The sequence below is a fragment of the Bombina bombina genome, chromosome 4 (assembly GCF_027579735.1).
Source record: "Bombina bombina isolate aBomBom1 chromosome 4, aBomBom1.pri, whole genome shotgun sequence".
NCBI classification, from domain to species: Eukaryota; Metazoa; Chordata; class Amphibia; order Anura; family Bombinatoridae; genus Bombina; species Bombina bombina.
The window spans coordinates 954,085,210-954,157,298 of NC_069502.1; the positions used below are offsets into that span (position 1 = coordinate 954,085,210).

General features: G+C 39.9%; 1 protein-coding gene across 1 annotated transcript; it reads right to left on the reverse strand.

Annotated features, from left to right (window-relative positions):
* Positions 1-18,350: 18,350 nt before the first annotated feature.
* On the reverse strand, positions 18,351-49,781 carry EIF4A3 (eukaryotic translation initiation factor 4A3). Its single transcript, XM_053711959.1, has 12 exons — positions 49,504-49,781; positions 47,219-47,291; positions 44,865-44,931; positions 44,490-44,552; positions 43,482-43,614; positions 43,290-43,370; positions 39,635-39,776; positions 27,046-27,184; positions 26,416-26,531; positions 19,676-19,783; positions 19,361-19,488; positions 18,351-18,601 (listed from the first exon to the last, which is right to left on the reverse strand). The coding sequence occupies exons 1-12, from the start codon at positions 49,682-49,684 to the stop codon at positions 18,585-18,587; spliced, it is 1,248 nt and encodes a 415-aa protein (XP_053567934.1). The 5' UTR covers positions 49,685-49,781; the 3' UTR covers positions 18,351-18,584.
* Positions 49,782-72,089: the final 22,308 nt, after the last annotated feature.

Consider the following 72,089-nt stretch of genomic DNA (forward strand, 5'->3'; position numbering starts at 1 on the left):
ACTGACTTTCTCCTCTCCCAGGAAGGGGTTCTGCTTACGGGGAGGGAGGACAACTACCTCCACTCCCAGGGGATGTCTCTGCCGCTGGGGAGAGAGACCGATTGTCTCCTCTCCCAGGAAGGGGTTCTGTTTATGGGGAGGGAGGACGACTACCTCCACTCCCAGGGGATGGCTCTGCCGCTGGGGAGAGAGACCAATTGTCTCCTCTCCCGGCTCCTGGCTCTGCCGCTGGGGAGAGAGACCGACTGTCTCCTCTCCTGGGAAGGGGTTCTGTTTACGGGGAGGGAGGACGTCTACCTCCGCTCCAAGGGAATGGCTCTGCCGCTGGGGAGAGAGACCAACTGTCTCCTCTCCCTGCTCCTGGCTCTGCCGCTGGGGAGAGTTATCGACATCCATCTCTCCCTTGTCCAAGTCCATAAGCTCGGGGCCCGACTGCTGATCTGTATCTAGCAGCTCGTTGTCGCTTATGCTCTGTTGCCAATTATCTATGGCCAACCTCCATGATTCCCAGACTGCTGTACCATAGCTCCCTGCAGGCTCTGTGGCATGCTGTTTAACGCAATCTATCAGTATTTTGTATCTCTGTTCCATCTCAAATTCCTTGCCATATATATAATCCAAATCGGCTTGCAGCCAGGGTACCCCTGAGAGACTCAGCAGGCTCCCTCGGTACTCACAAATGTCCTTAAGTCTCCACTCCTCCTGACTCCCAAAATCTGGGTCCTCTGCCATTAGTTCAAATAGTAATCCAGGGCCGCATAGCATACCATCGGAGGGCCCTGTAGCTGTCATCTAGAACCATCTCCTCCTGGACCAGTCCATCCAATTCAGACAGCCATTCTGCCCGGGGCTGTCCTCCCAGGCAAGGTACTCGGAACTTCCACTGGAGCCAGTAATCTTCATCATCAGGGGAGAGGGTTGTTACTCGATAGCCCTGCTCTTGTTTAAGAGACTCCCTCCAGAGTCATCGGCGGACAAGGTCCCTTTGTGCCAGCATGTCCCAATACGAACTAGGAATGTCCAGCTGGGCCAGCGCCTCCTCTGCTCTCTTTAGGAGCTTGGTTCCCATAGTTACCGGCTACTGTGGCACGTCTCCTCTGTCGGCAGAAACTGTGTGATAGAAGCAGATCCCACCGCTGCCAGCCAATGTGATGGATTCCCCGGCTACCCCGACTGGGTAGCTCCACCAAACGCCAGTGACGTGCAGTAATAGGAGGCAGGGGAGGCAGTGCCTCCCCACCCCTCGCCCCAAGGGTACCCCCCCCACCCCATGGCGATTACTAGTAGTTAGATACTGTGCGCTACTACGCTGTGCGCTTGCGCTGCAAAAGTCACCATCCATCCATTGTTGCACAATTAGGAGGTCCGCTGCCCTCCATTAATTGCGCAACATGGATCTAAATAAGTGTTGACTGCTCACTTAGAGCAGCGCCACCCACTGGTGACTCGCAGGGCCCTAATACAAGCTCCAATGGAGGCGGTTCTCAAAACCGCCTCCATGATGAGCTAGTTCTCATCATATTCTCTGTAAGGCTTCCTTGTGCACAAAACAAGTAATTGCAAAACCTGTGATCTTTTTTTCTAGCAACTATTTTTGCCAATGCATGAATAATGCAGAAATATTTCCAAATACAATTTTAAATGGCCTTCATGTTCATTTCTATATCCCTTTAACCACTTAGCTTTTGCACATCTTGCAGCTCTTTAATTGGAAAGGCTTTTCAAGTATCTTCTATTAAATTGTCATAAAAAATAAACTGCTCCATGTTTTTTATTGATTATATGTCATTCATGAGTGGAGAGTCAAGTTTTAGTGAACAGATTTCTATAGTCTTAGTGACTCCAAATGAGTATGTGGTAAGGACGGTGGATATAGGATTTGATTTCAGCTTTTCCATATTCATATAAGTTTATCTTTTTTTTACATTTCCAGTATGATGATCTATGTATGATAATAGCAGTTATCACTTCCTGTTATCCTCATATTTGATATAAGCCATATATATGTATTTACTATTAGGATGTACACTCCTTATAAATATTATTTTAGCAATCCCTTAAATCAATGTATTGAATGAGGTTGTAGGTGCTAAGAAATGAATGGGTCATTGGCTGCTTTGATGCTGTGTTTAAACAGAGCTGACTGTGTGGGTCTGTCTGTGTGTGTGACTGTGGGGATCTGTGAGGCTCAGTGTGTGTGTGGGTCTGTTTGTGTGTGTGGGTCTGTCTGTGTGTGTGTGTGTCTGTGAGGCTCAGTGTGTGTGTGGGTCTGTCTGTGTGTGTGTGTTTGTGTGGGTCAGTCTGTCTGTGTGGGTGGGTCTGTCTGTGAGGGTGGGTCTGTCTGGGTGGGTATGTCTGTTTGTGTCTGCCTGTAGTCTCTGTCCAGTACTTGTGTTATGTGCTAGAGGTTGAAATAACTAACTCTTTTCAGGTGCTAAATACTTGTTGGTGCCAGTAATTTAGTGATATGTATATATATATATATATATATATATATATATATATATACGTGTGTTTCTTGGGCATATCATGCCAGTGCCTCACCAGCCTCTGACCTCACCGCACATCACTGCCAAACGCGTCCTGCTTCCTCCCTGCCGACTGCAGCTATGTAGCTGGCAAGTGACCACAGCCTGTAGCCACCCCTGATGCCCGACAGCATCAGTACTCAGGGTCCCACCCTGTGGCAGACTCCAGCTACCCAGACTGGGTAGCTCTGCCTGATGATCCTTTCTCTGCCTGGAACAGGCTGGCTATGTATCCCAGGAAAGGGATTTCTATGTAGCCCAGGAAAGTAATTTTAGCTGGAGCTCACCCAAATAACTAGACAGACTAGCCTTCAGGTTAACAAGAACTGATTTTATTGAAAACACACACTCCTTTTATACAGACAGCTCATCATGATAAGACAAAGGACAATCCCACAATTTTCCAGCCATTCCCGCCCCTCCAGACAGACAGCCCGGCCCCTCCATAGGAGCCACAGTCCCACATAATCTCAATACCTATGGGTGGCGGTTTTGGGGTGATCCCGGTGGAGTGGCACTTCCAGGGTGTCATTTTAAAGCTCTCGGTCCCCAGATTTCACAGTCCAAAGCATGATTCGTTACTGGGGACCGGAGTTACAGTCCGTTGAAGTTATGGGGTTAGGGGTGTCCAAAAACCCTGGTTCCCAAAGGAGCTCCCCTTCGGCAATTCCCCAACACCTTGTACTCCACAGGGGCTACTAATCCTCAAAAGAGCGGAGCTCTGGGGCACATGGTTGCTGGAGCGACCTGGGTTAAAGTTAGCAGGTGTTCTGCTGTCCTGTGGCCGACCAGGAGTTTCAGGAGCCTGGCCTGCCTGAGAGGGGTTAGGCGGGTGTCCGTTGTGAGGCGGCCGACCGGGAGTTCCAGGAGCTCGGCCAGCCTAGGAGGGTTTTCCTGGTCATAAACTAACTCTTCTCTGAACACAAAAACAAGCCAACACAAAGCAAACAAACAGTCTCCAGAGATGGTGGTTGCTCTGAGCCCAAAACCACTGAGAAACAACAGGGGTGAGGTTGCAGGGGGGGGGTAGCCTTAGCCATCTGATATCCGTGACAGTACCTATGAATGGAACCATAAAAAGCAACGACATGCTTAATATTTACTACAGCATTGCATAGAATTAACCCCCTGGGTACCAACATGTGTGATGAAGTGTGATCTAGTGTTACGTATGAGTGTATTAAAACGTGCAAGATACGGCCGCAATCTACCTGAACTGATATAAAGGCTTGCAGCCTTCAGGTTAACAAGAACTGATTTTATTGAAAACACACACTCCTTTTATACAGACAGCTCATCATGATAAGACAAAGGACAATCCCACAATTTTCAAGCCATTCCCGCCCCTCCAGACAGACAGCCCGGCCCCTCCATAGGAGCCACAGTCCCACATAATCTCAATACCTATGGGTGGCGGTTTTGGGGTGATCCCGGTGGAGTGGCACTTCCAGGGTGTCATTTTAAAGCTCTCGGTCCCCAGATTTCACAGTCCAAAGCATGATTCGTTACTGGGGACCGGAGTTACAGTCCGTTGAAGTTATGGGGTTAGGGGTGTCCAAAAACCCCGGTTCCCAAAGGAGCTCCCCTTCGGCAATTCCCCAACACTGCATATCCGAGTATACTTTTAAGTAATAGGGTTATTACTGGTATTATATATCAACACAGATTACGTTAACAATTTGCATATTCCAATTTAAGTTACCAAGCTGCTGTTGCACTATTATAGCAACTCAGCAATATAGTATATGTGGCGATTAGTGTAAAAGTATTTGACTTATTCTTATTCGAAATTGATTATGGTTACTTCAAGTTAATATTCAATACTTAACACATTGAAAATTAAGTTTTACATAATATAAAAAATCTGTGAGTTGAAGTATTAGAGCAACGATATGCTTATTATTTATAAACAGTTTCGCTTATAATTAACCCCTAGTGATATAACATCTTGAATCTGGCTATTTCAGCCTCTTTATTATACTACAAGACTATTTCAGCTACATTTATAACCAGTCAAACATATTTACTTCACCAGGTATGTTGGACCAAGCACATCTTTTACATGACTATTAACTGTGACGAAATTTCAGCCATCAGAAGATAAAACCTAAGAGTGTTTTTAATAAAGTGTTTCCAGTTTTATTTTGTAATCTGTGTACAATAAAAGTTATGTTTTATTCGCACAACCCCCCCCCCCCCACACACACACAAAGGTAATTAGTCTGTCAAGTCCCCAATAAGCACACAGGACTTTAATGCATATACGCAATAGTAGAATTCCTGTATCTGAACACTTAACCCACAGAGTGCTGTTTCTGTAGTCTTTCTTGAGGATCAGGTTTTCTCAACCTCTCCTCAAAACTTTTTGCAATTGATATTCACTACATAGCACCATACTAAATTCACTATATTATTAGTGGATCTCATTTGGAATAGAAGGGTTAAAGTTATTTGTAGTGCCATTGGTTCCACACTATTTTCATATGTCTGAAGATACCAGAATAAAGATGGTGCCATGGAAAGCTCCAAGAACTTTTGCAAAGATCCTGGGAACCGTAGCTAAACCAAATGGAAGAGCTATGAAATGGCAATGCTTGTTCAGGAAAGCAAAAACAAAGTTTATGCTTAACTGATAAATTATTTTCTTTCTTGGCAGAGAGAGCCCATAAATTAATTTATAATGGTTGGGAATACAACACCTGGCCATCAGGAAGAGTCAGAGATATAAGTATCCCTCCCACTTCCCCTAAGTCACTAGTAATTCAAACCAAGAAGAAGGAAAAGTGAAGAGAAACACTAAGGGAATAGAGGTGCCGGAAGGAAAGTATAACTGCTGCCACATAAATAAAAAAAACAGCGTGCGGGTTGGGCGACACTCACTGTATCACCACCTCCGTATATAAGAAAAAGCTGAATCGGATAAAGACCTCCCGCCAAGCTGCTTTCGACCGCGATCGGAGTTGGCAGAACAGAGGGAGCGCGCCAAACAGCGTGACGCAACGCTCCAAAAGAGGTCCTGCCCCCTGCAGTGGGGAAAAAGCCTGCAAAGACACGCTGACATACACAATTATTGCACGTGTGATGTGTGAACCCTTAAATCATGTCCCAATAAAGGTTAAAAAGAACCCCGTAAGTCCTCAAAGTCTCCTATAAAGTGAAAAACACTACATATATAGAGGAGCCTTATACTCCCGTAAAATCGTAGCCGGACTGAAAACTGCTGATCACAGCTGTTTCCCTGCTATGAGTGTGTTCCACTCTCAGACTGCTTTGTAGCCAATTCAATATCCTCTAAAAGGGATAACTATATGTATAGAAATCCTATCAGAGTCCCAAATTTCCTGAAAATGTCATTCTAGGGAACCCAGGGTCTAGGAATAAAATTGAGACATAACCTCCACCAAGGTTTACTGCTGTGGAGCAGTCACAGCCCTCAAAGTCTGACAACAACTCCTCCTGACAGGGACCTGGGAAACAAAGGAAAGCAGTGTAAGCTTACACCGGATGCCTGAAGAGGTGTTAGCAGTGGGAAGCTGGAAGGAGGCATGGGAAGCTTCCCTGTGATATCCAGTTGCTAACCTTCACCAAAACTCTTACTATGAGAATTACATGGTTACTAGACATACCACAGTACTTTCTTGAAGGAAACAATCCATTAAGGAACATTGTTTTGACAAAAGGGGCGAAAATGTCCCATAGGATGTCCCTTAGTTCTAGATTTCTTATCCTGAGGAAGGGACCCTTACCACCAGTGACCGTAGAATGATCGAATCCAGTTCCAGCCCAAATAAGGATTTTACCTGAAAGTCCAAAGATAGTAATCTAGGAAACCATGTCCACTGACCAAGACTTAAGCCAGAGATCTCTCCTGGCTAGCACAGCAAATCCAGAGTTCTTGGCATTGGAACAAATAATTTAAATAATGGTGTTACAAATTAAGGAATTGGCTGTTTTTAGGGTCTGAATGTTGTCTTGGGTACCCTCCAAAGGGGATTCTATCAAAATCAGTTCAGGTAAGGTGCCGCACCGAAAGGTAGCAGCCTCTGCCACAGCAGCAATATCTATGGTAGGTTGGAAAAGCAAACCTACCTGGAGAAAGACCTCTCTCAGATATCACTCTAGCTTCCTATCCATTGGGTCCTTAAAGGATGTGCTATCCTCAAGAGGGATAGTAGTGTGTTTAGCCACGGTAGCAATAGCAATGTCTACCTTATGGACAGTATTCCAGATTTCAAAATGGCTATAAGGTACAGAAAACATTCTCTTAAAGCTTGGAGGAGAAAAGGGGACACCAGGTTTTCCCCACTCCTTGGTTATAACGTCTGCCATCATTGAAGGTACTTGGAACACTTCAGAGGTTTTCAACTTAGAGGAAAAACAGGTACATAAATTAGATAAATTGTTTAAACCTAAGGATTTAGACTCAGGTCCGCCTAGTGAGCTTAAAACCTCTCTAAGTAAATATCTCAGGGGTTCAATTTAAAATCTAAAATGAATATCCTCAGAATCTCTTGCTGATTCTCCAGAGGAGTTAGAGGATGAAAGTTCTCCTTTAGACCTAGCCGAGGAATCATCAACCTCAGAAAGCTGCATATGGATAATTTCTGCAGCTCCAGCAGAACTGCTGGTTCTGGATTCAGAGGAACAGTGTTTAACGTTACTCTTCCTTTTACCTGCAACTGGCATAGCACTTAGGGCAGCCAAAACCGCAGATTGAAACTGGGATGCAAAATCATGAGGAAAAGGGTATTGAGTTTGAGACATGGGGTCTCAGAGAACAGCATGTGCCTGACTAGGGGCAACCATTTGTGGTTGTAATACTGGCATATCTGGGCATACTGAGGTCTGCAGGTCTGCAGAACAACCAGGGGTAGAGACTGTGGGAATACCTCGGACGTCTGTATACCAGGGCCCCAAAATGAGACTGTAGTACAGATGTAAGGCATGAGTTGCATAAATGAGCAGGACGACAGTCTGTGACCTACATAGCATACATTTATTGGAATCAAATAGGGGGATGGGACAACTCTCCTTCTGGCTAGGTTCTAGCCAGAAGTCATCCATACTGTACTATATAATGTAATGTATGGTCTGCACGTATGCACATCAAAAATAAAATAAGCAGTGTCCAAAATAGTGAATACATTTATCTGAGCCCACTGATAATGCTCCATGAGAGGTGTCTCACCACCTCTGTAATGGCAGCAGGACTCCCAAGCTGTTTCACCGCTCCATAGTGATCCTGTGTGGTTGCGCACTAGCCAGGGAAGCAGAAGGTGGAGAAAAGGTACCAAAATTCATGCGGCAGGAATCTGAGTATTCGCCCACTGCCGCAGGTCAAGTTCGCCAACAAAAGGCTGCTGCTGTAATACGCAAGGAGCCTTACTAATGTTCAAAGCAATAGCACATATTTAACAAGAGGCCACTAGCCCCTACTTCAAAACTGCTCCAAGCCTTATGGCAGCAATAAACACCGGGTTCGAATGACAAGTCCAATCGGTGCTGCTTCTGAATATGAAAACAAGCCACAAAGGTGTAACCTCCTCTCGAGAAAGGTCCCTTGATTGTCCCAATGCAGTAATATTGTACTGCAATTTAAAGATACCACCACCACCACACACCCCCCCTCTCTGGGAAGGTCCCTGTGTCTATGGCACCTTAAAGTAGCCTTATGTATATGCAATCTTATTGCTCCCTTGGAATTTATGGCCCTCTTGATACCCTTATTTCCATATAATCTGAAACTCCCCTATGAGAACTTATAACGTCTTGCATCCTGAAACACAAATGAAATCAGTGTAACGAACATTGTCTACAAAATGGAGAAAGCAGCACGACACTATGCATGGGAACTTCCATTCGACATCCAGAGGCTAACATCCAAGAAAACTCTACTAAGAGAATTACATGGCTTCCACAACTCCCCTGGCCTCTCTTGCAGGAAACAATCCATTGAGGACAATAAAAATATCAGAGGACCTCTCTCTTTTCTACCTCTATGAAACAAGGCAAATAACTACTGGGAGGGTAGGGGAAGTGGTTAGGATATTTAATGCTCTGTTTGGGGTGTCTTTGCCTCCTCCTGGTGGCCAAAGTGAAGTATTTTCCATAGGTTATGAATGAATTTGTGGACTCTCACTGCCAAGAAAAAAATTATTTTATCATGTAAGCATAAATTATAGTTTTCTCTCCAGCTGACGACAATTCGGGACACATATAAAACAGGCAATAAAGTATGTCCCTAATTTTCCTTAGCAGGAACGAGAGATAAATAGAAACTTAAAGGAAACCAAATCCAAAAAAAACTTTCACGATTCAAATAGGGCATGTAATTTTAAACAACTTTCCAATTTACTTTTATCACTAATTTTGCTTTGTTCTCTTGGTATTCTTAGTTGAAAGCTAAACCTAGGAGGATCATATGCTAATTTCTTAGACCTTGAAGGCCGCCTCTAATCTAAATGCATTTTGACAGTTTTTCACCACTAGAAGGCATTAGTTCATGTGTTTCATATAGATAACATTGAGCTCATGCACGTGAATTTACCGTGGAGTCAGCTCTGATTGGCTAAAATGCAAGTCTGTCAAAAGAACTGAAATAAGGGGGCAGTTTGCAGAGGCTTAGATACAAGGTAATTACAGAGGTAAAACAAATATAATTATAACTGTGTTGGTTATGCAAAACTGGGGAATGGGTAATTAAGGGATTATCTATCTTTTAAAACAACAGACATTCTGGTGTTTACTGTCCCTTTAAGTTAAAACATGGTGGCACCAATGACTTTATAGATAGCCCAATTTAGAAAGAGTTAAATTACAGGAAAAGGGAACAAATACATAAGAAGAGACTACATAATTTAACTACACATAATTTTGTGGTTTCCTGTCCCTTTATTTTTCTATCATGATTTGGATAGAACATACAATTTTAAACAACTTTTCAATTTACTTCTATTATCAAATTTGCTTAACAATCCATTGAGAACAATAAAATCAAAATCTTCAGCAGAGCACCTCACTCTTTTCTACCTCTATGAAACAAGGCAAAACTGCTGGGAGGGATATTTAATTGTTTCGGGTGTCTCTGCCACCTCCTGGTGGGCAGGTGAAGTATTTCCCATAGGTTATGAATGAATTTGTGAACTCACTGCCATTAGAAAGAAACATGGCAGCGTCCGTTACTAATAGAAACTAAACCTTTAGAGTTATCTCTTATCTAACATTTACCTTATGTAGTAAATAAATAAATGTATATTATAAAATATTTATAATATGTACTTGGCTTTGAATACATTTTTGTCTAGCATGTATTTACTGTTTAATATCCCTTTAATTATTCATGCTTTCATATTGAAAAGGCATTTGACAGACTGAACCTTCGTTAAAGGGACACTCAAGTCAAAATTAAACAATTGCAATTTTAAACAACTTTCCAATTTACTTCCATTAACAAAGTGTGCAGTCTTTATATTTACACTTTTTGAGTCACCAGTTGCTATTGAGCATGTGCAAGAATTCACAGAATATATATATATATATATATGCATTTGTGATTGGCTTATGGTTGTCACATGATACAGGGGGAGTGGAAATTGACATAACTTAGAAATTTGTCAGAAAAAAAAAAATCTACTACTCATTTGAAATGTAAACCAAGTGCTATTGCATTGTCCTTTTATCATGCATTTGTTGATTATGCAAATCTACTGTATTTACTGGTCCTTTAAACACAATTTATCCCAGATGTATTCAATGAAACAATTTTCTCTTTAGAACAGGATTCAAGTCAAATGGTCAGGTGATCATCGATTTCTAAAACCAAGCAAGAAAGAAACAGTTTATGGCAGTATTTACTTTGCTAGATATGAGGTTTTATTTTATATCAAGGTTGAAATGTCCCTTTAACCGATTTAAGGTATAGTCTAGGGCTTATCAGTAATTTCATATTTTCTGGGTATTTTTTTTTTACGGTTTCTGGTCTTTATGAACAAAGCCCTAGACAGCTATTAATGTCTTAATATATTATTTTTAGCTGTCTGTAAACTTAGACAATGCTTTATTTATTGCTCAGTCTTTTACAAATGGCAGAACTCATTTTCCAATCCTCTGGAGATTTGGGAACACTTGAGTTTCCCAGTGATACAGTTTAGATTTTATCAGTCTAAGATTCATTTGGGCTGTGCTTCAAAATCTTTACAATTGGGGAGTACCCTGTCTTGTTCAGTTACAGTGCTTCAAAAGAAGAGATAAACAAGGCCGGATAGTGATATTCCAAAGCAGGAGGGGGATTGTTTAAAGGGACAGGAAACCCCAAAATTGTCTTTCATGATTTGGATAGAACATACAATTTCAATCAACTTTTCAATTTTACTTCTATTGTCAAATTTGCTTTATTATCCTTTGTTTAAGAAATAGCATTGCACTACTGGCAGCTTGATGAACACATCTAGTTAGCCAATCACAAGAGACAAATATGTGCAGGCACCAATCAGAAGCTAGCTCCCACTAGTATAGGATGTGTGTATTTTTTTTTTTTTTTTTATACACAGGATACCAAGAGAATGAAGCTCATTTGAAAATAGAAGTGAATTTAAGTGTCTTAAAATGACATGCTCTATCTCAGTGATTTTTAACCTTTTTTTTGCCGTGGCACACTTTTTTACATTAAAAAATCCTGTGGCACACCACCATCCCAAAATTTTTAAAAAATCACACATTGTAGCCTAATACAGCATATATATATATATATATACATACTGTATGTATTGTGCTGTTATGCCATGCCTCCTACAAACTACCCCAGCACTGGGAGTAAAAAAATAAGCAAAGTTTAAAAAATATGTCACACTGTTGTCAGTCTGCCGCGGCACACCTGAGGATCTCTCACGGCACACTGGTTGAAAAACACTGCTCTATCTGAATCATGCAAGTTTAATTTTGACTTTCCTATCCCTAAAGCTGTGATTCTAGAAGTAAATTAAACTAAATACACCCATGTTGTGTATGTATGTATATATATATATATATATATATATATATATATATATATATATATATATATACATACACGTTAGCCATATTATATTTGTGAAAGGTTGTACTTTTTTGTTGTTGTAGATTTATGCACTTCGGTGTGTTAACGGCCCATAGAATAGAATCGGTTTAATCACGGCAGATCTGGATGAATGCGTACCGTTATGTTTCTAACCATTCAAAATGACTGTCAAATATGAAAATTTGTACATGCCTAGTTTATAGCATATAAGTTGATGATAGAGCATTAAAATGCATTTTCTTTCTTTTTGTTAAAAAAAAAAAATTGACATTGTGTGAAACCTGTGCTAGACTCAAAACTTGTAGCGCATGAATGAATTCCACACAGACACAAGAGGCAGTAGTAACTATATTGCATTAAGAGTATTAGTGTATTATTTGAAGTGTCCCTTTAAAGAGACACAAGTAAACTTTCAGGATTAAGATGCAGCATGCGGTTTTATAAGACTTTCCTATTTAATTCCAACATCAAATTTTTATATGCACACTGAGGCACCAACTCCTAAGCATGTGCGCAGGTTTAGTGTATCACCTAGATTGTACGTTCCCACGGGAATAGGGCCCTCAATTCCCCCTGTATTTGTCTGTAAAACATAATTTATGCTTACCTGATAAATTTATTTCTCTTGTGGTGTATCCAGTCCACGTATCATCCATTACTTGTGGGATATTCTCCTTCCCAACAGGAAGTTGCAAGAGGATCACCCACAGCAGAGCTGTCTATATAGCTCCTCCCCTAACTGCCATATCCAGTCATTCGACCGAAGACAAGCAAGAGAAAGGAGAAACTATAGGGTGCAGTGGTGACTGTAGTTTAGAGTTAAAAAAATACCTGCCTTAAAATGACAGGGCGGGCCGTGGACTGGATACACCACAAGAGAAATAAATTTATCAGGTAAGCATAAATTATGTTTTCTCTTGTAAGGTGTATCCAGTCCACGGATCATCCATTACTTGTGGGATACCAATACCAAAGCTAAAGTACACGGATGAAGGGAGGGACAAGGCAGGTACTGAAACGGAAGGTACCACTGCCTGCAAAACCTTTCTCCCAAAAATAGCCTCCGAAGAAACAAAAGTATCAAATTTATAGAATTTAGAAAAAGTATGAAGCGAAGACCAAGTCGCCGCCTTGCATGTTCAACAGAAGCCTCATTTTTAAAGGCCCATGTGGAAGCCACAGCTCTAGTAGAATGAGCTGTAATAGAGTAGACAACAAACAAAGCAGATGTTTGACAAAATTCTTTAGTAGCTTGAAAATAATACTTTAAAGCACGAACCACATCAAGATTGTGTAATAGACGTTCCTTCTTTGAAGAAGGATTAGGACACAATGACAGAACAACAATCTCCTGATTGATATTCTTATTAGATACCACCTAAGGTAAAAACCCAGGTTTGGTACGCAAAACTACCTTATCTGCATGGAAGATCAGATAAGGGGAATCACATTGTAAGGCAGATAACTCGGAAACTCTACGAGTCGAGGAAATAGCTACCAAAAATAGAACTTTCCAAGATAAAAGTTTGATATCTATGGAATGAAGAGGTTCAAACGGAGCCCCCTGAAGAACTTTAAGAACCAAATTTAAACTCCATGGTGGAGCAACAGGTTTAAACACAGGCTTGATTCTAACCAAAGCCTGACAAAATGCCTGAACGTCTGGAACATCCGCCAGACGCTTGTGCAAAAGGACAGAGCAGAAATCTGTCCCTTTAAGGAACTAGCTGACAATCCTTTCTCCAATCCTTCTTGGAGAAAAGATAATATCCTGGGAATCCTGACTTTACTCCATGAGTAACCCTTGGATTCACACCAATAAAGATATTTACACCATATCTTATGATAGATTTTCCTGGTGACAGGCTTTCGTGCCTGAATTAAGGTATCAATAACTGACTAGGAGAAGCCACGCTTTGATAAAATCAAGCGTTCAATCTCCAGGCAGTCAGTCTCAGAGAAATTAGATTTGGATGGTTGAAAGGACCCTGAAGTAGAAGGTCCTGTCTCAGAGGCAGAGTCCATGGTGGAAGGGATGACATGTCCACCGGATCTGCATACCAAGTCCTGCGTGGCCACGCAGGCGCTATCAAGATCACCGATGCTCTCTCCTGCTTGATTTTGGCAATCAGACGAGGGAGCAGAGGAAACGGTGGAAACACATAAGCCAGGTTGAAGGACCAAGGCGCTGCTAGAACATCTATCAGCGTTGTCTTGGGGTCCCTGGACCTGGATCCGTAACAAGGAAGTTTGGCGTTCTGGCGAGACGCCATGAGATCCAGTTCTGGTTCGCCCCCAACTTTGAACCAATTGTGCAAATACCTCCGGATGGAGTTCCCACTCCCCCGGATGAAAAGTCTGTCGACTTAGAAAATCCGCCTCCCAGTTCTCTACACCTGGGATATGGATAGCTGATAGGTGGCAAGAGTGAATCTCTGCCCAACGAATTATCTTTGAAACTTCCAACATCGCTAGGGAACTCCTTGTTCCCCCTTGATGGTTGATGTAAGGCACAGTCGTGATGTTGTCCGACTGAAATCTGATGAACCTCATTGTCGCTAGCTGAGGCCAAGCTAGAAGAGCATTGAATATCGCTCTTAGTTCCAGAATGTTTATTGGGAGGAGGGTCTCCTCCTGAGTCCACGATCCCTGAGCCTTCAGGGAGTTCCAGACTGCCCCCCAGCCCAGAAGGCTGGCATCTGTCGTTACTATTGTCCAATCTGGCCTGTGGAAGGTCATACCTTTGGACAGATGGACCCGAGATAGCCACCAGAGAAGAGAATCCCTGGTCTCTTGATCCAGATTTAGTAGAGGGGACAAATCTGTGTAATCCCCATTCCACTGACTGAGCATGCAGAGTTGCAGCGGTCTGAGATGTAGACGGGCAAACGGCACTATGTCCATTGCTGCTACCATTAAGCCGATTACTTCCATACACCGAAGGGCGAGAAGTGGAATAAAGAACACGGCAGGAATTTAGAAGTTTTGATAACCTGGTCTCTGTCAGGTAAATCCTCATTTCTACAGAATCTATTAGAGTTCCCAGAAAGGAGACTCTTGTGAGAGGGGATAGAGAACTCTTTTCTTTGTTCACTTTCCACCCATGCGACCTCAGAAATGCCAGAACTATGTCCGTATGAGACTTGGCAATTTGGAAATTTGACGCCTGTATCAAAATGTCGTCTAAATAAGGGGCTACTGCTATGCCCCGCAGCCTTAGGACCGCCAGAAGTGACCCCAAAACCTTTGTAAAGATTCTTGGGGCTGTAGCTAACCCAAAGGGAAGAGCTACAAACTGGTAATGCCTGTCTAGGAAGGCAAACCTGAGAAACCGATGATGATCTTTGTGTATCGGAATGTGAAGATAAGCATCCTTTAAATCCACTGTAGTCATGTATTGACCCTCTTGGTTCATAGGCAGGATGGTACAAATAGTCTCCATCTTGAATGATGGGACCCTGAGAAATTTGTTTAAGATCTTGAGATCTAAGATTGGTCTGAAGGTTCCCTCTTTTTTGGGAACCACAAACAGATTTGAATAGAATCCTTGTCCATGTTCCTCCTTTGGAACTGGGTGGATCACTCCCATAACTAGGAGGTCTTGAACACAGTGTAAAAATGCCTCTCTCTTTATCTGGTTTGCAGATAATTGTGAAAGGTGAAATCTCCCTTTTGGAGGAGAAGCTTTGAAGTCCAGAAGATATCCCTGGGATACAATTTCCAAAATCCAGGGATCCTGGACATCTCTTGCCCAAGCCTGGGCGAAGAGCGAAAGTCTGCCCCCTACTAGATCCGTTACCGGATGGGGGGCCAATCCTTCATGCTGCCTTAGAGGCAGCAGCAGGCTTTTTGGCCTGCTTACCTTTGTTCCAGGTCTGGTTAGGTCTCCAGACCGGCTTGGACTGGGCAAAAGTTCCCTCTTGTCTTGCATTAGAGGAAGTTGATGCCGCACTCGCCTTGAAGTTTCGAAAGGCACGAAAATTAGTCTGTTTGGCCCTTGATTTGGACCTATCCTGAGGAAGGGCATGACCTTTTCCTCCAGCGATATCAGAAATGATCTCCTTCAAACCAGGCCCGAATAGGGTTTGCCCCTTGAAGGGAATGTTAAGCAGCTTAGACTTTGAAGTGACGTCAGCTGACCATGATTTAAGCCATAGCGCCCTGCGCGCCTGAATAGCAAAACCAGAATTCTTAGCCGTTAGTTTAGTCAAATGAACAATGGCATCAGAAACAAAAGAATTGGCTAGCTTAAGTGCTCTAAGCTTGTCAAGTATGTCATCCAATGGAGTCTCTACCTGTAAAGCCTCTTCCAGAGACTCAAACCAGAAAGCCGCAGCAGCAGTGACTGGGGCAATGCATGCAAGGGGCTGTAGAATAAAACCTTGTTGAATAAACATTTTCTTAAGGTAACCCTCTAACTTTTTATCCATTGGATCTGAGAAAGCACAACTGTCCTCGACAGGGATAGTAGTACGCTTAGCTAGGGTAGAAACTGCTCCCTCCACCTTAGGGACTGTCTGACATAAATCCCTTGTGGTGACATCTATTGGAAACATTTTCTTAAAAATAGGAGGGGGAGAGAACGGCACACCTGGTCTATCCCATTCCTTAGTAATAATCTCTGTAAACCTTTTAGGTATTGGAAAAACATCAGTGCACACCGGCACTGCATAGTATTTGTCCAATCTACACAATTTTTCTGGCACTGCAATTGTATCACAGTCATTCAGAGCAGCTAAAACCTACCTGAGCAATACGCGGAGGTGTTCAAGCTTAAATTTAAATGTTGACATATCAGAATCAGGTTGAATCCTCTTCCCTGAATCAGAACCATCACCCACAGAAAGAAGCTCTCCTTCCTCAGCTTCTGCATATTGTGAGGGAGTATCAGACATAGCTACAAAAGCGTCAGTATGCTCTGTATTCCTTCTAACTCCAGAGCTATCTCGCTTTCCTCGAAACCCAGGTAGTCTGGATAATACCGCTGACAGTGTATTATCCATGACTGCCGCCATGTCTTGTAAAGTAAACGCCATGGGCGCCCTAGATGTACTTGGCGCCATTAGAGCGTGAGTCCCTTGAGCGGGAGTCAAAGGGTCTGACACGTGGGGCGAGTTAGTCGGCATAACTTCCCCCTCGTCAGATTCCTCTGGTGATAAATTTTTTAAAGACAGAATATGGTCTTTATTACTTAAAGTGAAATCAGTACATTTGGTACACATTCTAAGAGGGGGTTCCACAATGGCTTCTAAACATAATGAACAAGGAATTTCCTCTATGTCAGACATGATTAAACAGACTAGCAATGAGACAAGCAAGCTTGGAAAACACTTTAATAAATGTAAACAAGCAAAAAATAAAAACTGTACTGTGCCTTTAAGAGAAACAATTTTTGTCAGAAATTGAAACAGTGAAAAAGCAGTAAATCAAACGAAATTTTTACAATGTGTATAATAGGCTAACAGAGCATTGCACCCACTTGCAAATGGATGATTAACCCCTTAAATAAAAAAAAACGGATCAAAAAAACGATAGACGTTTTTTAACAGTCACAACAAACTGCCACAGCTCAGCTGTGGCCCTACCTTCCCAAACAAACGACTTTGGAAAGCCTAAGAGCCCTTTAGAGATGTCCTATAGCATTCAGGGGACTCCTGGAGGAAAGCTGGATGTCTCAGTCTGCAAAAATTACTGCGCAATAAAGCGCTAAATTAGGCCCCTCCCACTCATGCCTAAACAGTGGAAAGCCTAAGGAAACTGTTTCTAGGCAAATTTAAGCCAGCCATGTGGAAAAAAAATAGGCCCCAATAAAGTTTTATCACCAAAAGCATATATAAAAACGTTTAAACATGCCAGCAAACGTTTTATATTCAAAATCTATAAGAGTATTACCTCTGCAATTAAGCATGATACCAGTCGCTATTAAATCACTGTATTCAGGCTTACCTTACATAAATCTGGTATCAGCAGCATTTTCTAGCATTTACATCTCTAGAAAAAATTATTAACTGCACATACCTCATAGCAGGATAACCTGCACGCCATTCCCCAGCTGAAGTTACCTCTCTCTTCAGTTATGTGTGAGAACAGCAATGGATCTTAGTTACAACCTGCTAAGATCATAGAGATCACAGGCAGATTCTTCTTCTATTTTCTGCCTGGGACAAAAATAGTACAACTCCGGTACCATTTAAAATAAACTTTTGATTGAAGAAAAAAAAATCAACTACGTTTCACCACTTCTCTCTTACTACCTCCATGCTTGTCGAGAGTTGCAAGAGAATGACTGGATATGGCAGTTAGGGGAGGAGCTATATAGACAGCTCTGCTGTGGGTGATCCTCTTGCAACTTCCTGTTGGGAAGCAGAATATACCACAAGTAATGGATGATCCGTGGACTGGATACACCTTACAAGAGAAAATTTTATCTTTTATTGTATTGTTTCTCCAATGTACTGTTGTCCTTGTACCCATGGGCAGCGCTGCGGAATCTGTTGGCGCTTTATAAAGAATAATAATAAATCTATACTAGTCTGTAATTAGCTGATGGCTGTCACATGACATAAGGGGCAGGCAAATTGGGGGGGGGAGTAAATTTTTCAGAAAGAAAAATAAAAATAAATCAGGATATTTAAAATTTGGAGTGTGAGTGTATTGTCTTTTTATTGTGCATTTGTTAATTATGCAATTCGGCTGTATTTAATGGCCCTTTATCAAGTTCAGTTTTGTTTTATTATATATTTTATGACACACACACACAGCAGGAAGGAATTTAGTTTTTTTTTAATGAAAATGACACCACGTAGTATTTACAAAGGATAACAATGGTTGAACTTCTGCATCTGCAAACCTGACACAGTTAAATAAACAGATAAAAGATCACATGATAAAAGTCTCCTCCTGCTAAAGGAACCAATTTTGAATAGGGAAAAAAAAAAAAAAAAAAAAGTAAAATGAATCCAGATGTTCCTTTCAATAGTTGTGCTGCACATCAATTCTTCTTAAATCAGATCAGCAACTGGAAATGAAAATGTATATAGATCAGTTTACCAAAATTGAGCACACAAAAAAACCCAAAACAATTAAAAAGGGAAATTAAAGTTGGATAACTACATTAGCATGGTTAAATAGCATTGGTGAGTAGTGTTTCTATCCTGTGCCAACAGCTCTCTTCAAACCCTTTTCTGGTGCCAATTAGTTAAGCTCCACATTCTTATATTGGGCACTAGCTATTCCTGCACTCTAAATTACTGCATATTCACAGATCAGTGGTGTTTCCAGCTTTCTGTTTTGTGCACTTCAGGCTAGAATGCTTGCAGGAGCTTTATATTTTGCAGTGGTTGCATTACTCTATATGGTTGAATAAGCTTTTATTTTTTTTTTAATGTTATGTAATTTTTAAACAATGTATAAAAACTGAAAATTGTAATCCTCTCGCTCTGTATTGTGTGTGCTAAGCTGAAGCACACAATAGAACGGTTATAAAGCATCACTGATCTGTAAATGTTTACCACTTCTGACAATTTCCATGAATATAAGAGCTACCAAGATGGTGGTGCCCAGTAGGAGTGTAATGGTTTTGAAAAGGCCTAAATGAAGGGCACAGGAGGGGGAGGATTTAAAAAAAAAAAAAAAAAAAAAAATCATTCCATTCGGTTAAAGTTGTACCCAGCTGTTTTACAGTCCCTTTACTAGTTACCAGTATATTAATCAAAAACAAAAACTAAACATACAAAAAATAAAGTACTAGTATAAAATTTAGATAAGTGCAGCATACCATTCATAGGCATTTCATCAATCTGAGTGGAGTAGTACTGTTCAATATCTCGCAGAATGCGGATATCATCATTCTTGACAAAGTTGATAGCAACACCTTTTCTTCCATAACGTCCTGAACGTCCAATCCTGTAAGAATTAAAGTTAACAACAAAAAACAAAACTCAGATTGCAATAATAATAATAAAAAAAACAACAACAAAAAACACAACAACAACAACCTTTGCCAGAACCGAATACAGCGTAAGCTCAAAAGGTTTCACAAGGGGTAAGGGGCGGGGGAGGAGTTTAAACACTCCAGACATGAGGAATATACCTGTGAATATACAATTCTCTGTTGTTGGGCAGATCATAGTTAATGATCAAAGATACTTGTGGAACATCCAGACCTCTGGCCCACACATCAGTTGAAATAAGTACTCGGCTGTAATAAAAAAAAAAAAATTATGAGTTTGCACCAGGGAAACGTTTCAGCAGAGCAAGGTCTATGTATGTTTGCATAGCTCCTCCCACTCCAATCATCCCCAAAACAAGCACAAACTTGTAGTATAATTTAGTCATACTGATTGCTTACAGGGATAGGAAAGTAAAATTAAACTTTCTTCATTCAGATAGAGTATGTAATTTTAAAATTATTTTGTTATGAAATGTGTTCTCTTGGGTAACAGTTTAAGAGAATATTTACATATCCTCAGCAGCAGCTATGCACTACTGGAAACTTCTAGTAGGTAACTGCTGCTCTGGAAGTGACTAATTATGTTTAACTTTTGCAGAGAGATTAAACACATACTTATATGTAAGCAACAGTGCAATAATAAAATTGTTCAAACAGATCATTTTCTTTTTTGAACTGTCCTAGCCACTGAAGACATCTGGCAATTTAATATTCTGCACAACTATATTTCCACTTCATCCATCTTCGTCCCAAATAAATATAAACAATTCCTCTAACCAGTGGTGACCAGGACACTATTCTAGAACCAGAACGCCAAAAAACAGAATTTATGCTTACCTGATAAATTACTTTCTCCAACAGTGTGTCCGGTCCACGGCGTCATCCTTACTTGTGGGATATTCTCTTCCCCAACAGGAAATGGCAAAGAGTCCCAGCAAAGCTGGTCACATGATCCCTCCTAGGCTCCGCCCACCCCAGTCATTCGACCGACGGACAGGAGGAAATATATATATAGGAGAAACCATATGATACCGTGGTGACTGTAGTTAGAGAAAATAATTCATCAGACCTGATTAAAAAACCAGGGCGGGCCGTGGACCGGACACACCGTTGGAGAAAGTAATTTATCAGGTAAGCATAAATTCTGTTTTCTCCAACATTGGTGTGTCCGGTCCACGGCGTCATCCTTACTTGTGGGAACCAATACCAAAGCTTTAGGACACGGATGAAGGGAGGGAGCAAATCAGGTCACCTAAATGGAAGGCACCACGGCTTGCAAAACCTTTCTCCCAAAAATAGCCTCCGAAGAAGCAAAAGTATCAAATTTGTAAAATTTGGCAAAAGTGTGCAGTGAAGACCAAGTCGCTGCCTTACATATCTGGTCAACAGAAGCCTCGTTCTTGAAGGCCCATGTGGAAGCCACAGCCCTAGTGGAGTGAGCTGTGATTCTTTCAGGAGGCTGCCGTCCGGCAGTCTCATAAGCCAATCGGATAATGCTTTTAAGCCAAAAGGAAAGAGGTAGAAGTCGCTTTTTGACCTCTCCTTTTACCAGAATAAACAACAAACAAGGAAGATGTTTGTCTGAAATCTTTAGTAGCCTCTAAATAGAATTTTAGAGCACGGACTACGTCCAAATTGTGTAACAAACGTTCCTTCTTTGAAACTGGATTCGGACACAAAGAAGGTACAACTATCTCCTGGTTAATATTTTTGTTGGAAACAACTTTCGGAAGAAAACCAGGCTTAGTACGCAAAACCACTGCAGAGCAGATAACTCTGAAACTCTTCTAGCAGAAGAAATTGCAACCAAAAACAAAACTTTCCAAGATAATAACTTAATATCTACGGAATGTAAGGGTTCAAACGGAACCCCTTGAAGAACTGAAAGAACTAGATTTAGACTCCAGGGAGGAGTCAAAGGTCTGTAAACAGGCTTGATCCTAACCAGAGCCTGAACAAATGCTTGAACATCTGGCACAGCTGCCAGTCTTTTGTGAAGTAAAACAGATAAAGCAGAGATCTGTCCCTTCAGAGAACTTGCAGATAATCCTTTCTCCAAACCTTCTTGTAGAAAGGATAGAATCTTAGGAATTTTTATCTTGTTCCATGGGAATCCTTTAGATTCACACCAACAGATATATTTTTTCCATATTTTATGGTAAATTTTTCTAGTTACAGGCTTTCTAGCCTGAATAAGAGTATCTATTACAGAATCTGAAAACCCACGCTTTGATAAAATCAAGCGTTCAATCTCCAAGCCGTCAGTTGGAGGGAAACCAGATTCGGATGTTCGAATGGACCCTGAACAAGAAGGTCCTGTCTCAAAGGTAGCTTCCATGGTGAAGCCGATGACATATTGACCAGGTCTGCATACCAAGTCCTGCGTGGCCACGCAGGAGCTATCAAGATCACCGAGGCCCTCTCCTGATTGATCCTGGCTACCAGCCTGGGGATGAGAGGAAACGGTGGGAATACATAAGCTAGGTTGAAGGTCCAAGGTGCTACTAGTGCATCTACTAGGGTCGCCTTGGGATCCCTGGATCTGGACCCGTAGCAAGGAACCTTGAAGTTCTGACGAGACGCCATCAGATCCATGTCTGGAATGCCCCATAATTGAGTTATTTGGGCAAAGATTTCCGGATGGAGTTCCCACTCCCCCGGATGGAATGTCTGACGACTCAGAAAATCCGCTTCCCAATTTTCCACTCCTGGGATGTGGATCGCAGACAAGTGGCAGGAGTGATCCTCCGCCCATTGAATTATCTTGGTCACTTCTTTCATCGCCAGGGAAGTCCTTGTTCCCCCCTGATGATTGATATATGCAACGGTCGTCATGTTGTCTGACTGAAACCTTATGAATTTGGCCTTTGCTAGTTGAGGCCAAGCTCTGAGAGCATTGAATATCGCTCTCAGTTCCAGAATGTTTATCGGGAGAAGAGACTCTTCCCGAGACCATAGACCCTGAGCTTTCAGGGATTCCCAGACCGCGCCCCAGCCCACTAGGCTGGCGTCGGTCGTGACAATGACCCACTCTGGTCTGCGGAAGCTCATTCCCTGTGACAGATTGTCCAGGGTCAGCCACCAACGGAGTGAATCTCTGGTCTTTTGATCTACTTGAATCGTCGGAGACAAGTCTGTATAATCCCCATTCCACTGTCTGAGCATGCACAGTTGTAATGGTCTTAGATGAATTCGTGCAAAAGGAACTATGTCCATTGTTGCAACCATCAATCCTATTACTTCCATGCACTGCGCTATGGAAGGACGAGGAACAGAATGAAGTACTTGACAAGAGCTTAGAAGTTTTGATTTTCTGACCTCTGTCAGAAAAATCCTCATTTCTAAGGAATCTATTATTGTTCCCAAGAAGGGAACTCTTGTTGACGGGGACAGAGAACTTTTTTCTTTGTTCACCTTCCATCCGTGAGATCTGAGAAAGGCTAGGACGATGTCCGTATGAGCCTTTGCTTTTGACAGGGACGACGCTTGAATCAGGATGTCGTCCAAGTAAGGTACTACTGCAATGCCCCTTGGTCTTAGAACCGCTGGAAGGGACCCTAGTACCTTTGTGAAAATCCTTGGAGCAGTGGCTAATCCAAATGGAAGTGCCACAAACTGGTAATGCTTGTCCAGAAAAGCGAACCTTAGGAACTGATGATGTTCCTTGTGGATAGGAATATGTAGGTACGCATCCTTTAAATCCACGGTAGTCATAAATTGATTTTCCTGGATAGTAGGTAGGATCGTTCGAATAGTTTCCATTTTGAACGATGGTACCCTGAGAAATTTGTTTAGGATCTTTAGATCCAAAATTGGTCTGAATGTTCCCTCTTTTTTGGGAACTATGAACAGATTGGAATAAAATCCCATTCCTTGTTCTCTTATTGGAACTGGATGTATCACTCCCATCTTTAACAGGTCTTCTACACAATGCAAGAATGCCTGTCTCTTTATTTGGTTTGAAGATAATTGAGACCTGTGGAACCTTCCCCTTGGGGGTAGTTCCTTGAATTCCAGGAGATAACCTTGAGAAACTATTTCTAGCGCCCAAGGATCCTGAACATCTCTTGCCCAAGCCTGAGCAAAGAGAGAAAGTCTGCCCCCCACTAGATCCGGTCCCGGATCGGGGGCTATCCCTTCATGCTGTTTTGGTAGCAGTGGTAGGCTTCTTGGCCTGCTTACCCTTGTTCCAGCCTTGCATTGGTTTCCAGGCTGGTTTGGGTTGTGAAGTATTACCCTCTTGCTTAGAGGATACAGAATTAGAGACTGGTCCGTTTCTGCGAAAGGGACGAAAATTAGGCTTATTATTAGCCTTAAAAGACCTATCCTGTGGGAGGGCGTGGCCCTTTCCCCCAGTGATGTCTGAAATAATCTCTTTCAAATCAGGTCCAAATAATGTTTTACCTTTGAAAGGAATGTTAAGCAATTTTGTCTTGGAAGACACATCCGCTGACCAAGACTTTAGTCAAAGCACTCTGCGCACCACGACAGCAAACCCTGAATTTTTCGCCGCTAATCTAGCCAATTGCAAAGCGGCATCTAAAACAAAAGAGTTAGCCAATTTAAGTGCTTGAACTCTGTCCATAACCTCCTCATACGAAGATTCTTTACTGAGCGATTTTTCTAGTTCCTCGAACCAGAAACACGCTGCCGTAGTGACAGGAACAATGCATGAAATTGGTTGTAGAAGGTAACCTTGCTCTACAAAAATCTTTTTAAGCAAACCCTCTAATTTCTTATCCATAGGATCTTTGAAAGCACAACTATCTTCGATAGGAATAGTAGTGCGTTTGTTTAGAGTAGAAACCGCCCCCTCGACCTTGGGGACTGTCTGCCATAAGTCCTTTCTGGGGTCGACTATAGGAAATAATTTCTTAAATATAGGGGGGGGGAACAAAAGGTATGCCGGGCCTTTCCCACTCTTTATTTACTATGTCCGCCACCCGCTTGGGTATAGGAAAAGCGTCGGGAGGCACCGGAACCTCTAGGAACTTGTCCATCTTACATAATTTCTCTGGAATGACCAAATTGTCACAATCATCCAGAGTAGATAACACCTCCTTAAGCAGTGCGCGGAGATGTTCTAATTTAAATTTAAATGTCACAACATCAGGTTCAGCTTGATGAGAAATTTTTCCTGAATCTGAAATTTCTCCATCAGACAAAACCTCCCTCATGGCCCCTTGAGATTGGTGTGAGGGTATGTCAGAACAGTTATCATCAGCGTCCTCTTGCTCTTCAGTGTTTAAAACAGAGCAATCGCGCTTTCTCTGATAAGTAGGCATTTTGGATAAAAGATTTGCTATGGAGTTATCCATTACAGCCGTTAATTGTTGCATGGTAATAAGTATTGGCGCACTAGATGTACTAGGGGCCTCCTGTGTGGGCATAACTGGTGTAGACACAGTAGGGGATGATGTAGTATCATGTTTACTCCCCTCATTTTAAGGAATCATCTTGGGCAATATCATCTGTTGCAATACTGTCCTTACTTTGTTTGGACACTATGGCACAATTATCACATAAATTTAAATGGGGAGACACATTGGCTTTCATACATATAGAACATAGCTTATCTGATGGTACAGACATGTTAAACAGGCTTAAACTTGTCAACAAAGCACAAAAAACATTTTAAAATAAAACCGTTACTGTCACTTTAAATTTCAAACTGAAAACACTTTATTACTGAATATGTGAAAAAGTATGAAGGAATTGTTCAAATTTCACCAAAATTTCACCACAGTAACTTAAAGCCTTAAAAGTATTGCACACCAAATTTGAAAGCTTTAACCCTTAAAATAACGGAACCGGAGCCGTTTTTACATTTAACCCCTATACAGTCCCAGGTATCTGCTTTGCTGAGACCCAACCAAGCCCAGAGGGGAATACGATACCAAATGATGCCTTCTATAAGCTTTTCAGTGGTTCTTAGCTCCTCACACATGCATCTGCATGCCATGCTTTCCAAAAAAAGCACACCAATTGCACACCAAATTTCAGAGCTTTAACCCTTAAATTAACGGAACCGGGGCCGTTTTTACATTTAACCCCTATACAGTCCCAGAATGAGGCTCTGTCTATAACTAGAAAGGCCCCCCATCTGAAAAAGGTGTCCAACACAGTGCCTGCCGTTTTTCTAAACGTTCCCCAAGATTATAATACCAATAATTAGTTAGAATCTGCATAATATGCCTAGTAAATCAATTGTTTTAGCCCAGAAAAATGTCTACCAGTTTTTAAGCCCTTTTTGAAGCCCTTTATTCTTTTATGTTTAACTAAGAAAATGGCTTACTGGTCCCCATGAGGGGAAATGACAGCCTTCCAGCATTACATGGTCTTGTTAGAAATATGGCTAGTCATACCTTAAGCAGAAAAGACTGCTAACTGTTTCCCCCAACTGAAGTTACTTCATCTCAACAGTCCTGTGTGGAAACAGCAATTGATTTCAGTTACTGTCTGCTAAAATCATCTTCCTCTTACAAACAGAAATCTTCATCCTTTTCTGTTTCAGAGTAAATAGTACATACCAGCACTATTTTAAAATAACAAACACTTGATAGAAGAATAAAACTACATTTAAACACCAAAAAACTCTTAACCATCTCCGTGGAGATGTTGCCTGTGCAACGGCAAAGAGAATGACTGGGGTGGGCGGAGCCTAGGAGGGATCATGTGACCAGCTTTGCTGGGACTCTTTGCCATTTCCTGTTGGGGAAGAGAATATCCCACAAGTAAGGATGACGCCGTGGACCGGACACACCAATGTTGGAGAAAGATCAGTTAAATGGGAGGCGGAGTAAATGCAAATAAAAAGTTAAAATCAACTGCTGAGAACATGCAAAATGTTGACCATTTGCAAGTAGGAGTGAAAAACTTGCCTGGCTCCTGATCTGAACTCTTTCATGATGGATTCTCGCTCCTTCTGTGGCATATCACCATGCATTGATGAAACTGTGAAGTTGGCTTCTCTCATTTTTTCTGTCAGCCAGTCAACCTAAATGTATCGGGGGAAAATAAATCTATTAGAATTACCCCTGTAATATGACTGTCTTCATAAAAGGGAGTGGATTAAAATTACCACAAGCATGTCAATAGGCCAGCATCTTCTAAAGCAGTAACATCCAACTTCCAAACATTATAGGGGCCGTAAATCAATTTACAATTAAGGGCTGCATATTAATTTATGGCTTTTAAAACACAGATAACATTTCCTAAAAAATGTTCAATGTCACAGGGCCAGATTTAATATCGCAGGGCACCACTCTACTATTCTACCCAAGAGGGCTAATTTGATTTGTGGCTACTCTGCCACAAAAAACAATGGCATATTCAGAATATTTTTGTATACAGCTGGGCTTTAAGGACAAAGTGTTCACTCATTAATAGGCAGATCACTGAACTGTCGACAGAGACCCCTCAAGCATAAAAAAATAAATCCTAATAAAATGAAAAAGTTTATATAATGGCCAAAAGTCTTAATTCTTATGTGGCATAAATATAATTCATACCTTCCTTTTGGTGTTGCAGAATATTACAGCCTGTGTAATTGTCAGTGTGTCATATAAATCGCATAAAGTATCAAACTTCCATTCTTCCCTTTCTACAGCCACGAAAAATTGTTTGATACCTTCCAATGTCAATTCATCTCTAGAAAAGAGCAAAAAAAAAGAAAAAAAGAAAAAAAAAAAAAAAAAAGAAAACGAAATGTTAAAATAAACTTTGGTAAGTGATTTTTTAGTTAGTTCCCATATCTCTTAATGTTATAAACTCTTTATTTATCTGTATCTATACCAAAGTGTGTGATTAGTTACTCAGCCTTCTGACAAGTCTCAAGTCATAAAAACTTGTTTACCTCTGTTCTGTGATATACTAGAATGGGAAACGGAACAAGCTTAAAGGGACATGAAACCTTAAAGTTTTCATTATTTAGATAAAGCATGCAAATTTAAACCAATCTCCTATTTACTTAATTCTCTTTGTATCATCTCTTGAAGGCCCAACACCAGAGTTGAACCAATAAAAGGGAGGCATATATATGCAGTCACCAATCAGCAAGTAGCTTACAGTAGTGCTAGTTTCAACCAAGAGAACAAAGCAAATAGATTATAAAAGTAAACTGGAAAGTTGTTTAAAATTGCACACTCCATCTGAATTATGAAAGCAACAAAATGTGTTTCATGTCTCTTTAACCCCTTAATGACCGACATACAGGGTACATCCTACAAAAAAATAAACGACCAAGGACGTACCCTGTACGTCGTTAGCCTTTGAAAGCGATCCTGATCACTTTCAGCCGCTTTCATGTTATTGCAGTGATGCCTCGACATCGAGGCACCCTGCAATAACATTTTTTAGCCACCCGGAACAGAGAGAGCCACTCTGTGGCCCTCTCTGCATCGGCCATCAATGGCCGCGATCGTTGGTGGGTGGAAGCCGATGTGGTGGGCAGCCATCGATGGTAGGCTGCAAGTCAGAGGGGGGCAGGATCTTTACCGGGACCACACACGGATGCGCGTGCACGGGTGAGAAGCTACATTATGGAACAAAATAAATGTATTTCATACGGTGGGGTAAGGACAGGGGAGGGTGGGAATTTTTGCATAAGGGATCTGGGAGGGGGTTTAAATATTGAGGGAGGGCAGCTACACTACAGAAATGTTTTAATTTATATAAATAGTATGTTTATGGCCAACAGGGTACTAGCAGACAGCTGCCAGTACCCAAGATGGCGCACAATAAGGAGACTTTCTGCCAGTACTTAAGATGGCCGGGACAATTGTGGAGTGGGGGAGGGAAGAGAGCTGTTTGGGAGGGATCGGGGGGGGGGGGGGGTGATGAGTCAGATGGGAGGCTGATCTCTACACTAAAGCTAAAATTAACCCTGCAAGCTACCAAATTAACCCCTTTACTGCTAGACATACACGTGTGATGCACAGCGGCATTTAGCGCCCTTCTTATTGCCAAAAAAACAACGCCAGAGCCATATATGTCTGCTATTTCTGAACAAAGGTAATCCCAGAGAAGCATTTACAACCATTTGTGCCATAATTGTACAAGCCGTTTGTAAATAATTTCAGTGAGAAATCTAAAATTGTGAAAAATGTAACTTTATTTGATCGAATTTGGCAGTGAAATGGTGGCATGAAATATACCAAAATGGGCCTAGATCAATACTTTGGGTTGTCTACTACACTACAGCTAAAATAAACCCTACAAGCTCCCTACTTAACCCCTTCATTGCTGGGCATAATACACGTGTGGCGCCCAGTGGCATTTAGCGGCCTAATTACCAAAAAGCAAACGCCAAAGACATATAAAAGTCTGCCATTTCTGAACAAAGGGGATCACAGAGAGGCATTTACAAACATTTATGCCATAATTGGACAAGCTGTTTGTAAATAATTTCAGTGAGAAACCTAAAAAGTTGGAAAAAATTTGTGAAAAAGTGAACGATTTTTTATATGAGAGCATTTGGCGGTGAGCCTAGATCAATACTTTGGGTTGTCTTCTAAAATAAATATATACACACACGTCAAGGGATATTCAGTGATCCAATGTAACTATCGCTAATTTTGAAAAAAAGTGGTTTGGAAATAGCAAAGTGCTACTTGTATTTCTTGCCATATAACTTGCAAAGAACATGTAAACATTGGGTATTTCTAAACTCAGGACAAAATTTAGAAACTATTTAGCATAGGTGTTTTTTGGTGGTTGTACATGTGTAACAGAATTTGGGGTCAAAGTTAGAAAAAGTTTTTTTAATCATATTTTATACTTTTGTTATAGTAAATTATAAGCTATGATGAAAATAATGGAATCTTTAGAAAGTCCATTTAATGGCGAGAAAAACGGTATATAATGTGTGGGTACAGTAAATGAGTAAGAGGAAAATTACAGCTAAACACAAACACCACAAAAATTTAAAAATAGCCTTGTTCCCTAACGGTTAGAAAATGGAAACGTGCTGTGGTCCTTAAGGGGTTAAAGAGTATTACGCATTAAACAAGCTTTGATATTTCTACAAGTAATTAAAAAAAACAAGCAAAAAAAATTCCCATCTCTTTAATTATTATACATGTAGATTTTAGGACACATGCAGGAACTGTTAGCTCGGCTCCACATCAGGCTGTTCTTTTCAAACAGCGATGTGCAGCAAAAGCAAAGCGCTTTTTGAAGGGAAACAAAATGTGCATAATGTGAACTAAAAGAAGTATGTAACGTCTATAAGTCTTCTCTTGTTCAGGAGGGTTGCAGCCTCCAAAAGGAAGGAGGCGCAAAACATAGTGAAGTCCTGTTTGGTAACGAGACAGAAGCCAAATGAACAGTACTCCCATAATTAAAAAATTGCAGGATTAACTTTTATAATTGAAGTGAACATGTATATAGAAATAGTTAATAAGGCATTACCCGGACCAATAAAAAGTTCACCTTGAGGTATAGAAAGGCAACATGCGAGGAGAACGGTATCCTTGAAAAAGCCAGGCGTTATCTGGTGAAGCGTACGTCAGATTGGACACTGGGACTGAAGGTCCCTAGGAGTGTTGTAACTTCTAATTAAATGTTTACCTGCTTAACAGACTCACCATTTATAACAGCTTCTCAGTTTTTATTGGTGGTTTTGTATTCAAAGTATCCCATTAAACCAGAGTGATTATTGTATGTTCCCTGAATAAAAGTGTTCTTATTCATTCAAGTTATAGGTGTGCAAGATGTACATTTATGGAGTATTACTCGGAGAACTAAGTTATAGCTCTTAATTACACGAGTACTGTTCTTTTGGCTTCTGTCTCATTACTAAACAAAACAATGTGTGTCTTTTTCCTATTGGAGGCTGTGACCCACGTGAGCAAGAGAAGACTTATGGACATATCCTTTTGTTGCACATGATACACATTTTTACTATGGTTTTTTAAATCTATATAGTGTGTTACAAGGTTACTATGTTTTGTTTTATTGCTTTTTGAAGAGAAGAGTAACAAATGTTTTCAGGAGACATTTTAAAAACTTTTTTAAAAAAACTTTTTTTATGCAGCTTATTTGAAATGTATTATACAACTTTTAAAAAAAATTGCTTTAGTTGCCAGTTAAAGGGACATAAAACGCTAAAATAATTATTTCATGATTCAAAAAGACCATACAATTTTAAACAACTTTCCAAATTAAATAGGATTAAAAAATTTCTTCTCTGGTTGAAAAGCAGGGACGTAAGCTCAGGAGTGTGCACGTGTCTGCAGCACTATATGGCAGCAGTTTTGCAACAATGTTATACATTAGCAGGAGCATTAGATGGCAGAACTATTTCCAGTCACATAGTGCTCCAGAAATGTGCACGCAACCTAGATATCCCTTCAACAAAAATAAAAAGAACAAAACAAATTTTATAAAAAGAAAATTAGAAATTTTAAAAAATGTTATTCTTTGAGTAAAGAAAGAACATTTTTGGGTTTCATGCCCTTTATACAAAAAAAAAACCCAGCAACATTTAACCTAAAAAAATAAATATCACTCCTGGCCAGCAGGAGGCGGCAAAGAGCACCACAGTTAAACTGCTAAGTATCACTCCCTTACCTACAACCCCCAGTCATTTAACTGAAGAGAAATGGAGAAAAAGGAGTAACACAAGGTGTAGAGGCACCTATGGTTATAGTCAAAAGAACAACTGTCTTAAAATAAAGGGCGGGGCCGTGGACTGACCATATCAAGAAAGAAATCAGGTAAGCATAAATTTTGTTTTTCTTACCTAAGATATGGCGAGTCAACGGCTTGAGTAATTACTGTTGGGAACCAATACCTAAGCTAGAGGACACGGATAAATAGGGAGGGATAAGACAGGCAGTCCTAAACAGAAGGCACCACATTTGGAAAAAGTATAAAGAGAAGACCAAGTTGCAGCCTTTCAAAAATGAAGCTTCTGTGGAACAAAATTTGCAAGTCCAAGAAGAGGAAACCACTCTTGTGGAATGAGCCGTAAATTCTCTCAGGAGGCTGCTGTCCCGCAGTCTCATAAGCCAAACGAATTATACTTTGTGACCAAAAAGAAAGCGTAGTAGCAGTAGCTTTCAGACCTTTACGTTTCCCAGAGAAACAAAGAGGGCAGAGGACTGGCAAAAATCCTTAGTCGTCTAAGTAGAATTTAAGAGCACGTACAACATCCAAATTGTGTAATAAACATTCTTTGGAAGGAGGAGGATTAGGACACAGGGAGGGAACAATAATTTCCTGATTTATATTTCTTTTTTCTTTTTTTTTTCCAAAACAAGCTTTATTAAAGAAAAATAAAAAGATACAGAGCATAGGTGTGAGCACACATTGCCACAATCCTTGCAAGTTGAGGTACAGAAGCATAATGTTACTTTACATTGAAAATATAGTTATTCAAGTGTAAGAGATATATGCCTCCCTAGGCTGAGGACCCTTTCCAAGGTCCCTTTTGCATTTATAGTCAAAGAAAGTGTTGATCTCTAGATCTGTAATTTTGTCAGTTCTCCGTATTCAAATAAACAAAGTATAATGTCCTTCTTTGCAGGGTAAAGTGCAATAACAAAGTAAATACGAAGGTAAACAGTAAATGAGAATATCTTGATAATGATAACAGTAATAGAAAAGAAAATAACAGTGACAATCGCAATATTGACCATAATATCTTTAACAATATTATTATTGATGTTGTACCAATATTAGTAATAATACTGCACCAGAATACCAGCCGTCATGGAAAAGTGGCCACTTTAAAGTCCTAGGATCAAGCATTCCTGTTAAGTCCTAAGAATCTACAAAGCTACCAAGTAGGAGAATCAAGTGGGCCCTGTGACCTAAATTAATGTCATAGCAGCCTACCACCCCCCCCCCCCCCCAGTCATGTCCATATTCTACGTCGTTTGGGAGTCAGTCATTCCAGCATTCAAGTATTCCTCCCATATAAAACCAATAGAAGAGTAATCGTCTAATCGCCTGATTGATATTTCTATTAGAAACAACCTTAGTAAAGAAACCTAACTTAATACAAAGAACCACCTTATCGGCATGAAAAGTCAGATACGGGGAATCACACTGCAGAGCTGAGAGTTCTGAGACTCTTCGAGCAGAAGAGATGGCAACAAGAAACAAAACCTTCCAAGACAACAACTTGATGTCTATGGAATGCAACGGCTCAAAAGGAGCCAGCTGTAAAAAAGGTTAAGGCTCCAAGGAGGAGCGACAGACTTAAAGACAGGCTTGATTTTGACCAAGGCCTGACAAAAAGATTGCACATCTGCCCAACGTTTATGTAGTAAAACTGATGAAGCAGAAATCTGACCCTTAAGGGTACTGACTGACAAACCCTTCTCCAGGCCTACCTGAAGAAAAGGTAAAATTCTAATTCTACTCCAAGAGAAGCCATTGGATTCACTCTAATAAAGATATTTACGCCATATCTTATGGTAAATCTTTTTAGTAACAGGCTTGCGAGCCTGAATCATGGTCTCAATGACCGACTCAGAAAAACCACGCTTAGACAGAATTAAGTGTTCAATCTCTAAGCAGTCAGCTTCAGAGAAACAAGATTTGGATGAAGGAAGGGACCCTGAATCAGGAAGTAGGTCCTTCCTCAGAGGTAGTCTCCAGTGGGAGTCATGACATCTCCTGTAGGTTTGCAAACCAGATCCTGCGAGGACACGCAGGGGCTATTAGAATCTCAGACGCCCTCTCCACTTTGATACGAGCAATGACTCGTGGAAGGAGAGCAAACTGAGGAAACAGGCATGCCAACCTGAAAACCCAAGGAACCACCAGAGCATCTATCAGAACTGCCTGCGGATCTCTTGACCTTGAACCGTACCTTGGCATTCTGATGGGACGCCATCAGAGAAATCCACCATGGGAGAGAGTCCCTTTACAACTGATCTAACTCTATTCTCTGAGATAGATCTGCATTGTCGCCATTCCATTGTCTGAGCATGCACAACTGGAGAGCTCTGAAATAGAATCAAGAAAAAAGAATGGATGTCCATAGAAGCCACCATCAGACCAATTACCTCCATATATTAAGCCACTGAAGGATGAGCAGTAGCCTGAAGAGAGGCAAGATAAAATTATTTTGGTTTTTCCGTAAGAAAAATCCTCATCAATAGAGAATTTATTATGGTCCCTAAGAACACTACAACAAAGAAAAAAAACTAATATCCCTGTGTGAGATTTTGCTTGTTGAAAAGATGGCATCTGAACCAATATGTCGTCTAGGTAGGGTGCCACAGCAATTCCACGAGAACGGATCACTGCCAAAAGAGCCCCCAGAACCTTTGAAAAAATTCTGGGAGCCGTGGCTAGACCAAATGAAGGGGCCACGAACTAGAAATGTTTGTCCAGAAAGGCAAATCTCAGGAATCTGTGATGGTCCCTGTGAATAGGAACATGAAAATACGCATCCTTTAGGTCTATGGTTGTCATGAACTGACCCCTCTTGTACTAAAGGAAGAATGGAGCGTATAGTCTACATCTTGATGGATGAAACTACGAGAAACCTGTTTAGGCACTTAAAGTCTAGAATGGGATGTAAAAGTTCCCTCTTTTTTGGGAACCACAAACAGGTTGGAGTAGAACCCGAGACCCTGTTCCTGCACTGGAACTATAACTCCCAGGGAGGAAAGTTGATGTATACATTTCAAGAACGCCTCTCTCTTTATCTGGTCTGCAGATAATCTTGAGAGATGGAATCTGCATCTGGGAGGAAAAGTCTTGAATTCTAATTTGTAACCCTGGGATAATATGTCCACAGTCTAGGGATCTGGGACATCTCGTATCCAGGCTTGAGAGAACTGAGAAAGGCTGCCCCCCACCTGATCCGATCCCAGATCGGGGGCAAACCCTTCATGTTGATTTGGAATCAGCTGCAGATTTATTTGAGTGCTTCCCCTTGTTCCAAGAATGATTGGGTTTCCAAGAAGACGTGGCTTGGTCCTGCTTGGAAGAAAAGGGAGGGCTTTCCTTTTCAAGTTACGAGAGGAACGAAAAATTACTCTTTTGTCCTTTAGGCCTATTCTTATCTTAAGGTAGAAAAGACCCTTTCACCCGTAATAGAGTATTTCTGCCAAACCGGGTCCAAATAAAGTTTTGCCCTTGTAAGGAATCGCCAGAAGCTTGACTTTAGAGGAAACATCCAAAGATCAGGATTTGAACCATAAGGCCCTGCGGGCTAGGACAGCAAAACTATAAGTTTTTAGCTCCTTGTCTAACAACCTGTAAAATAGCATCTGCAATAAAGGAATTGGCCAACTTAAGAGTTGTAATCCTACCTTTAATTTCATCCAAAGAAGTCTCTACTTTAAGTAAAACCAAACAAGGCATCAAACCAAAAAGATGCCGCACTAGTCACGGTGGAAATACACATCTTTTTCAAATAAGCCTCCAGCTTCTTGTCCATCGGATCCTTAAAAGAGCAGCTATCCTCAATAGGAATAGTGGTTCTCTTAGCCAGAGTGGAAATGGCCCCTTCAACTTTGGGTACAGTATACCAAGGGTCTTTAATGGAGTCCTCAACAGGAAACATTTTCTTAAAAATGGGAGACTGAGAAAAAGACACCCCTGGTTTCTCCCATTCCTGTGAGAATCTCCCTAGCACGGTCCGGCACAGGAAAAAAACTCCAAAATGGAAGGTTCATCAAAGAAACTATTAAGTTTACTAGATTTCTTAGGACTGACAACGAAAGGGGTATCAGAGTCATCTAAAGTAGCTAAAACCTCCTTTAACAATACACAAAGGTGTTCAAGCTTAAATCTGAAGGATACCACCTCAGTCTCAGAAGGAATTACACTGTCTGAATCTGAGATTTCGCCCTCAAAGTCCCAATGTATCTTCCTCATCAGACTTATAAGAAAGGGCAACTTGGGAAGCAGAACTGAGGACAGGCACCTTACTTTCTGAATTTCTAGATTTACTCTTGCGTTTTTCCTGTAATCTGGGAATGGCAGTTAATGTTGCAGATACTGCTGAAGATACCTGGGCAGCAATGTCTGCTTTTAAATAAACTCCACTAGGAGTTAGAGGAACCACAGGGCACTGCATGCGACGCCATTGAGGCTTGGGACGTAGCAGGAGAAAGCGAAGGTATTATTTTAACAGCATCATCCTGAGAGACGTTAGGCTAAAAAAAAAAAAAATACCTTTATTTTGCAAGGTTTTCTTGACACATGAAGAACAAAATTGCATAGGAGCTGCAATTTGTGCATCTAAACATAAGCAGCATGAATTCATGAGAGCAGGCTCTTGCTCCATATCAGACATGTTGTGAAACAGTAAATAAACTTGTACAGATAAGTTTCAAAGATTTTAATATTCAATAAAAATAACCCAAGGAAAAAATACACTTTAAATTGTATCCCAAATTAGAATCGATCCCCAGCTATAATTATGTGAGAAAAGTTAAGAAAACACATTTAATAAACGTCAATTACTGAGGTGCCTTACGGCTACCGTTTTTTAAAAAAAATACTATTAAAAACAAGGACACTTTCATTCAACAAAGTTTACAAAGCAGCCGTTTTGATTTTAAAAAAAAACAAACAAAAAAACCACACTTACACCAAAACTTCACCTCCTCCATGCACCGAAAGCAAAGAGAATGACTGGGGGTTGTGGGTAAGGGAGTGATACTTAGCAGTTTAACTGTGGTGCTCTTTGCCTCCTCCTGTTGGCCAGGAGTGATATTCCCAACAGTAATTACTCAAGCCGTTTCAGGAAAGAAAAATATCTCATTGCATAAAGTGAAAAAAAAGTTCTGCCTCTGGGCTGTTATATCATACTGGACTAATTAACTTTGGATAATTGGCAAAGGAGAGCAGGAGGCACATCACCATTTCATTTACAAATTCTGAATTTCCATAAACAAAAAAAATGCTTCTGGTAAAAGTTATTACTTTTTCAGTGGCATACGTGCATATGCTAATTATTCCCTGGCATGAGTAAGCCTGCACCACAAGGCCTCCAAAATAGTTTCTCAGGTAAGGTAATCATTTTTCCAACTTTCAATCTAATTATTTACCTTTTTACAAGGATACGGATTGGATCTGTCATGAACTTATTGGTCATTTCCAGGATTTCATGCGGCATGATATGGTGGATATTGAGACCAACAGTGATGTAGTGGCAGAACAAAATACTCTAACTCCGGCTGACACATTAAACTTTAGTGACCAATGTGTCCTCAATGAGTTGGTGGTCCTTATTGATAATATTGAAGAGGTGGGCTTATGTTCCCACAAAAAATGTCCAACCTTAAAAACTAACAGTAAAAGTAATTTTTACCCAGTACAGGCACGTGGGAGGAATATAGAAGTGTTCCAGAGAACTATTGAACACAAACTTATGGCCTTAGCAGAAAAAACAAAAAATCCTGATATTTCTAAACAAACACATAACAACTTAAGTGGGAACAATTTTAAAGCACTTAAATCCCTTAAGGACAACACCAATATATAGTCATAAAAGCATCCGACAAAGGCGGCAATGTCGTTATGGACAGGGAATACTATATCTTTGAATCCAAACGCCAACTAAGTGATAGTGGAGTATATGAAAGGCTTGATCAAAATCCAACTGCAAAATTTAAACAAAAACTAAACAGAATAGTTCAGTTAGGTGTACAGATTGGCCTCATCAAGGTTAACAAGGAACAATTGATCCCTCATGATCCGTTTGTCCCTATTTTTTACTATTTGCCTAAGCTGCATAAAGACATTGCCCATCCCCAGGCAGGCCTATTATTTCTGGGGTGGGCTCCTTACTTGAGCCCACCTCAGAACTATTGGATGCCTTCTTACAACCACTTGTGGGACAGCTTACTAGTTATATCAAGGACTCTACGCAAGTCTTACAGGCTATGCAAAGTATACAATGGAAATCTACCTATAGATGGGTCACTGTGGATGTGGCCTCATTGTACACCTCCATCCCACACCACACAGGCGTGGAAACTATATCCAAAATCTTAGATCATATGTCTAGTTACTCAGAAGAGGTGAAGCATTTTATTATATCCACATTGGAGTTTTTGTTAACACATAATTTTTTCCTTTTTGAGGGGATTTACTATCTGCAGAGACGTGGGACAGCTATGGTGGCGAAAATTGCGCCCTCATATGCCAATCTCTACATGGGATGGTGGGAGCTGCTCCACGTCTATGCAGATAGTAATCCCTTCAGGGACCATATTATCTACTTTGGTCGCTATATTGATGACCTGTTGCTGGTGTGGAATGGAGGTGAACAATCAGTGAAATCCTTTTTTGAATATCTGAATCATAACGACTACAATTTGAGTTTTGTAGGTTGTCAGGACAAATGTGAGATAATCTTTTTGGATATCAAATTATCCGTTCAGGATCATGAAATAGTGACTGACTTCTATAGGAAACCAACGAGTGGTAACACTATATTAAACTACAAATCTTGTCATCCCAGACATACCCTTAATGCAATTCCCAAAAGTCAGTTCATTAGAACTAAATGTATCTGTTCAAATGATACACTATATCATGAACAAAGTCAAGTCCTCCACGAGAGGCTCTCAAACAGAGGTTATAGCAATAAACTTCTTAATGAGGTAAAAAGTAAAGTGGATGAGATTCCTCGTGAATCATTGTTGGTAAATAAAAAAAAACCACCAATAAAAATATGATGAAAGATAATATTTTTAGCACATCATATAGCTTAGAATTTAAGCAAATATGTGATAGTATCCATGAGAGCTTATCTATTCTCCAAAGTGATACAGTGCTAGAACAAATCATTAAAAAAGGTGTCAAATGTGTATCCAAAAAAGCTAAGAGTATACAAAACTTTGTTGCACCTTCGTATTTACCAGAAATTAGAACCAGTACTTGGTTACGTAATAGAGTTGGTTTCTTTAAATGCAGAAGCACACGCTGCAAGACATGTGACTATGTAGTTGAGGGGGAAAATTTTGTATCTCAGTCCACTGGCAAGGAATATAAAATCAGATTTAACCTCACATGCAATTCGACGCATGCTGTATATCTCATGACATGCAAAGGGTGCAAAATTCAATACTTGGGTAGAACTAAGAGAAGGTTGAGAGATCGCGCCCTTGAACATATCAGGGACATTGATGACCCTGATGTGTTTACATCAGTAGCATCTCATTCCAAATTTGACCATTTTGGTGACTCCTCACTAGCCACCTTTCAGGCCATTTATCATGTCCCATTTTCTAAAACGTGGGGGCAATAGAGAATATGCCCTCAGTAAAAAAGAGGTTAAGTGGATTTTTTATATGAATACACGAACTCCTTTTGGTTTTAATGTTGAAGCTGATAATCTATTTGTCTAATTAGACATCATACACTCTGGAGTTACTATAATATTCATATACATTTTCCTTTAACCATTTTGTAAAAACCTATTTCTGGGGTATCCCCCCTTCCTACAATGCACTAATCTTTTTGTTGCATAACAATAATAAAAGATCTTAGTCTTTTTTATAGGTAGCTTATAAGTATGTTAGTATATTGGTGTTGCCTTATTCAATTAAAATGTATCTACAGTGTATATTTTCTTATAAATGTATATATTATATTGTGGATATAAATTTTCTATACTCTAATAGGTATTATTGTATATCCCCATTTTCTATTCATTGTTAACAATAGAGTTATAGTATCACAATAGCCATTTTACCTATGTGCCTATCCTTGTGTTTCTATCTACACACGGTGCCCTTGAGGGTTAAAATAATTCACAGATGTTCTCAATAATTAATCTATTCACCTTTAAGAGCACCGTGAGGCAGACCTGCAAACTATGCAGTGAACAAGTGCGGGAGACCCGCATGAAACGCGTATGCACGTATCTGCCGTTTAGTCTGATCAGGTCCTCTGATCAACTATCTTGTTTTTACCAATGTATTTGTTTTTAGAGCACTGAAATAAAGTTTGGAATCTTTTTACACAATCTGGATTTGTGGATTATTACAGCAGTTAGCCGGAATCTCTGTTTCTATATGCTAATTATTCCCTGGCATGAGTAAGCCTGCACCACAAGGCCTCCAAAATAGTTTCTCAGGTAAGGTAATCATTTTTCCAACTTTCAATCTAATTCTTTACCTTTTTACAAGGATACGGATCGGATCTGTCATGAACTTATTGGTCATTTCCAGGATTTCATGTGGCAATGTGGCACTAATCAGACAGACTTGGGTAGCAGGTGGTAGGTATCTGTAGACATCGTAAATTTGCTCCTTAAAACCTATATTTAGAAAGGATACATTTTATTTTTTTATTTCTCAAAATAAACAGTATTACTGAGATCACACCACATTTTGTAGTTTTTTTAAGCCCAGTTTTTTTCTAAACAAAAAGAATACACCATATATTTTTACCAAATAAAATTCTGGCCCAACAGCTCATCCCAATAATGTGATGGGTTACATTAAATGATAGTTTAAATTCTATTTACTATAAAACACTGATTTATATATTTATTTTGCTGTAAAATGTACACCTGTCCCTAATAAGCTACAATCAAAGGAATAAGTAAACATACTCAACAGGGGATTTTAAGAGTTGTATCCTAAGACTACCGATCTGCAGAACTAAGAAATGTATGCTAACAAAGGGACAGTTTTAAAATGACTAAAACCATTTACTTTGTATGCAATTTTTATAAATGCATGGTTGGATTTTGAATATATACCGTGCATATACAAAAGATGGTTAACAACTCTTTAAAAATCATTCCAAAATGACAAGGCTTTTCTGTAGGTGTCCAATAAATGTACGTACATGTGTAGTGTGAAAACATTTTACATGCATTAAAAGGAACACTTGGATAGCGATACAAAATGCTTAATTATGTATAGTAAAAAACAACAACTTTGTAACAACTTAGATCTGTCCCTAATTGGCAAAAATGGGGGAGGTGAATTAGATAAGTTTTGCAAAGCTATGCACATTATGATAGCAAAATGACAATGGCCAGCTTGGTCTATTCCAGTAACAAGTCCTCAGAAGCTGCTCTAAGGCAAGTGGAGGAGGGAGTTTAGCTTTATTAAACACAACCACAGCAAACAAGCTGTTAAAGGGATATTCAAGTCAAAATTAAACTTTCAAGAATCAGAGCATTCAATTTTAAACAACTTTACAATTTACTTTCATTAACAAAATGTGCAGTGTCTTCATATTTACACTTTGAGTCACCAGCTCCTACTGAGCATGTGCAAGTAGTCACAGAATATACGTATATGCTTGTGATTTGCTGATGGCTGTCAAGTGATACAGGAGGAGTAGATAAACATAACTGAAATATGTAAAAAAAAAAAAAAAAATCTGCTACTAATTTGAACATCAGACTAAGTGCTATTGCATTGTCTTTTATTAACCACTTAATGACCACAGCACTTTTCCATTTTCTGTCCGTTTGGGACCAAGGCTATTTTTACATTTTTGAGGTGTTTGTGTTTAGCTGTAATTTTCCTCTTACTCATTTACTGTACCCACACATATTATATACCGTTTTTCTCGCCATTAAATGGACTTTCTAAAGATACCATTATTTTCATCATATCTTATAATTTACTATAAAAAATTTTATAAAATATGAGGAAAAAAATGGAAAAAAAACACACTTTGTCTAACTTTGACCCCCAAAATCTGTTACACATCTACAACCACCAAAAAACACCCATGCTAAATAGTTTCTAAATTTTGTCCTGAGTTTAGAAATACCCAATGTTTACATGTTCTTTGCAAGTTATAGGGCCATAAATACAAGTAGCACTTTGCTATTTCCAAACCACTTTTTTTCAGAATTAGCGATAGTTTTATTGGGACACTGATATCTTTCAGGAATCCCTGAATATCCATTGACATGTATATATTTTTTTTTAGAAGACATCCCAAAGTATTGATCTAGGCCCATTTTGGTATATTTCATGCCACCATTTCACCACCAAATGCGATCAAATAAAAAAAAATTGTTCACTTTTTCACAATTTTTTTCACAAACTTTAGGTTTCTCACTGAAATTATTTACAAAAAACTTATGCAATTATAGCATACATGGTTGTAAATGCTTCTCTGGGATCCCCTTTGTTCATAAATAGCAGACATATATGGCTTTGGTTTTGCTTTTTACTAATTAGAAGGCTGCTAAATGCGACTGCGCACCACACGTGTATTATGCCCAGCAGTGAAGGGGTTAATTAGGGAGCATGTAGGGAGCTTCTAGGGTTAATTTTAGCTTCAGTGTAGTGTAGTAGACAACCCCAAGTATTGATCTAGGCCCATTTTGGTATTTTTCATGCCACCATTTCACCGTCAAATGCAATCAAATGAAAAAAAACGCTAAATTTTTCACAATTTTAGGTTTCTCACTAAAATTATTTACAAACAGCATGTGCAATTATGGCACAAATGGTTGTAAAAGGTTCTCTGGGATCCCCTTTGTTCAGAAATAACAGACATATATGACTTTGGCGTTGCTTTTTGGTAATTAGAAGGCCGCTAAGTGCTGCTGCGCATCACACGTGTATTATGGCTAGCAGTGAAGGGGTTAATTAGGTAGTTTGTAGGGAGCTTGCAGGGTTAATTTTAGCTTTAGTGTAGAGATCAGACTCCCACCTGACACATCAGACCCCCTGATCCCTCCCAAACAGCTCCCTTCCCTCCCCCACCCCACAATTGTCCCCGCCATCTTAAGTACTGGCAGAAAGTCTGCCAGTACTAAAATAAGTGTTTTTTTTTTTAAAAATAAAATACATTTTTTAGCATATTTACATATGCTACTTTGTAGGATCCCCCCTTAGCCCCCAACCTCCCTGATCCCCCCCAAAACAGCTCTCTAACCCCCCCCTCTGCCTTATTGGGGGCCATCTTGGGTACTGGCAGCTGTCTGCCAGTACCCAGTTTGCAAGAAAAATTGTTTTTTTTTTAATGATTATGTTATTTTTCTGTAGTGTAGCTTTCCCCCCCCCCACAGACCAATCCCCCACCCCCTGATTAAGGTATTTTATATATATAAAAACTATTTTTTATTAACTTTTAATACAAACTTTTTTTCTGTAGTGTAGCGGTTCCCACCCGCTCCCTCCCCGTGCGCGCCTCCGATGACCCCCGCCCACGATCCCGCCCCCCTACACATCATCAAGGCCATCGATGGCCGCCACCCGCCTCCCGAACCGGCTCCCACCCACCAACGAATTTAGCCGGTGATGTCCGGTGCAGAGAGGGCCACAGAGTGTCTCTCTCTGCGCCGGATTGCTAAAAAAGGTTATTGCAGGATGCCTCAATATCGAGGCATCACTGCAATAACCGGAAAGCAACTGGAAGCGAGCAGGATCGCTTCCAGCTGCTTTCCAGACCAAGGACGTACGCCACACGTCCTCTGTCATTAAGTATATTTTTTTTTTGAGGACGTGTGGCGTACGTCCTTGGTCGTTAAGGGGTTAATCATTTGTTGATTATGAAAATGTATTGTGTTTACTGGTCCTATAAGGTAGGTGGTAATCTAATTTAGAAGGCCTGCATCTAATTTGGAAGGCCTGCACATTGGTCATTTAGGTTATTAATTTACTGCAGCACGTCAGCAAAAGTCTTGCAATTACCATGTGACAGTATGGAGGTAATTAAATGCTCACAAACCCAGACACAATGCTCAGATTTAAAGATGCTACGGGTGCCCTGGTAATGGTTGTTGAGTCCTGATGATAAAAAAAAAAATAATCAGTCACATGTAAATTGAAATGCCAATACATAAACATACCTTTATTAAGCATCTCATCAGCTTCATCCAAAACCAGCATTTTAATTGCTCTGGTTCTTAAACTTCTACGGCGAATCATATCTGAATAAAGAATATACTATTATCAATTAAAAAAAAAATGTACACACAATTATTATTCCAACTTATTGGCTACATAAGGATAAATCAGATTTCAAGCTTCGGTTTACTTACCAAAAACACGTCCTGGAGTACCAGCAACTACATGCTGTCCGTAATCCAGCTTCCGAATATCTTCTCCAACATTTGTTCCCCCGATACATGCATGGCACTGCACATTCATGTAGTCCCCTAGGGCAAGCAGCACCTGTACAAAACCATAAATGAGGAAATGTATACTCTAGCGCACTTTCCTACTGCTTTGTTCTCCATTTCTTGTAATCTAAAGTATCAGACTTTAGTTCTTCTAAAGCTTATAAAACAGGATATAAAATGCTTATCACAACACAACTTTCTCCTTCTACCCCAGAAACATTTAATAAGTACCAAGTAATGAAGCAATGGATTGTGACTAGAACATTTAAAATGCAGTGAAATCATAAACAAGGACAGTAAAGTCCAAATTAATAGATAGAGCATGAAAATTTTAAACAACTTTCCACTTTACCACTTAGCAACTTAGCTTAGTTCTCTTTCTTAACCTCTGTTAAAAAGGGTAATCCCAGGTGAGCTCATGATTTAGATAGAGCATGCAAGTTTAAGCAACTTTCTTATTTACTCCTATTATTTTTTTCTTCATTCTCTTGGTATCTTTATTTATAAAGCAGGAATGTATGCTAAGGAGCCAGACCATTTTTGGTTCAGCACCTGGGTACCACTTGCTGATCGGTGGCTACATTTAGCAACCAGTCAGCAACCGATATCCCTCTAATATACCAAGAGAACGAAGAAGAAAAAAATAGGAAAATGGCATGCTCTATCTGAATCATGAAAGAAAAAAAATGTGGGCTTCATATCCCTTTAATAAGATGTTTAAGATCTTTAATTACATGTAAATAAATCTACATTATGCATTGCAAAATTATTCTCATATGAAGGTACATTATCATGCAGCTTACAATTTGTGTTTAATGTACCTTTAAAAGTAATTAACTTTTAGGGAAAAACAAACAAAAACAAGCAGCAAAAACAGAGTGGGACAAACAGTAACTATTGTTCTTAGCTAAGGGTTTACATTCTTACCTTCTGTATCTGCCCAGCCAATTCTCTTGTTGGTGCTAAAATCAATGCCTGTGTTTCACGAAGCTGGAGACAGAAATTATCAACATTTTTTTTATTACAAATGACATGCAAAAACAAATCAGGAAATAATTAATGAAGAATAATAGGGTTTTTTTTAACTAGACTACAAATTAAAAGTACCAATGAGTAAATGTACATTGTTTACAGCACTTTAAAGACAAAAAGATGCATAATTGCACTTAGCCATGTCCCATAGGCACACAAATCTAAAGAAAAATATATGAATTGGCACATTATAAAAAGAGAATAGTATTACTTTAACATTACTCATGTCACTGGTGCACTATATAATACTTATTTACATACTGACATTACCTGCATGTCCAAACACTGAAGAACAGACACACAAAAAGTTGCTGTTTTTCCTGTACCAGACTGTGACCTGAAAGTTAAAAATAGCTTAATATCAGCAAAAATGACCAAGCAACACAACATTATATTTAAACAAAAATGGTTGGTGTAACAAACCTTCAAGTACTTTAAAAAGACATTAAAACAATTTCAGGTTCAATATGCTTTCATTATTGAGTCATCTAATCTCTACTCTCCTCATTTCAATCATACCTGAATATGTCTACTCACTGTATGGGGTACACACGGTGCACCCTAAATGCCCTGCATGGTACTCATGTTTTGGGACATTTAGGAGACAACAGGAGGGTACAACATATAACTGTTCAGCCACACCTCTTCTCTTGCAGCATTTTGGAACATGTATTCCCCAGGTAAACAGTAGTAGCCGGCAGAATGTAAGGGACAGGGCTCACAGGCACTTCCTATGCTTCTATGTCAACTAGCCAACAGTGTTTTTTTAACGTCTCTACACGTCGCACATAAAATCCAAAAATGAAGATAGACAAACTGTGAGGCTCCCGTCTTAGGCGACTGCCAATTCGGCCTAATAGTAGAGCTGTCTATGAAGCAGAGCACCAATACTGTATACACCACTGCATGGGGTGCATGAGCTGTAGCTCCATTATTAGCGGAGACACGGTCCCATCCCCTAGCAGGGGTAACAAATATAAAATTAGAGATTTATTTTCCTGTGAGTCCACAACACTGTGGGTGAGACCACTAAAGTCTCAAGTTCAGAGACTGCATGAGCCAGCAAAGGTCTAACATCAGATGTGGCAATACACAGGCTCCAGTATTATTATTTTTTATTATTATGTTTTTAACAAAGGGACAAATTAAAACAAAAAAACTTGTATTATTCAGATAGAGTATACAATTTTTAAACCACTTTCCAAATTACTTCCATTTATGCAGTCTTTCTATATTAACACTTTAGTTACCAGCTCCTACTGAGCATCTGCAAGAATACACACAATATATGTATATGCATGTGTGATTGGCTGATGGCTGTCACATGATACAGGAGAAGTGGAAAAACAGAAATTTGTCAGGAAAAAATAAATACAAAATCTACTACTCACGTGGAGTGCAGAATAAGTGCTATTGCATTATCTTGTTATGCATTTTGTTGATTATGCAAACCTACTGTATTTAAAAAGGACATACACTAGATTTTTCTTTGCATAAAGGTTTTATAGGTGATCCATTGATATACCCCTATACGTTGTTTTTTGTTTGTTTTTTTTAAATGTATAGTTTTGTTTATTTTTAAATAACATCGAGCCCATGGTGACAGATATAAAATAGGCAATAAAAAGACTGTCAACACGGCTGTGATGAAAATAGGATTATCTAGAAGGGTTTCCACATAGCTTTGCTTGTGCAGAGAAAACTAGTTCAAACATAGTAGCATCTATTATTTTATAGAAACTACACCTTTGCACTTATTTTCTCTAAACAAGTAGCTGTAGGATCATATTGCTGGAGCAAAATGGTTTTAATTCAAAATTGGAATACACTACTGTGCACTTCAAATGTAACTTACATGGCCCTTTGAGGGGTTTATATACACACACAATTTTTTATTTTAAACTTCATGTCACAAAATAAAAACTAGATTTATTGTGTAGGCTCATTACAAAGCAATAATATTAAAATTAACTAAAGTGTGTTAAGTACAGACATAAAAAAACAATTGTTAGATAAAAAGAGAATAATTTAAACCCTTAAAGGGATACTCAACCCAAATTTTTTTTCTTTTATGATTCAGATAGAGCATGCAATTTTAGGCAACTTTCTAATTTGCTCCTATTATCAGGTTTATTTGAAAAGCAAGAATGTAAGTTTAGATGCCGGCCCATTTTTGGTGAACAATCTGGGTTGTCCTTGCTGATTGGACAGCACCAATAAACAAGTGCTAGGTCTGAAGCAAAAATGTGCTGGCTCCTTAGCTTAGATGCCTTCGTTTTCATATAAAGATAGCAAAAGACCGAAGAAAAATTTAATAGGAGTAAATTAGAAAGTTGCTTAAAATTGCATGCTCTAGCTGAATCATGAAAGAAAAAAAAAAATTTGGGTTCAGTGTCCCTTTAAGGACAAAGTTCCAGTTTGATAAATTGTTACATGACAGAATAATTCTGTCATCCGTCATTAAGGGGTTAAGACACAAGTCACATCTAACAGACATGCAGCAGCCCCCTCTCAATATTACACTCTGGTCTATGTCTAACCTAAATATCAAAGACTTTGTTTTAAAAGAAGGTACGTAAACGAGGACCCAAAGAACATACAATATGAACTATATCACTACTTACTGTGCTATCACATCTCTTCCTTTAATAATCTGTTTGATTGCTCTCTGTTGGATAGCTGATGGCTTCTCAAAACCTGAAAAGCAAAAGAATCTAGTTACACAGACTCTGCTAGAAAGTATATATGATGCCAAGGTTATCCCATTAAGACTCATGATCCCAACCAATTTGAAATCCATACCGGAGTAATTTACAGGAATTAAAATGCAAGGACTTTGTCTGTAAAAAGTTTTATATTGATGCACACAGAACTAGATAAACAACTACATAAAATAAACCAGTGCATCCATTTGTTTATGGATTATCTTACTGTATCTACCATCAATGTCTACTGTAAATAAAAATATATAATTTCTAAAGTAAGTTATGTGTTTTTTTCCTTGAAGTGAAAGTAAATCCTAACGTTTTACAAACGCTAGGATTTACTATTGAAACAAATAAAGGGGACTTTCATTCATGAAGTATAAGATACTTCATGTAGAAAGCTCCTTTATTTGATTCAATTGATGGCCGCTCTTAGCTCCTACAGTAGCCCACGGCTAAAAAAAAAAAATTGTTGGCTAAGAGGTGACGTTTTCACCTCTTAGTCAATAGCCGTGCGGTAAATCCGTCTTGGCACCCATGGGAGCCACATTCACCGCACGGCTATTGGCTAAGAGGTGAAAACGTCACCTCTTACCCAAAAAATGTGTTGGTCATGCGCTGCTGTAGGAGCCAAGAGCGGCGATCAGTTGAATCAAATAAAGGAGCTTCCTACATTAAGTATCTTATACTTCATGAATGAAAGTGCCCTTTATTTGTTTCAACAGTAAATCCTAGCATTTGTAAAACGCAAGGATTTACTTTCACTTTAAAAAAGGACAATGTACTGTAATATATATACTCCCTTTTAATATGTTCCCAAATATAAATTTTACCTACTGGAGTGTATTAAAATTGTTTAATAAATTGATCCTTTACTTTCTCATTTAAAATAGAAGATTTTAACTATTGTATCCCCGTCTATACTGAAAATTTGTGAACAGATTCTAGACACAAAAAAAAACCCTACACATTATATTAACAAGAAGGTTTAGATAAAATTGTGCTCACATTGGGATACTGTGATGGAGAGGTACTAAAAATTTTAATTTTCAATTGTTCTAAGTATTGGCCTTGGAGTATAAAGTAATATAGAAAAGGACTTTGTGTAAATAATTTGATAACATAAAGTGGAATTCTCTCCCTACAAGATCTGACCACTGTATTGGGTTGTGGTTTAAGTTAGCAGAAACAGCTACTTCGTATACAAAAATATACTTAAAGGTACGATTCCCCATACATTTTAAACTCTGCAGCTGGTATAACAAGTAATTGGAAACAGTAGAATCACCAATTTTACACTACATTGTGCCATTAATCATGCCCTTGGCAGTTGCAGAAAAAAAAAAAAAAACCTCAAAGATCTACTCCTAGTCCACATCCTTTCTCCAACCGGACAGCAATACAGTATGTCAGTGTTAGTCAAACCACAGTCATCAAGTACCCCCAACAGACCAGGTTTTCATTATAGCTGAATCAGAGCACAGGTGAATTAATCAGCTGATCAGTAACACCATGGTTTACATGTTTACAACCATCAGCTGATCATTTCATCTGTGCTCTGGTTCAGCTATAATGAAAACCTGGCCTGTTGTGGGTACTTGAGGACCATGGTAGAGAAACAATACAGTATGTGATTGGAGTATACACATGCATAAACTGTTACATTTGCTCATCTGCTATATCCTTATATGGATTAGCACAGGAGCATAACCAAGATACGCTGTGCCTACTATACTATCTGCTCGGTTTCTTTTCATAACCTTCTTTCTATGCATGCTTTCTGTCTTTTCCAGGAGTTGTATTTACTATTGCCAATGTACCCATTTACCTGCTCTTCCAGTAGTACCCTGCTTTCAAGAAATGGCCTTGCTCTCTGTCATTACACTTTTCAAACATCTTAAGAGTCTATGTATGACTGACAATATTAAAAATTCAACCCAGATTTTGTTCAGCATTTCAGAATTATTCGTAGTGTATCGGTTAATTATCAAGACCAGAACTGTTAAAACTCCTTATTACGATCATTGTTGCCTTAACCCTCTCTTACGTATGGACACAAAATGCAACCACATTTAAGTCGCCAACAGCTGCACCGTCACACCTATACCGAGAGCCCTGATTTAATTCCCCTCAAATTGTCACGTACTGAGGACTTTATTCCCCCGTGCATTCCCCATCTGTAAAGTGTGCCCGTCGGTACACACCATAAGCGTAGATGCCTCTTAGTAAATCCTCCCTCAGGCCCATAGTGTCGAAAGTAGGAGTCACATCAACCTCCTCGCTGGTTTCGAACTCTACTTTGGTCATGTCTTCATCCCGCATGAGCCGCTTACTTCTAGAGCCACTGGTTAAACCAACCACCGCTCCGGCTGCTACCGCTGCCATCTTACAGTCGCCGGGAAACTGAAAAACCAAGCGGCTAACACAACACACGATGGAGGAAAAATGCTACCCAGCAACCACCGCGCGGTATAGAGGAAACTGCTTCCTCTGCGTCTGCGCCCTATGCGTCACAACGTATTAAACGTACATGCGTAAACAGCTAACGTGGTCGTTTTTTTTTTCTTTTTTCAATCAACAACTTTATTTAACAGTTAAGATTCTAGAACAAAACAACAATAGAAAAGGAACCCAATATTTTAAAGCTCGGTTTTAAAATGTTAGAATTTCTTAGTGTAAACAATCTGTGTTTCAGCTGAAACTTTTAGTTATTACCAACGAGACACATTTATATTGGATTCATTCGAACTTCATGTTATTATTGTCCAGACTCCATATGGGAAGGAAAAGTATTCGGTAGACATACAATCAGAAACTTTTATTCAGCAGTGGCGTTGTGTCCTCATTTTAGCTCGCTCACACAGGATACAAAAATATATATGTTTTGTATTATATGTATTCACAATTGAAGTGTTATAGTATTACGTTTTTTTATGGAATGTTATAGTAAAATAAGAAGTATATTTGTCACTCTTGTTATAGCTCATTAGGGGGAATGGCATTGTCATAGTTACCAACATTTCAAAAACATTTCAAGGGACACTTTGCAGCAGAACAAGCAAGTTAGTTACCAGAGTATTGACGACCTACTGTTCAACTGCTCTGCCCACTCAGTTCTGTGATCAAAACACACCCATTTGATAGTATAATTTAGAGACTTATCCATAGCTTATTATACATAATACAGAACTGAGCTGTTACACCTACCTCATACTATTGACAACAACAGTCTCTGAAACACATAGGGTATCATTTTTGTTATCTGTGCAGGACCAGTACTTAAAGGGACAGTCAACACCCAGGAAAACTTTATCCCATACCTTAGATCCACAAAAAAGATGAGCCTGCACTGCATCCCATCTTCAATACCACTAACGTTACAGTAAAAGGTGAGAGTAAGCGCTGGAAGCTTAAAAGGCACAAATCTAATCGACTTTGAAATACTTTAAAATTATTATAAAATGGTTTAAAAATATTTATTACATATGATAGAGATAACAATGCTACAACAATATAAAAGAGATTAAGCGCATGGAACCATGACTATAGCTTAAAAACATACATACAATATAAGAAGTGTAAAAAATACATGAAATATACAAAAGATGGGCTTAGGTAAATAACAATATGTTAAAAGACAGACCTGGAGTAAAAAGAACTTGGGTGCGATAATGGTGATAAATGCGATTGATAAATCCAATAAAAACACAATCAAAATCTAATAATGTTCACAACAAAGATAAACCCTGTGGAGTGATTAAAAAAACGGTGATCAAAAAGGTACGTAGGGTCCAAATGATGACAAATAAAAATATATCCCTGAGACAAAGGCAAGTGTAATAAGTCCTCCAAAAATGTCGTGACGAAGTGCTGGGTGTTGGATGTAAGTTCAAAAAACAATAACAATCAATCAAGTGTCCAAATGTAACAATAATACAACGATTCTGTCAAATGCAAAAAGGAGAAAAAATGAATATTATAAATGTGGACCACATATAAAAATGGTGAAAAAATGGAAGAAAAAAGAGGAAAAAATAGATGCGGTGATTATCCAGAAGAGTGTCCAAGTACTAGATATCCTTGATGGCAGACAAAACAATAATAAAAATGTGAATAAAAGTGAAAAAATATAAAATAATAATAATAATAATAAAAGTGAAAAAAATAAAGAATACAAATACAAAAAACCAGTGGAAAAAAGAAAGAAAAAACAATAGTGCAAAACTGTTTGTACACAGTATAAAACAATTGAAAATAAGCTCACCAGTATGTCAACGCGTTTCGGCCTGGATTAGGCCTTTCTCAAGACTAACCTGTGAGTGAGTTTAAGGCCTACTTATCCACTAGCGCTCAGTCCACCTACTCTTCTACTGGTTTTTAATACCACTAACGTTATATGTCTAATCATCGAAAACCCATACAGTTTTCAGCGGTAGATATGGCCGCCAAACTTCTCCCCCTCCTCCGTCCCCTTCTTTTTTGAATTCAATCCTCATTCACAGGGACGCTGTTTTATTGCTAATGCACATTATAATTTTAGTCCGCTCGCTATTAGAAATAGAAAGTGTCTCTGTGAACGCGTGTAAAGAATCTAGCCGAGGATTTGATTCTGATTGGCTGATGACTTTAAGAAGAAGCCTCCAACGTAACGGTGGGGGGAGTTTGGCGGCCATATCTACCACTGAAAACTGTATGTTCTTTTGAAGATTAGACACATAACGTTAGTGGTATTGAAGATGGGATGCGGTGCAGGTGCATTTTATTTTGTGGATCTAAGGTATGGGATAAAGTTTTCCTGGGTGTTGACTGTCTCTTTAACCCCTTCCCGCTCTTAGGACTTTCTATGCCGTCCTAACTGCACTGGGCTTTTAATGCCCTTATGACGGCATAGAACGTCCTAGCCTTTTGACTGTACTGAAACCAAAGTCTCTTTCAGAATGGGATCGCAGGCTGGAGGGCGAGCCTAGCGTCATAGGGACTCCCCCCAAACATGATCCCATCATTGAAATCACGCAATCGCATGAACAATCCAGTGATTTCACTTTTTAACTTATTTGTTTACATCAGAACTTTGTTCCGTTGTGGACTTATAAGCCTGGGCAGGAAGGGGTTAAACAAACTTAGAGTCATGGCAAAAATATTGGCGCCCCTGCATTTCTGACAGATAATGCACCACTTCGCCCAGAAAATTGTTGCAATTACAAATGTTTAGTTAAAATGGTGAATAATTGACTCAACCTTTCTGTTGTGTGTCTCTGTGTGCCACACTGAGCATAGAGAAGAGAAATAGAAGCAAAGAAGTGTCTGAGGATTTGAGAACAAAAATTGTGGAAAAGCATAGACAATCTCAAAGTCCATCTCCAGAGATCTTAATGTTCCTGTGTCCACTGTGCACAACACTGTCAAGAAGTTTACAGACCATAGCACTGTAGCTAATCTCCCTGGATGTGGACAAAAGAGAAAAAATAAAAAGATTGCAATGAAGGATTGTTTCGAATGTTGGATAAAGAGCCTCAATCAACTTCCAGACAAATTCAAGCTGACCTTCAGGCACAGGATACTAGAATGTGTTGCGGACAGACGAAACAAAATTTTAATATATATATTTTAAGTATTTCTATTAAAAAAAAAAACAAAAAACATTAACATTGTTTAAAATGATATTGCATATTTTAAAGTATTTTGACTAGAAAGGCCTTAAAAAGTGTTAATGTATGTGTATATATGTGTTTCTATGTATGTATGTGTGCACATGCATATTTACACACACACATTTACAGGTAGCCCTCAGTTTACGCCGGGGTTAGGTTCCAGAAGGAATGGTTGTAAATCAAAACCGTTGTAAATTGAAACCCAGTTTATAATGTAAGTCAATGGGAAGTGAGGCAGATAGGTTTCAGGCCCCTCTCAAAATTGTCATAAGTAACACCTAATACATTATTTTTAAAGCTGTGAAATTAAGACTTTAAATGCTAAACAGCATTATAAACCTAATAAAATAATCACACAACACAGAATATATAATTAAACTAAGTTAAATTAACAAAAATATTTGCTTAACAGCATTATAAACCTAATAAAATAATCACACAACACAGATTTCACTTGCATTTTTCTGCAAACAGTTCTTTCTATGCATTCCAATCTGGACTGATTTATAGACAGGAAGATCTTGTTCCTTTGAAATCTGCTCGATAGCTCAGGTCTGGTTAAACTGATTAATTTCAGCTTGCTTGGCTTTGCTGCAACACAAGCGGACAGCTCCATCTACTGGCTATTTTAATAAATGAACTGCTTCTCAATGTTTTTAATAGCAGTCACATGACTGTTAAAAAAGGTTGTTATTCTGAAACGGTGTAAATTGAACCGTTGTAAAACGAGGGCCACCTGTATGTATGTATATATATATATATATATATATATATATATATATATATATACATATGTATACCTACACAAATACAAATATATAGACATATATAAATACTTTGGAGCCCTTCCTACTCAAACACCTTATCATATACAATATCCCTTTAAACCCATTTTAAAACATATTTTCAATATAAAACTTTTATATATAAGAGAACGAAGAAAATGTGATAATAGGAGTAAATTAGAAAGTTGCTTAAAATTGCATGCTCTATCTGAATCATTCAAAATGCAAAGTTATGAAGGCCAGCTTCATCCACAGTACAGCCCAAATGATGTATACCCAGAGTGTCCTCTGATACCTTTAAGGATGTAAAAATGGGAGGTAGAGTGTAGGAAATGAGGACAATCCCATAGGAACCACACAATGACGATAGATGTCCCCAGTAGCGGCCCCAAAAAAATGTCCCAATGTTAACCAGGACGGTTTACTCACCGCCCTTCATAATGGGACTTCTGTGTAGCAAAGCAGGAACTCCTCGTCTGTGTTCTGGAACGACCTCAAAGCCAGCTCACAAACACTTGTTAAACCTTCGTCTCCCCGGGCTCTGTGTTACTTCCGGGTATTGCGTGACGTCAGGGACACTCCTTCACCATGTGCCGGATAGCGCTCCAATTGGCTGACACCTGGACCATTGTGTTATTGAAAGGTGTCTGGCTTGAGGGTTAGTGGTAGATTGGAGTTACAGAAAGAAAATGTAGCCGGCACTGTTTCAATAAAACATTGAATCTTTATTGGAGTCACACATTTAAAAGCCAGGAGAAAACCAGAATGATAACGCTTTACATGTTTCGGCTAACTTGCCTTACTCATAAGTGTGATCTGGGATAAAACATTGCTAAAATATATATGGCATACCTTAAGCTTATTGGATCATAATAATCATGTGACTGAATTAACCATACACTGGGCTAAAGGCGGACTAGAGCAGGGGTCGCCAACCTTTCGGACCTCAGGGACCACTAAACTCACAATTTTGAATCCTGTGGACCACTAACATGTTTTTTTTTAAAAGGTACAAACCTGTATAATGTGTGTGTGTGTGTATATATATATATATATATATATATATATATATTACACACATACTGTACATAACTAGCATAACCATAGCTAAATTTACATTATGTATATATTTACTAATTTTTAAGAATAATTTTTTGGAATTAACTCACTGAATGACAGAACTGAGAGAATACTTCCAAATGACAGATGAAGGGTGAGTGCCAACTTTTGAGCTGGAAACAGAGAGGCAGAAAGTGGGAAAAAAATAATTATATTTAAAAGGACCACAAGACTTCCAAGTCACCTCCCCAGTAAGGAATTATTCAAAACTACTTATGATCATGGACAGACTTTGGAGTCATAAATTAAGTTTCTATCAGAAAGGTCTCAATATGGATGTGAGCTAACCACGACTGATGTTACTGTCAATTACTTTAATACTGGTGGGATATGACTGATCTGCTGGATGGCAATTACTGGAATTCAGGTGGAATGGGTTTGTGCGCTGGAAAATTATTAAAATGAAAAATAATTAATATTTCTTTTACAAAATATGACAAGTCCACGGATTTCATCCTTACTTATGGGATATCGCCTCCTGGTCAGCAGGAGGAGGCAAAGAGCTCCACAGCAGAGCTGCATAAATAGCTCCTCCCTTCCCCCCCAACCCAGTCATTCTCTTTGCCTGTGTTAGTGACTCCTCTGTTGGGCTCTGGCTGGTAGCGGTTCTTTCATGGTCCCTAAGTTCGCTTGTTGTTAAACCTTGCAAGCAATCTTAGGTGCGCCGCACGAGAGGGTCAGTGTCGAAGCACGTGGGGGCAGGTAGGAGCCACAGCGGAGTTGCGGCGAGGTGACTGTTCCTTTTGTTCTGACAAGTGCGCTAGTTATAAAGTCTATCGACACAAGGGATGTAGATAAATTCTTCTCTCGTTTTATTAGCCTGTCGGGTAGTTGCAGAATTTTGTATAAAGACACAGTACTTTATTGCTATTAGTAAATACATGATCTGTGACTCGACCAAATTTGCCTTGTTTGTTATGTTAACATGGACGACCTTGAACAAAGTACATGCCTTATGTGTTTAAATGCCATTGTGGAATCCCCTGTTACACTTTGTCCCTCATGTATTACTAGGGCATTACAGTGTAAAGAACAAATTTTGTTTAATAATGATATGTCTAATTAATGTCCTCAGACTGATGAAATTCAGAATAAGCCGCATCTTTCTCCCCAAGCGTCTCAGCCTTTAACGCCCGCGCAGGTGACGCCATGTTCTTCAACGGCATCTGCGTCATTTACTTTGCAGGATATGGCTGCAGTCATGTCATCCACTCTTTGTCAGGATTTTACCATTCTGTACCTTTAACAACTAATTATCATACTGCTATTTAAGGCTCCACCTACTGTTGAACGTTGCTTGGTAATTTGTTCAGTCACCCACTGTTCCTGAACACTTCGCACCCAGCTATTCCCTCCTGTCTAAGTTGGGATTTCCTGCTTCTGATACTAGTTCTTGTTACTGAAGTCTTGTGGTTTTGCAGCTCCACAACTTTGTTCCTGTCTCTCTCGCTGCTTGCTTCCTGCTTACTCGCATGCTGGTCCGTTGGCGTGTGACGTCACTAGGTGAAACCGCAGCCGCCACACACTCTCACTGAATCTCGGCACACGCTGTGTGCATTTCTTCTCCGGTAACTCCGCTTCTGCTCCACTCTGAGGATACTATTTGGGAAGTCGGTTTGTATATAATATCATCTGGATTACCGGTCTGTATTACCAATTTACAAATAAGGATATCTTGCCTTTCATGTCATTTGCTACTGCTTGCCTCAAATAATCAAGTAATCAAGTCTACCTGCCATACTAAGCTATGAACCAGTTTATCTCCTGCACTTGCTGTTACATGTACTATTCCGCTTGTGATTCACTATATTGACTTGCACAGTGACTTTTGCCGTATCTATCATTTGCCTAAATAGCACTACTCCATTTGCATTAACCTCTGATGAACTTTATGTGCTTAAACTGACTTTAACCAACGAAGCTACTCTGCACAACTCTATCTAAAGTGTGTGTGTGTGCCTGTGCAAGTTATGTAAATATTTTATATGTGTGTGATGCGAGTCTACAACTCATTTGGATGTGAATAAGCTTCTCCCTAAACTTTGGATTCTGAGTTATCCTACATTACCATACTATATTACTGTTTAGCTCATATCCAACTCCTTTTGTTATACCATCTTCACTCTGTATCCTACAGTAGTGACCCTCAGATCTATGAGCATAACAGGGTTCACACAAGTTAGATCTTAGTGAACCCGAGGTAAGGTGTGAGACTGAGTGGTCCTGCATGAACAAGGGTACTAGTTCATACTTAAACATTACATATTACCAAGCCTATAAAGATAACTAGTACTTTGTTTAATGGATATAACAGAGCTTTACAATAGGGTTGGCTCCCTAGCTCAAAGTATGGATCACATGATACAGGGACTAAGGGAGATACAATTGGAGAACCAAAATATCAGAAAATTCATAAATGAGCAGCTTGCCAGTAACCCTCCTGTAGCTGAAAATTCAGCTGAACCTTTAATTAGCCCTCCTGAAAAATTCTCTGGGGAGAGAGCTTTATTCAGGGATTTTAAGAACTCTTGTACACTGATGTTTACTCTGAAACCTAAATCATATCCAACAGATAGGGTCAGGGTATTAACTGTTATCTCATTCTTACGTGGTGAGGCCAGGTCTTGGGCTAATACCTATTATGAAAAGGATGATCCCATCTTAAATTCTCTCGATGCATTTTTTTCTGCCATGTCTCTGCTTTATGAGGATCATAATAAACAGAACACAGCAGAAACAGCTATTAGGTCCTTACGTCAAGGGAAGAGAGTCGTGGAAGAATACATCACAGATTTCAAACGTTGGGCACCAGACACTCAGTGGAACACTCCAGCCTTAAGGAATCAATACCGATTAGGTCTCAGTGAAGCAATAAAAGATGAACTTGCACGTGGTATCATTCCTGATGATTTAGAAGCCCTCATGACACTTAGCATTGGTATAGACCGAAGATTAAGGGAAAGAAAATCTGAAAGATCCTTCAGTGATGCTAGTTACAGAAAACTACCCACTTATCATGCTACACCTTCAACCTTGCCAGCAAGGTCCCTTGATGAACCTATGGATGTAGCAGTGATTCGTGCTCCTCTAAAACCAGAAGAAAAAGCTAGGCGCAAATTATTGAACCTTTGTTTATACTGTGCTGACAAAGATCACACTGTTAAGGATTGTCCAATACTTCTTCGCCAAAAGAAGGGTAAGACACCTCCTAGTTATCATATAATCAATATGGTACATGATTTCACTTCTCATTTGTCCCTTCCTCTCTCCCTACAGTGGCATCACCGGAAGATAGACGTACAGGCCGTAGTTGACTCTGGCGCATCTGGGAATTTTGTAGATATTTCTTTTGTTGTTAAAAATAAGATCCCACTAATAAAAAAGAGTGTTTCACTTGCTATACGTTTGGTTGATGGCTCACTATTCAGTTCAGGTCCAATAACACATCACACCATTCCTATTACTGTAGTAACTAAGTCTGGTCATATTGAGCAATTGTCTTTCGATGTACTTCCCACTTCAGTATATCCTATGATACTTGGTTTGAACTGGTTAATAAGACACAACCCCACTATTTCATGGTGTGAGGGGTCTGTGATATTTGATTCAGCATTTTGTAAACATTCATGTTTTACCAAACACTCTTTATACCATTTATCTGTCAATGCCCTACCTGAATGTTACAAAGAATTTAGTGACGTTTTTGATAAGGTTGAGGCAGACACACTACCACCACACAGGACGTATGATTGTCCTATTGATCTCATACCAAACAGTACCATACCTATAGGACATATATATCCTCTTTCTGAGCCAGAATTAGCTCATTTAAAAAATTATTTGGATGATAACTTAAAAAAAGGCTTCATTAGACCCTCCACATCCTCAGTTGGAGCTTCTATGTTTTTTGTTAAGAATAAGGATGGTAGTCTCCGTCCAATCATTGACTATAGGCAACTTAACAAATGTACAAAGAAAAATAGATACCCCCTGCCTCTCATTCCTGAACTAATTGAACGGTTACGTGGTGCTGTAATTTATACAAAATTGGATCTTAGAGGTGCCTACAATTTGATTAGGATGAGAGCAGGGGATGAGTGGTTAACAGCCTTCCGTACACGTTACGGCCTTTATGAATACACTGTAATGCCGTTTGGTTTATGCAATGCACCGGCGACGTTTCAGTGTTTCATAAATGATGTGTTTCATGATCTCTTAGATGTATGTATTGTCATCTATCTGGACGACATTCTTATATTCTCGGAATCATACGAAAAACATCTGTCACATGTAAAGCAGGTTTTACTACGATTAAGAGCTCATCGTCTTTTTGCTAAGCTGGAAAAGTGTATATTCAATACAGATACAATTTCCTTTTTAGGATACAACATATCCCCTCTAGGTATCTCCATGGAATCTAACAAGGTGGATGCTATAACCAATTGGCCTGCTCCCCGTAATAAGAAAGAAATCCAGAGATTCTTAGGGTTCGCGAACTTTTATCGCAAATTCATTAAAGGGTTTTCACATATTGTTCAACCCTTGACTTACTTAACACGTAAACATATAAAATTTGTTTGGAATCAGTCAGCAGAAGATTCTTTCATTAGTCTGAAACAGAAATTTATTACAGCTCCGATTCTACAGTTCCCAGATCCCAGTTGTCAATACACCCTGGAGGTTGATGCTTCCGAGTATGCCCTTGGGGCAATCCTTTCTCAAAGAAAGTCTCCAACAGAACCTCTTCACCCAATATCTTACTACTCCAGAGTAATGACCTCTGCAGAAATGAATTATGGTATTGGTGATAAGGAGCTACTTGCTATCAAATCCGCCCTCGAGTTCTGGAGACATCTTTTGGAAGGAACACAACACCCTATTTTGATATATACTGACCATCGGAATCTTGAATTTCTGAAATCTAACAAAACCCTGACTTCACGTCAAGTCAGGTGGAGTCTTTTCTTTTCACGATTTGATTATATCATAACTTATAGGCCCGGCTCCAAAAATCTCAAGGCAGACTCTCTTTCTCGGAAGGATCCGAAACCTTCACATATAGAAACACCTGAATCTATCATACCTCCAGACAGAATAATCTGTTTAACTACCAGTTTTAAAAACACCCTAAAACAGCATCTCTCTCAGGACTCATCTTTGCTGCAACTTGGATTAAACAAACATCAGGACGGTTTGTACTACCATGACAATCTACTTTATATACCTGAAGCTCTTAGGGATGAGATAGTTGGTTATGCTCATGACTCACTATTAGCAGGTCATCCTGGAGTTCATAAAACATTACATTTATTAAAGAGAGATTACTGGTGGCCCAAAATGAATGACACAGTCACTCGATATGTACAAAGTTGTCCCACATGTACCACTAAAAAACACCCACATAACCGCCCTTATGGTTACCTTCTTTCGCTTCCAATCCCATACAGACCTTGGACAGACATCGCCATGGATTACATAGTGGACTTACCATCTTCATCAAATTTCAACACCATATTAGTGGTGGTTGATTTGTTTTCTAAAATGGCTCATTTCATCCCCCACAGGGGTCTTCCAACAGCTTCAGAAACTGCCTCTCTATTCTTAAACAACATAGTGAAACTTCATGGATTGCCTAAATCTGTCACTACGGATAGGGGGTCACAATTCACATCCAGGTTCTGGACCCAGCTATGTCGTACCCTCAACATCTGTAGAAGACTTAGCTCAGCCTATCATCCCCAGACAAATGGGCAAACGGAAAGAACTAATCAGTCACTTGAGCAATATCTCCGCTGCTATTGTACTTTAGAACAAGATAATTGGCATTCACTGTTGGCCACTGCCGAATTTGCTCATAACAACTCACTACACTCCTCAATGAAAACCACACCATTTTTCATCAACTATGGGTTTCATCCATCGTATCATCCTACCTGTACGTCCGATTCTACACTTCCAATGGTAAATGATACAATCAATTCCATTGCTAATGGTTTTGCTTCTTTAAAAACAGTATTAGAAGTGGCACAAACTACCCAGAAACATCATTATGATTTACGCAGATCTAAACCTCCAGATTATGCTGTTGGCGACAAAGTCTGGCTTAGTACAAAAAACCTACGTTTAAAGATTCCTAGTAAAAAATTAGGTGCATTGTATTTAGGTCCGTATGAGATTATTAAAGTAATCAATCCTAATGCCGTGACTCTACAATTGCCATCTACTCTGAAGATACATCCAACGTTCCATGTGTCCTTGTTAAAACCCTACTCCTTGGTCAGGGGTAACTTACAGAGTTCTTCTGTTGTTCCTCAAGTCAGTGATGATGTTGAATATGAAATCGAATCTATCTTGGACTCCAGATACCTTCATGATCAACTACAGTATTTGGTAAGATGGAAGGGTTATGCTCCTGAGGAGGATTCGTGGGAGCCATCCTCAAACTTCTCTGCCCCCCAACTCCTTTCTCTGTACCACCGGAGAAATCCTGAACGTCCTGGTCCTTGATCCGCGGAGCGGCTCCTTGAGGGGGGAGTTCTGTCAGGATTTTACCATTCTGTACCTTTAACAACTAATTATCATACTGCTATTTAAGGCTCCACCTACTGTTGAACGTTGCTTGGTAATTTGTTCAGTCACCCACTGTTCCTGAACACTTCGCACCCAGCTATTCCCTCCTGTCTAAGTTGGGATTTCCTGCTTCTGATACTAGTTCTTGTTACTGAAGTCTTGTGGTTTTGCAGCTCCACAACTTTGTTCCTGTCTCTCTCGCTGCTTGCTTCCTGCTTACTCGCATGCTGGTCCGTTGGCGTGTGACGTCACTAGGTGAAACCGCAGCCGCCACACACTCTCACTGAATCTCGGCACACGCTGTGTGCATTTCTTCTCCGGTAACTCCGCTTCTGCTCCACTCTGAGGATACTATTTGGGAAGTCGGTTTGTATATAATATCATCTGGATTACCGGTCTGTATTACCAATTTACAAATAAGGATATCTTGCCTTTCATGTCATTTGCTACTGCTTGCCTCAAATAATCAAGTAATCAAGTCTACCTGCCATACTAAGCTATGAACCAGTTTATCTCATGCACTTGCTGTTACATGTACTATTCCGCTTGTGATTCACTATATTGACTTGCACAGTGACTTTTGCCGTATCTATCATTTGCCTAAATAGCACTACTCCATTTGCATTAACCTCTGATGAACTTTATGTGCTTAAACTGACTTTAACCAACGAAGCTACTCTGCACAACTCTATCTAAAGTGTGTGTGTGTGCCTGTGCAAGTTATGTAAATATTTTATATGTGTGTGATGCGAGTCTACAACTCATTTGGATGTGAATAAGCTTCTCCCTAAACTTTGGATTCTGAGTTATCCTACATTACCATACTATATTACTGTTTAGCTCATATCCAACTCCTTTTGTTATACCATCTTCACTCTGTATCCTACAGTAGTGACCCTCAGATCTATGAGCATAACAGGGTTCACACAAGTTAGATCTTAGTGAACCCGAGGTAAGGTGTGAGACTGAGTGGTCCTGCATGAACAAGGGTACTAGTTCATACTTAAACATTACACTCTTTCAGAAGTTTTATCTAAGTTGCCAGTGTTACAGGGCAAACGTAGTAGAAAAGAGACCCAGGTGGTCCATGCGACTTCTGATTCTTTGATGGCGGTCTCAGATGTACCCTCCCAGGGCTCTGAAGGGGGGTAGGGAGGCTCTGTTTGAAGGGGAACTATCTGACTCAGGTAGTGCATTACCTCAGACAGATTCGGACGTGATGTCCTTCAGATTTAAGCTTGAACACCTTCGCCTGTTACTGCGGGAGGTTTTGATGACTCTGGACGACTGTGACTCTATTGTGGTCCCTCCAGAGAAATTGTGTAAGATGGACAGGTATTTGGAGGTTCCTTCTTATTCTGACGTTTTTCCGGTTCCTAAGAGAATTTCGGAAATTATTACTAGGGAATGGGAAAGACCGGGTATCCCATTCTCAACTTCCCCTATTTTTAAGAAATAGCTGACACCGTTCGAGATTCTTGGCAGACGGTCCCTAAGGTGGAGGGAGCTATATCTACCCTGGCTAAGCGTACGACTATCCCTATTGAGGACAGTTGTGCTTTCAAAGACCCTATGGATAAAAAGTTGGAAGGTCTTCTAAAGAAGCTATTTGTTCATCAAGGGTTTCTATTACAACCGACGGCCTGCATTATACCAGTCACAACTGTGGCTGCCTTTTGGTTTGGCGCCTTAGAAGAGTCTCTTAAGACTGAGACTCCTTTAGAGGACATAATGGACAGACTTAAGGCCCTTAAGCTGGCAAATTCTTTTGTTACGGATGTCGCCTTTCAGATCGCCAAATTGGCAGCTAAGAATGCAGGATTTTCCATTTTAGCACGCAGAGCCTTATGGTTAAAATCTTGGTCTGCGGATGTGTCCTCTAAATCCAAGCTTTTGGCTATTCCTGTTAAAGGAAAGACCCTGTTCGGGCCTGAATTGAAAGAGATCATTTCTGACATTACGGGAGGTAAGGGTCACCTCCTCCCTCAGGATAAGACATCTAGACAAAGGGGGAAACAGAGTAATTTTCGTTCCTTTTGAAATTTCAAGGGAGTCCCCTCCTCCTCTTCCACTAAACAGGAAGGGAACTTTGCACAAGCCAAGTCCATCTGGAGACCCAACCAGGCTTAGAACAAGGGTAAACAACCCAAGAATCCTGCTGCTGCCCCCAAAACAGCATGAAGGGGCGGCCCCCGATCCGGGACCAGATCTAGTAGGGGGCAGACTTTCTCTTTTTGTCTAAGATTGGATACGATATGCTCAGGATCCCTGGACACTAGAAATCGTGTCTCAAGGGTATCAGTTGGAGTTCAAAAATTCCTTCCCAAAGGGAAGGTTTCTTCTTTTTACGATTGTCTGTAGACCAGATAAAAAGAGAGGCATTCTTACGTTGTGTAAAAGACCTCTCCACTATGGGAGTAATTTGTCCCGTTCCAAAACAGGAACAGGGGCAGTGGTTTTACTCAAATCTTTTTGTGGTTCCCAAAAAAAAAGGGAATGTTCCGTCCCATTTTAGATCTCAAGAGTCTAAACAACTTTCTCAGAGTTCCATCCTTCAAGATGGAGACTATTCGGACAATTCTTCCATAATATAATATATGACTACAATATATGACTACCATGGACTTAAAGGATGCATATCTTCATATTCCTATCCACAGAGATCATCACCGGTTCCTGAGGTTTGCCATTCTGGACAAACATTTTCAGTTCGGGGCCCTTCCTTTCAGGATGGCCACGGCACCCAGGATCTTCACGAAGGTTCTAGGGTCTCTGCTGGCAGTTCTCAGGCCGTGGGGCATTGCAGTGGCGCCTTATATGGACGATATTCTGATCCAGGCGTCGTCTTATCAGCTGACAAAGTCTCATACCGACATGGTTCTATCCTTTCTAAGGACTCACGGGTGGAAGGTGAATCTAGAAAAAAGTTCACTAATTCCACAGACAAGGATTCCTTTCCTTGGAACTTTAATAGATTCTATATCCATGAAAATATTCTTGACGGAAGTCAGAAAGTTGAAGATTTTGAATACATGCCGATCCCTTCAGTCCAATCCTCGGCCATCAGTGGCTCAGTGCATGGAGGTAATTGGATTGATGGTGACGGCAATGGACATCATTCCGTTTGCTCGTTTTCATCTCAGGCCTCTACAGCTGAGCATGCTCAAACAGTGAATGGAGATTATGCTAATTTGTCTCTTCAGATAGATCTAGATCAGGAGACAAGAGACTCTCTTCTTTGGTGGTTGTCGCAGGATCATCTGTCCCAAGGGACATGCTTCCGCAGACCCTCATGGGTGATAGTGACAACGGACGCCAGTCTACTGGGATGGGGTGCAGTCTGGAATTCCCTGAAGGCTCAGGGTGTGTGGACTCAGTCGGAGTCTCTACTTCCAATCAACATTCTGGAGTTGAGGGCAATATTCAATGCTCTTCAGGCTTGGCCTCGGCAAGATTCATCCGTTTTCAGTCGGACAACATCACGACAGTGGCTTACATCAATCATCATGGAGGAACAAGGAGTTCCTTGGCGATGACAGAAGTATCCAAAATAATTCGGTGGGCGGAGGCTCACTCTTGTTATCTGTCAGCAATCTACATCCCAGGAGTGGACAACTAGGAAGCAGATTTTTTGAGCAGACAGACGTTTCATCCGGGGGAATGGGAACTCCATCCGGAGGTCTTTGCCACCCTGATTCTCAGGTGAGGCAGGCCGGAGCTGGACCTCATGGCATCTCGTCAGAATGCCAAGCTTCTGAGATATGGATCCAGGTCCAGGGATCCTCAGGCCGAACTGATAGATGCCTTGGCAGTGCCTTGGTCATTCAACCTAGCTTATGTGTTTCCATCGTTTAATCTCCTTCCCCGGGTGATTGCTCGGGTCAAACAGGAGAGGGCTTCAGTGATTCTCATCGCTCCTGCGTGGCCCCGCAGGACTTGGTATGCCGATCTGGTGGACATGTCGTTTCAGCCACCGTGGAGGCTTCCACTGAGACAAGATTTTCTCATTCAGGGACCCTTCCATCATCCGAATCTAATTTCTCTACAGCTGACTGCTTGGAGATTGAACTCTTGATTTTATCTAAGCGTGGGTTTTCTGATTCGGTCATTGATACCTTGATTCAGGCTCGTAAGCCTGTTACTAGACGAATTTACCATAAGATGTGGCGTAAATATCTTTATTGGTGCGAATCCAAGGGCTACTCTTGGAGTAAGGTTAGGATTCCTAGGATTTTATCTTTTCTCCAGGAAGGACTGGAGAAAGGGTTGTCAGCAAGTTCCTTAAAGGGGCAAATTTCTGCTTTGTCTATCTTGCTACACAAGCGTCTGGCAGACGTCCCAGATGTTCAATCTTTTTGTCAGGCTCTGACTAGAATCAGACCTGTGTTTAGATCAATTGCTCCTCCTTGGAGTTTGAATTTAAGGGGTTCCGTTTGAACCTATGCATTCCATAGATATTAAGTTATTATCTTGGAAAGTTTTATTTCTGGTTGCTATTTCTTCTGCTCGAAGAGTTTCTGAGCTGTCTGTATTACAATTTGATTCTCCTTATCTTATTTTCCATTCTGATAAGGTGGTGTTGCGTACCAAACCTGGTTTTCTTCCTAAGGTTGTTTCTAACAAAAATATTAATCAGGAAATTGTTGTTCCTTCCTTGTGTCCTAACCCTTCTTCTAAGAAGGAGCGTCGGTTACATAATTTGGACGTAGACCGTGCCGTGAAGTTCTACTTGCAGGCGACTAAGGATTTTCGTCAAACATCTTCATTATTTGTTGTTTTTTTCTGGGAAACGTAGGGGTCAGAAAGCTACAGCTACCTCTCTTTCTTTTTTGTCTGAGGTGTATCATCCGTGTTGCATATGAGACTGCTGGACAGCAGACTCCAGAACTAATTACAGCTCACTCTACTAGAGCTGTGGCTTCCTCATGGGCAATTAAAAATGATGCTTCTGTTGAACAGATTTGCAAGGCTGCAACTTGGTCGTCTCTTCACACTTTTTCCAAATTTTCCAAATTTGATACTTTTGCCTCGGCTGAGGCTGTTTTTGGGAGAAAGGTTCTTCAAGCAGTGGTGCCTTCCGCTTAGGTTCCTGTCTTGTCCCTCCCTTTCATCCATGTCTTATTGCTTTGGTATTGTATCCCATAAGTAAGGATGAAATCCGTGGACTCGTCATATCTTGTAAAAGAAAAGGGAAATTTATGCTTACCTGATAAATGTATTTATTTTACGATATGACAAGTCCACGGCCCGCCCTGTAGTTTTTCTAAAAAGCACAGTCAATATCCAGCACTCAAACCCAAGGTTTACCAAACCCATCAAATTTACCAAAAAATGTAGCAGCACCACTTCTTATCATCCAAGAAAGTTCCTTTATTGTCACATAGTGGGAGCAGGTAAGATATAGAACAACGTTTCGGGTAATCAACCCTTAGTCATGTTCACATAGTGTTTGTAAAACCTAATCACCCTTAAATAGCTAACAGCCAGGTGAGACCACACCTTTTCACTAAATTACCTAAACATACATATCTCTTAATCTCTCTACCGGTAGTGAGTTGCGGCACGACAGGGGTGACATCATCAGATGAGATTAATTCCTGCTTGATGGTGTCAAGGACCACCAACATCTTCTCGTGGACCACCAGTGGTCCATGGACCACTTGTTGGTGACCACTGGACTAGAGCAGTTACAGGTGAAAAAAGAGGAAAACAATAAGAATGTTATATTTACATATGCAATCATTGAATGAATATAACTCTAAAAAATGGAAATATTACAACAACTGACCAAAAACAATATTTGTGATACAATGATTGACTAATAATTAGGGATGCACCGAAATTTCGGCCGCAGAAAGTTTCGGCCGAAAATTGCATTTTTGGCTATTTCGGTTTTCGGTTTTCTTGCCTGTTAGTTTCGGTAAAATTATTGTGTAGCATATTTCAAATTTGATGCTAGCCTAGAGCTGCTGTTTAAGTTTATTACTTCACTTACTGTTCTGCATATAATGAGTTTTCTAGGATTATACTTTATTTGGATAATTGGTAAAAAAAACTTTTAAATATGATTATGTTACATAGAACTAAATGAAGAATAATACAGTATATTGATATTTATAATTGTTTTAAGTAGGGATGCACCAAAATTTTGGCCGCAGAAACATTTTGGTCGAAAATATCATTATTTTTTGCCTGTTTTTTTTTTTCTTGGTAAAATTATTATGTAGCATATTATTTTTGTCCAATTTTAGTGTTAATTTCAATAAAAGTGTGTTTTTTTTATTGGCTCTAATTATGCAAAAAAAAAAACTAAAAAAAAAAAATAATTTGAAAAAATATATTTTCGGTATCCGTTTCGGTTTTCGGCCAAGTGCATCCCGGATTTTCGGTTTCGGTCCAGAATTTCCATTTCGGTGCATCACTACTAATAATTATTATTAATTGCAGATAAGTTGATAATTCATAAAATCAGATATACCACTCATGCCTTGACTAATAGCAAATCTAAAAAAATTAGGTCAAAAGAGATGATTACAGGGAAATTCTCAATAGAGATAAGTTGAAAACCATAGACATGGGAGCTGTAACCCAAATTGACTACTCACTACTCCTTAGATAAATATGTTTAAGTGTTTAGTAATAATTGTCTTTTGTTTAAAACATACACCTAGATTTAGAGTTCTGCTTTAGCCGTCAACAGCAGCGTTAAGGGATCCTAACGCTTCTTTTTACCGCCCGCTGGTATTTAGAGTCAGCCAGGAAAGTGTCTACCGCTCACTTCCCTACCGCGATTCCAGGCTACCTCAGATCCCCTTACGCCAATTACGTATCCTATTTTTTCAATGGGATCTGCCTAACGCCGGTATTTGGAGTCTTGGGAGAAGTGAGCAGTAGACCCTCTACCGACAAGACTCCTACCGACAAAAAAAGTCAGTAGTTAAGAGCTTTATGGGCTAACGCGTGAATATAAAGCTCTTAACTACTGTGCTATAAAGTACACTAACACCCATAAACTACCTATGTACCCCTAAACCGAGGCCCCCCCACATCGCCGCAACTCTAATAAAATTTTTTAACCCCAAATCTGCCGACCGGACACCGCCGCCACCTACATTATCCCTATGAACCCCTAATCTGCTGCCCCTAACATCGCCGACCCCTGTATTATATTTATTAACCCCTAATCTGCCCCCCCCAACATCGCTGCTACCTTACCTACACTTATTAACCCCTAATCTGCTTACCGGACCTCGCCGCCACTATAATAAATGTATTAACCCCTAAACCTCCGCACTCCCGCCTCGCAAACCCTAGAATAAATAGTATTAACCCCTAATCTCCCGCCCACACCGTCGCCGCTACTATAATAAAGTTATTAACCCCTAAACCTAACTCTAACCCTAACACCCCCCCTAAGATAAATATAATTTATATTAAACGAAATTACCTGAAAATAAAATACAATACCCCCCAACATTACAACCCACCACCCACATACCCCTACTCTAACCCACCCAAACCCCCCTTAAAAAAACCTATCGCTAACCCCCTGAAGATCTCCCTACCTTGAGTTGTCTTCACTCAGCCGAGCCAAATTCTTCATCCAAGGTGCGCAAAGGAGGTCCATCATCCGGTAGAAGTCTTCATCCAAGCGGGGCAAGAAGAGGTCCTCCATCCGGTAGAATGGGTTGTAATGTTGGGGGGGTATTGTATTTTATTTTCAGGTAAAAGAGCTGATTACTTTGGGGCAAGGCCCCGCAAAAAGCCCTTTTAAGGGCTGGTAAAAGAGCTGATTACTTTTGTATTTTAGAATAGGGTAGGGAATTTTTTATTTTGGGGGGCTTTTTTATTTTATTAGGGGGCTTAGATTAGGTGTAATTAGTTTGTAATTCTTTTTTATTTTTTGTAATTTAGTGTTTGTTTGTTTTTTGTATTATAGAATAGTTTATTTTATTGTATTTTATTTTAGGTAATTGTATGTAATTTATTTAATTAATTTAATGATAGTGTAGTGTTTAATTGTAACTTAGGTTAGGATTTATTTTACAGGTAATTTTGTCTTTATTTTAGCTAGGTAGCTATTAAATAGTTATTAACTATTTAATAGCTATTGTACCTAGTTAAAATAAATACAAAGTTGCCTGTAAAATAAATATAAATCCTAAAATAGCTACAATGTAATTATTAATTACATTGTAGCTATATTAGGGTTTATTTTATAGGTAAGTATGTAGTTTTAAATAGGAATAATTTAGTTAATTTTAGGAATATTATTTTATTTAATATAAATTATATTTATGTTAGGGGGTGTTAGGGTTAGGGTTAGAGTTAGGTTTAGGGGTTAATAACTTTATTATAGTAGCGGCGACGGTGCGGGCGGGAGATTAGGGGTTAATAATTGTAGGTAGGTGGCGGCGATGTTAGGGAGTGCAGATTAGGGGTTAATACTATTTATTCTAGGGTTTGCAAGGCGGGAGTGCAGAGGTTTAGGGGTTAATACATTTATTATAGTGGCGGCGAGGTCCGGTCGGCTGATTAGGGGTTAATAAGTGTAGGTAAGGTAGCGGCGACGTTGGGGGGGGCAGATTAGGGGTTAATAAATATAATATAGGGGTCGCCGGTGTTAGGGGCAGCAAATTAGGGGTTCATAGGGATAATGTAGGTTGCGGCGGTATCCTGAGCGGCAGATTAGGGGTTAATAATATAATGCAGGTGTCAGCGATAGCGGGGGCGGCAGATTAGGGGTTAATAAGTGTAAGATTAGGGGTGTTTAGACTCGGGGTTCATGTTAGGGTGTTAGGTGCAGACTTAGAGAGTGTTTCCCCATAGGAAACAATGGGGCTGCGTTAGGAGCTGAACGCTGCTTTTTTGCAGGTGTTAGGTTTTTTTTTCAGCCCAAACTGCCCCATTGTTTCCTATGGGGATATCATGCACGAGCACGTTTTAGCTGCTTACCGCTACCGTAAGCAACGCTGGTATTGAGGGTTGAAGTGGAGCTAAGTTAGGCTCAACGCACCCTTTTTTGAGCCTAACGCAGCCCCTCAGACAACTCTAAATACCAGCGTTGTTGGAAGGGTGCGTTGGCAAAAAAAGCAGGAGGCGGGAGTGCAGAGGTTTAGGGGTTAATACATTTATTATAGTGGCGGCGAGGTCCGGTCGGCTGATTAGGGGTTAATAAGTGTAGGTAAGGTAGCGGCGACGTTGGGGGGGGCAGATTAGGGGTTAATAAATATAATATAGGGGTCGCCGGTGTTAGGGGCAGCAAATTAGGGGTTCATAGGGATAATGTAGGTTGCGGCGGTGTCCTGAGCGGCAGATTAGGGGTTAATAATATAATGCAGGTGTCAGCGATAGCGGGGGCGGCAGATTAGGGGTTAATAAGTGTAAGATTAGGGGTGTTTAGACTCGGGGTTCATGTTAGGGTGTTAGGTGCAGACTTAGAGAGTGTTTCCCCATAGGAAACAATGGGGCTGCGTTAGGAGCTGAACGCTGCTTTTTTGCAGGTGTTAGGTTTTTTTTTCAGCCCAAACTGCCCCATTGTTTCCTATGGGGATATCATGCACGAGCACGTTTTAGCTGCTTACCGCTACCGTAAGCAACGCTGGTATTGAGGGTTGAAGTGGAGCTAAGTTAGGCTCAACGCACCCTTTTTTGAGCCTAACGCAGCCCCTCAGACAACTCTAAATACCAGCGTTGTTGGAAGGGTGCGTTGGCAAAAAAAGCAGCGTTAGCTACGTGGCTTTTTACCGACAAAACTCTAAATCTAGCAGATAGAAAGGGATGACAAAACACAAGAAACAAAAGACAATAGAGGAGGGAGAGGCCAATCTAGGTATCCTATTCTTAAAGGAACGTTAGAAGAATAAACTCCCATATTTTTAAAATAATTTTAATTTTTGAATACATTTTTACATATAAAATATTAAATATTGAAAAGGGTTGAATCTAGATATGAGGGACAGAGATAATATATGAGGGACAGAATAATGCTGGGAGGATATAATGTAATAACCAATCCACACTAGATTATTCCCAGAAATGTATTAAATCGAAAGAAGATTTGAAGCCTTTTGGTAAACGTGTATCCATAGTGAATATCCAAAAGGCTTCATGTTTAAAATGCAATTTGTTAGTGTTACCACCTCGTCTGGGGGGTTTGACAATTTCTATGACCCAATGGCGTATTAGGTTTTGTGCTGCCCTAGGCAATCAAAATTCAGTATGGAGTAAAGGTGTATAAGCTCTGTGAGAGCGAGACTGGGTATACTCAGGCCTCCTGGGTGTACGAGGGAAAGGATATCCACCTTGACCTTCCAGGCTGCCCAGAACATATGGGAACCATTGGGAAGATTGTCTGGGACCTGATTTTACTCCTAATAAACAAAGGGTACCACTTGTATGTAGACAATTTTTATACAAGTGTCCTTTTGTTCAAGCTACTGTATTGTTTTGATACAGTAGCTTGTGCTACAATTTGAAAGAACCGCACAGGTTTCCCAAGACAAATTGCACGCACCCAGCTAGTAAAGGGGGAGACCTCAGCTCTGCGCCAAGAGGAGATGTTGGCAGTTAAGTACAGAGACATGAAAGATGTATACCTTCTTACCACCATCCACACAGAGAGGACTGTGGAGGTCTCTGTACGTGGCAGAGCTGAGAGCACAA

Excerpts from the sequence above, each read along its gene's own strand:
- EIF4A3 (XM_053711959.1), bottom strand. The coding sequence starts at position 49,684 with ATGGCAGCGGTAGCAGCCGGAGCGGTGGTTGGTTTAACCAGTGGCTCT. Across the intron at positions 26,532-27,045 it reads TCTGCAACACCAAAAGGAAG|GTTGACTGGCTGACAGAAAA; the intron begins GTATGAATTATA and ends CGATACATTTAG. Across the intron at positions 19,784-26,415 it reads GAGTTCAGATCAGGAGCCAG|CCGAGTACTTATTTCAACTG; the intron begins GCAAGTTTTTCA and ends TTTTTATTACAG.